Source organism: Mirounga leonina, unplaced genomic scaffold (assembly GCF_011800145.1).
Source record: "Mirounga leonina isolate KUSES-001 unplaced genomic scaffold, KU_Mleo_1.0 Mir_84, whole genome shotgun sequence".
Classification (NCBI taxonomy): Eukaryota; Metazoa; Chordata; class Mammalia; order Carnivora; family Phocidae; genus Mirounga; species Mirounga leonina.
This window is the reverse complement of record NW_023270827.1, coordinates 1,785,393-1,857,481: the sequence shown is the minus strand read 5'-3', so window position 1 is coordinate 1,857,481 and position 72,089 is coordinate 1,785,393. Positions and strand designations below refer to the sequence as shown.

The following is a 72,089-nucleotide window of genomic DNA, read 5'->3' as shown; positions in this document are numbered from 1 at the left end:
ATGAGTTTGTGGGCTGGTAGGAGTCACACATACATATTGAAATACCATGAGGGAGTGTAGGATGACAGATAGTGGGGAGCAAAACTCTCAAGTCTGGAAATAGGAGATCCGAAGTTTCAAACCAGAAACTGGAACATAAGTGCTGCTTTCAGATGCTAGGCCAGCCCCATGGTTCTGGTGGTGAAAGGTCCTATTTAAATTTGGGGGTCTGGAAAACCATCAGGATGGACACCCTCTCAACCCAAACAGAACAAAAGTTGAAGATACTATCGAGTCTGGATATAATAAACATAAACAGTCAAAAATCATTATTAAATTGAATTTGGGGAAGGTGGAAAGGGAAGACCTGAAATGCTTAGTCTAAAGAAAAAGAGTATTTGCTAAAGAGCAAGATTTTCTACTAACATCAAATTAGAGAACTATTTGTATAGCCAGAGAAGTGATGGATATTATATCACATGGTTGACAACAACAGTTTTGTCTCATAAAAGTAACTTGAAAAAAAATCCACAGAACTCTGCCCAGTACTAGGTCTGCTAACCACCTTTTGGTGTCAGCTGAGAAATAGCAAACTCAAGGAGCCAGCTTACCCCAAGTGTTCTTGCACTTTGTAAAATTTCTTCTGAAATTTAAATTAAAACCCATTCTTCAGTAATGAGCTTTATTTTCATCCACACAGCAATTTAAACATGCCATTTATTTTCTGTCTGCCATGAGATTGGGAAATTAGGCATTATTGAACATAAAGCAAAGTTAATTCCAGGAATTTCCAAAAGCAAAGACTATCCCTAGAATATTTTTACATCAGGGAAACTCGAGACTAAGTTCTAGAGAGTCCGCTTTCTAGATGGTCTTGTCCTCTGATAGCTGAAATGATTAAGGCCTGAACATTCACTGAATTGCTTGAAATAAGAATCTAGCCTTTAGCTAATAGGTTCTGTCAGTTAGTCTCCTGATTTAATCCAAAACAAGTTATTAGTTTATACCTTCCTTTCTAGCAGGCTGGTTGCCATTAAGCAGAAAAAGTAATTCTATTAATGGAAAAATCAGTGTTCAACACATTCTCTAAGACTTGCCTCAAATGCCATCTCCATTACTGCTTCCCTGGTCATCTTAACATGGCTCTTGTGGAGTCTTTGTCACACTGAATGGAAATTGTTTCCAGGGCCCATCTGCTCACCTACACTGTGATCTCCTCTCCTCAAGGGCAAGGACAGGGGCATGTGCATTTTTGTGACATGATACCTGACACATAGCAGGCATTGTTGAACACAGATCAAAACACAGAAATACAATCAAAGAGACAAGTGGACCAGAGAAATAACAAAACTGCACACCTTGCACCGTCATACACAAAGAGAAAGGCAATGAAAGCCATTGGAGGTATGGTGACATGTCAGGTAGGCTGCTGAAGGAGCTGGCTGTCAACCAAGAACCTGAGCAGGAGAGCTTGGCCCTTCTCTTTGAAGCCTTACGAAATTTCCCCTTGGGTCTATCTCACTGGCCAAAGGGACGGAGCAACTCAGAGGCTGAGTGTGTTGTCTGAGGCAAGTCCCAGTCTCCCACCCAAGTAATACACCTGTGGCTGGGGTTTGAGGTCCTTGCTGTGGTTTTCTGTTTGGTGAGTGTTAAGGGAGAGTGGCGGGGAAAGGATCTTAAAGGCCAAGGTGCGTGAAATGAACACTGTAGGTTCTACATATACCATGTGCTTGAGGAAGAAACTGAGCTGCACAACCCACTCAAGATATACCATGAAGTTGCATCACCCCCATTATGTAAGCCTTTATCAAAGCAGGAAGAGGGAGGGGTTCAATTCTATAACCGGAGTTCAGATGAAAATTTTGTAACTTTTAACTTTGATGCTTTTCAAAGGAAATTTTTATCTTTGTTTTACACTACTGTGGAGGGGTTGTTTTTAAAAACATGATTTTAAAGCCATTTTTTAGATTAGATATAAATAAAGAATGCCAGAAATGTTATGTAATGTTTTAATTTCTAACTTTAGTCTTCATGTTAGTAAACTTAAATTCATAATTCTATGAGCAGACACTCTTGAAAAACTTTTCTTCATTTTTTAAATCAGGGATCACCAAATTTTCTAGTTCAAAGGGACCTCCTCAGTTGACTGGACTCTCTCCATGCTATGCAGAACTAGGAAGAATCACGTTTCACACTGTCAAGAACTAACCTTTGTACTGACATAAATCCAATAAACAGGATTTGATTACATGTTACTGAAAGGTAGTATTTCCCAAAACATATTTCATATAAAACTAGACTTTTGAGATAATACTTTTATAAGATTCTGTGGTCAAACAAGTTTTATAAGGACAGTGCGAAAGAAAGTTCAAAAAGGGGTTGTTTTTTTTGCTTTGATTTTAAATGATCAGACTCCTCAGAACATTTAAGATACCAGTATAAGCATCAAGACTATCCAAGAAGGAGGTAAAGGATGCAGTGTCAAGGACCCCAAAACTCCTCCCCCCTCCCCCAAGAAATAGCCACTGTGTCATAGGATGCTAGTGTTCAGTAGAACACAGCTCAGGAAAAATGGCTATGAAGTTTTCAGCTGTAGTGAACATCTGTAATTTGTAGTAACTATAGGCTTTTAGTCACAGAGGTAGCATGTAAATTTGGCCTTGAGCTTTCTAGTAGCTGATGCAAAAAGCATTAATCCCATGATCAATGATCACATAAAAAGTTCATGACGTTCATCAGATGAAAACACAGTTGTTTCAGAAGTGCCAGCTATTCTCGGTACTTAGAACTGAAAGATAATGGCCACTCAAGTGTTTGCGTAAAGAGGATCAGGATGACATCCTCAGCTTCATCTCCTTTAGTGCACAAAATACCATTTTGTAGGCAATCTTATAGCATCCTTTTTTGGAGACCAATGGCATATTGCTACGGTGTAGCTCAGTGGAAGCAGCTTTACAAGGAGCCATACCATGTTTCACATGTTCATAGTTCTTAATTGTCTAGCTCAACCCAAGACTCTAATCCCATTCTCCCATTAACCAGCTACACCTGCTCTCCAAGGGTGAATCATTTGCCTACTCTAGGTTTGAACTAGATGGTCCCTGAAGTTCAGCTTCAAAGTTCTAGAGGTCTATAGGGTTTATTACTTTGATTTTCAGAAAAACCTCAAGCTTTCCATGTCCTTGAAAGTGTGAATCCATCCTTGTACGTATCTGTACCTTAAGTCACTTACGTTCATGGGAGATATGTTTAACACATCACGAAAACCTCAAGCCATGGTCATGTGTCAGAAATTTGGAAGAATAAAAAGGAGAGACTAAGAATAAGAGTGGAAAAGTGCCAAACATAATTTTAGCTACTTGAACATTTAGCTTTAAATCAACCTTAGTTTCTTTTTTTTTTTTTTTTTAAAGATTTTATTTATTTCTTTGACAGAGAGAGACACAGCGAGAGAGGGAACACAAGCAGGGGGAGTGGGAGAGGGAGAAGCAGGCTTCCCGCGGAGCAGGGAGCCCGATGCGGGACTTGATCCCAGGACCCTGGGATCATGACCTGAGCCGAAGGCAGACGCTTAATGACTGAGCCACCCAGGCGCCCCAAACCTTAGTTTCTTTAGGAGTACTTTAATAATGATGGCAATCATAGTCATAATCATAATCACTTGCTCTAAATGAGCCTATAGTTTCTCCTAGGTAGTAGCTGCAGCAGAAGCAAACACTTATTTGGCCCTTCCAACCTACAAGACCCTATTACAAATGTGAGACACAATTCCTCTTCGAATGCTTGCAATAACTCAAAGAGGTAGATGCTATTCCTATCCAATTTCACAAATGAAGAAACTGTGACTCTGACGGGTTGGATAAGTTGCCTCAAGTCCTGCGAGTAGGAGCAACAGATCCAGAACTCAAGCTGGCTCCGGATCCAAGGCCTCACTCTAGCTATATACCAGATATTATATTAGAGCCCCTTCCCCTCAAAATAAGACTTGGTTGGGAAAAAAAAATATGGGGCTTTCTAAGAAAAGCAGCTCCATAAGTGCAGAGAATAATAAAAATTTTAATGCTCCATGATTATTATCCCCATAACAATGACCCAGAAAACAAGGCTTCAGTTCTCTTGGAAAACAGAAGGTGGTTTCCCCTGTGACAATAGAGCACTCATTGACTCCTCTGGTAAAACTTAAACAATGAGACCATCCTAAAAGTCAACAGAGTTGGGATTGTTAGGGGGTGGGGAGGCAAATTCCCCTGGGGAACACTCTCAGATGTACGTCTTCTGCAAAGACCCCAGGGACCCCGGGCTGTCTTCCTCCCACTTCATAGGAAATGCTAGTCCTTGTTCCAATAGCTCCTCTTCCTTCTAGTCTTTCTCTCCTCCCCTCCCAGCACCCACCTGCCTGTTTGGAGATGCCTGAGAGGAATGTATTTGAAGTAGTCTAGCACCACTCTTAACATATAATCACACATCCAGGAGCCACGTCTCATACTTTTAATTACCTTCCTTCAGAGGATCTCAAAGCGCTTTTCAGACAGTAATTAATCACCTCTTCTTAGGTATTTCCTCCTAAGACCTGAAAAGAGGAACACAACAATTATATGTCTTGCCCTCTAAACTACTACCAACATTTCTTTTGAAATCACACACACACACACACGTGCACGTTCAGGGAGAGAGGAGGAGAGAAGGAGAGAGATTTTTTAATGGTGACAAAGCAGTGGAATTCTTCACATCTTGTCCTGTGCTCATGTCATCTGTATGCCATAAGTGTTAATAATGACATAAAGTTTTCCTGCACATCATGAATGAAAGGGAATCCATTTTCATCTGTGAAATTGCCTGCCGCCTTTTATTCATTCATCTTCTCTAAGCCCTGAGTTGGCAAAACCACCCTTGTCTATCTCCCAGCCCATTTTTGTAGTCCTGAAGTACAGTACCTCCTTCATAAAGAACTGTGTTTTTTCAAATTGGGAGAAACAGTTCTTACAAGTTGGCTACTTTCAAAATCAATGAAATTTGCTTGGCCCTCAAGAGTGAATTGCAAACTCATAGTAATTATCTTAAGGAATATGGACAATCTAAGAGGCTAAGTTTTAAGCTAATTTTTTTTTTTTTAAGATTTTATTTATTTGACAGAGAGATACAGCGAGAGAGGGAACACAAGCAGGGGGAGTGGGAGAGGGAGAAGCAGGCCTCCCGCGGAGCAGGGAGCCTGATGTGGGGCTCGATCCCAGGACCCTGGGACCATGACCTGAGCCGAAGGCAGATGCCTAACAACTAAGCCACCCAGGCGCCCCTAAGCTAATTTTTACTTAGCTTGTGCTGCCTCTTTGGTTTCTCTCCTACCCGTAAAAATACCTGGGAGAAACCCGGCAACTGCTGATGTCTCAATAGTCACTGTGGCTTCCTCCTAGGAGCCCCACCTCCACACCTGACAGACCCCGTGGCTCCGCCTGGCCTCAGGGGCAGTGCCCGGCCATTTCCAGCTGGTCCCTGAAAGGAGTATATCAACAGTGACCAAAGGGGACAGCTCCGGGCTGACGAAGCCTAGACACAGTGAACAGTAACTTCCAGCCCTTTCCCCACACAAAGAGGCAATGGTCTTTGCCTGCCAGCCTTAGAATGAGCCTACCAGCCAGGAGTACACTGGCTCCTCAGAGGAGTTTGTCATGCCTCTCTTGGGGCCTGAAGATGGGCCTCTTTAGACAAGCAAACATTTGGTTAGTGTGCGGAGTAATCCAAATTATGATTAGAAACAGATTACCCAGCTCAAGACTTAACGTTTGGCCAGGAGCAAAACCACACACCCAAATCCCTAATCCCTTTCCAGGAAGAGGCCTCTCTTCCACTGGGATTGGGAACAACAGCCTTTTCTTGAACTTTTCATCTTTTCACGTATTTCTAGATCCCTGTGCTTCTCCTGGAGGCACCAGCCTGGAAGCAGCTTCCAGCCAACCCCAGAGTGTTTGAGCATACTCCACTGCCAAGGTGGCCAGGGTATGCATGCAAAGCCTGGTCACCAGCAACTGGAGGATCCAGAAAGGTCCATTTCTAATTTTCTCATCACCAGGATTGGGAACAAAATATGAAATGAAATCATCCTTGGTATAGAATTAAAACTTTTTAAGAATATTTAATTTACCACCCTTAAAAGAAAGTTGGCCAGCAATTTTTACCCACTCCCTGCTATGAGTAGCCCCCATCTCTCTCTCTCTCTCCTACCCCTGTCTCTCTCCCTCCCTCCCTCCCTCTCTCTCTCTCTCTCTCTCACACACACACACACACACACACACACACACACACACATCTTGGCAGCAGCTGTAGCCAGACAGTATCTTCATCCTGGATGCCTTCTTGATTCCCAACACAGCTGCTAAGTTGGCCCTCACGCACCCTCTCCAGCTGTTGTTTACAGAATTAGAAGCTGGACAACTGAGGGAGAAGAGGCAAAGCTGTGCTAAGTGAAGGAGGGTAAGACTAATGTACTCCTTTCTTGGAATCTCAAAGATCCAAGGCCTGTGTTGGGGGGATCAGGACTAGCCATCCAGGCACCAGAAAACATCCCTCCACCTGCCCTCACCCATGCAACTGGAAACCTGTGTCTTTCTTTAGGTGATTGAGGAAGTGAAACAATTTGCTATTCCAACAACGACCCCTGTGATGACAACTCCCAAGTCTTCATCTTCAGCCCTGACTACATTCTTGAGCTCCAGATCTGAATTTCCAGTATCATATCCAGACAGACATCCTGCCAGCCCTCCAATGCAACATGATCTATTGTGAAGACCCCCATTCCCAGCCTAGCAGATACCTCCTCCTCAGTTCCCCTTCTCAGTGGCATCCTCCCCCACCCCTGACCCCAGTCTACATGGGCTTCAAAGCCCTCTTCTTCTCTAATCCCACAGCGTTCTATGTCTTTGATCTGCCCTCCTATTTTCATTTCTATGGAAACGATTCTCTCTCACCAAAATTACTGTATTACTCTGCCTTGGTTTTGTCTCTCACCTAGACATTTTTTCCTAAATAGTTCAAACTTTGTCCCCTGCTTCCAAAGTAGCAATGGCTCTCCTTGACTTATGATGTTTCTGAACAAGCTTTGCAAGGACTGCCATAGCTTACCCATCACCCCACTTTTTTCTTCTCATCTGTCCTTGGATCCCTCTGTAACTCCCAGCCATTACAAATTATCTGTCTTGTCTCCCTGGAGCACGGCAAACAGACCTTACTGTTGCTCGTGCTACTTCATCAGAACAGAGTCTCCTTCACCGCTTTCTCAATGATTAACAGTGAGTCTTGGATCAAGTGTGGCCTCCTCACCCAGAAAACTCGTTTCTTCTTCATTCCCAGGATACTTTTTTTAGAGCAGTTCACATTTCATATATATATCTTATGCCTTAGTCAGTCTATTCCCCTCACTCTATGTATGAGAATACTGAGGCACAATATCTGCATCTATTTAGTTGCTCTGGAGATTGTTGTGAATCAAAACCAATTCCTAGAAAGAAAAGGCCAGTTCAACAAGTGAAAGCAAGATAAGATTAATTTGGGGGCAGCACTGAAGGAGGGAAATGTACTGAAAGAGAAATATATAAGAAGGGTGTTGGGGGTGAGGAAAGGCAAAAGGCAGACCACCCCCTTACTTTGGCAGTAAGGAAAAGGGAGGAGGTCCACCCCACCCCACAGCTCCAGTTCCCTCAGGGATCCACAGCCTTCACCTATGGAAAGAACCTGATTAAGCAATGTCCCAATGACTGTACTGTAACAGAGAACAAACTGAACACTGCCTTGGGGTTAAGAGTTAAGGAACCAACCTCTGAAGTGAGCTCACTGGGCCAAGCACACACCGGGGAGCCTTTTCCCAGAGATTTCCTTCAGTGTAGTAACTCGACACTAAATCTTCCCTTGGTGCTGATCACATATTTAAACTGCGGTTCTTCTACTTGAAATATTCTTAAAGAAAAAGCCTCAGGGGACTGTTGATGAGAGTAATTACACAGAAGGCAGACATCCCAAGCCAAAAGTTTCTTCGAAAACTTAGAAAACTATCAGCCCCGTTGAAGTGACTAGAAAAGCTGAAAAACTGAGGCAATGAATCGTTATTATTTAAATTCATTCATTCAAATCTTATTTGTTGAACACCTACCCTATTCACGGAAGCCACTGGATCTACCTGTCACACGTCACACCAGGTAGATGCAGTTATCTTGACTTTAGAAGCAAGAAAGCTGAGGTTCAGGAGCATGCGTGTGAGTTTACTTTGTCTCTTAACTAGCTTAAATCTGTTTTTTTTTTTTTTTAAGATTTTATTTATTTATTTGAGAGAGAGAGAATGAGAGACAGAGAGCATGAGAGGGAGGAGGGTCAGAGGGAGAAGCAGACACCCCGCCGAGCAGGGAGCCCGATGCGGGACTCGATCCCGGGACTCCAGGATCATGACCTGAGCCGAAGGCAGTCGCTTAACCAACTGAGCCACCCAGGCGCCCCAGCTTAAATCTTTTTGAGGAAAGCCCACGTATAGCCAATCCTATTGTGTCTTCCTCAGTGTCAAAGAATAGTGTGTGTCCAATAAGTACTTGCTGAGCCTCAAAATCAAGATTTCCCCCCCTTTTGTGGAAGCCATACCTCCGGTCATCTCCCTCCCCCTATCAACTAGATGTCATCCCCTCTTGCCTCTGAACTGCCACCTGGCTGCCAGGAGAACAAGCCCCCTCCCCCCCCCCCTCGGGGAGCAGGAGGCTATTTGAGCAGCGCCCCCAGCGGCCTCTGAACGCCCCGCCCCGCTGCAGGACCACGCCTCCCATGGCGCTCTCAGCCAATCAGGGAAGGGGGCGGGGTTTCAGAAGCGTGCTGTTCCTGCTAGAGGGGGCACTCCTCTGCGTTTCAACTTTGGCAGGCCTCCAGGACCTCTCCCCAGGCTGCACCGGAATGTATATGATGGTGCTCCCCACCTTCCTCTCTTCCCTTCTTCACTCTAGGATCAGACTTGCATCACAGTCTGATGACCCTTCTGGCTTCCACCGCCTCCCCATTTTTCTTTCAAATGACTTCCCCCTAATAAAATCCTGGCATGTTTAATCCTGCATTGATGTCTGATTCTTGGGGGACTGGGGACTAACACATTCCAGTTTTTGCTGTAATCAATTGTTTACAATCTTTGTTCCCTTCGGAGTATTTAGTGAGCACCTATTGTGTGCTGGGAGTATGATGGTTAACATCAAAAGCATTATTAAAGCCCTTAAGGAGCTGGTGAATAAATCAAATAATTACAAAAACTTAAGGCATAGGGAGCTACGATAAGATGTAACAGGGGGATCCCGACGTAATCTATAGGATTGTGAGAAAATCCCCTAAAGCAGAGCTGTTTCAGATGAAACTTGAAGGATGAGGAGGAGTTAACAGGGCAAAGGTGAGGAGTTGTTCAGGCTGATGGAACAGAAGGTGCAAAGGCTCTGAGGTGGTAGGAAGCTCAACAAACAAAGGACACAAGGGCAGGGGATGCAAAGCAATGAGACTAAAGAGGAAGGTAGGGCCCATCACAGATGGCCTTGTGGGGCCATCTTGGAAATTTAAGAAGACTATTTATCTTTCTAGAGTGTGGTTCTTTGAAAGCAAATACCTGTGATAGCTCTCTTTGCTAGGTCTAGTATAATGCCTGGCACAAGGTAAATGCTCACTAAATATTTGTTGAATCAAAGTAGTAGAAATCAATAAGGAAATAACTTAATTTTTTCATTATTGTCTCTAATATCAAAGATGTAGCAAATTAACCCAAAGTATCAACCACGTAGAAGCTTTTGTGCCCCACTGGCTGATAAAACTAATGATAACAATGAGGATGATCATTCTCAGGCATTGATTTAATCCTTGGAGATGTATAAACAGAGAGACAACACAGTGGTGGGCACCATGGTGGGTAGGAACATGCCCTGGACCAGACTGCCTGGCTCAAATACTGGTGTTACCACCTCCTACCTGGGTGGCCTTGAGGAAGTTACCTAACATCACTGCAACTCAGGGTCCTCGTGTGTAAGGCAGAGCTGATCACACTATCTCCATTGGAGTGCTGGCAGGAATACTGTGGGAAATCACTATGTAAAGCACCCTGAGCACACTGCCTGGGGCATAGCATGTGTTCAATAAATGGCACCAATCGTTAGTATTCAAACATGGTTCTCTCTGCCAAGGTAAGAGAACATTAGCAGGGAGATTTCCCAAACCACGGTGAATTGTCATAAACCATATGTCATCGGAACTGTGTGGGATCACTTATAATGCAAGAGGCCAGCTTTGGGGACCAGCTGGGTGGATTGCAAAGCCTGGGGCCTGGCCAAGAGACCATGCCCAGACATGCACTTTATACACTTGGATTCCGAAACCCCCACATGAGTACTTAAATAGAGACCTGCAGATCAGACCAGGCAGTGAACCACTCACATGTAGATACGTGCAGTACCCTCCCTGGGCAGGCAGCAGTGGGGGAAAGGACAAGCTGCTTCTAGGTTCTCTGTCCTGGAGGACAGAGGCTGTGCCTTTTGGCTTCATTTCAGAACAGCAGAATGAAGCACCATGAGCAGACCCAGCTCAGTTCGGGCCTTTTGGATTTGTTTTTCCATGTTGGGCATTGCAGTTAGAGCCCAAGCTTAGAAGAAAATGCCTATGGAATCAGACAGGATGAAAGGGGAAAAACACCTGGCTCCCTCCCCAGGCACTGTGTCCCAGCTGGCTCTGCTGCCTTGGAATGGGGCAGGGTGGCTGGGATGTAATCACCCAGGCAGAAATATGAGGTATGTGGGCCTACGTGCGCTGCTACACACACCACCCGATCGGGAGGGACTCTGCTTAGTGAGTGTCCATCTGATAACAGGCTGAACCCTTAAGATGCCAGCTGCCGGCCAAGTGGATATGTCTGTACGGTGGCACCCAGTGGTCCAGGAGACAGAACAAAGGAGCTATTATTGAGCCAGTCCTGTGTTAGCATGTCATCCTCACCAAAACAAGTCTTGGGCCAGGCTGGCAGAGAGGCGGTATCCAGGAATTCCAGAATCTAGAACAGAGATCGTCAAATTCCAATGGGCTCTCTGATGGCAATTTCAATGTGAGTCATCGAGCCTGGGTCATCACGTTAGGATTTGGCGCCTGGGTTCCTATCTCCTATTCTTTTCTACACCTCCCGTTGTCACGAGGCCCCGTGAGTGTTGGCTCTCTTGGTGCTCTCTTCTTTAGGGCGTAGCATCCCTCAAGGCCTGAACTGAAACTTTCCTTCTCCCCGTTTCACTGGGACATAATAATATTAATTACAGCCAACACATGTTTACTACTTATACTGACCGCTTACTGCTCCAAGTGCTTTACATAAATCTCAACTCCTTTCCTTATCGCGGCAACCCTAGGAGATGTGCACAGTTATTTTCCCACTTAACAGATGGGTAAACTGAGGCACCAAGAGGTTAAATCATTGACCCAAACTCATGTAGCTAGTCAAGTGGCAGAGCCAGGAAGCAAGTGCTGGTACTTTGGATCCAGAGTCTGGGCTCTTTTCCATCATGCTCTACTTCCTCTCTATCTACGACCAATTTCTTACTGATTAAAAAATTTTAAAGGCACTTTAAAGGCCTCTTTTTCCAGGATGACTGCACTCTAGTGCTGAGTTAGGATTTTAGAACCTCCTATTTCATGTATAGTAGAATGGGGAAATGTTTCTAAATTAGGAGAGGCTAGGAAGGAAGCTACTGCTCAAGAACTTGAATTATATGAATCACAGTATGAATATTGAGAACTCAGGTATTTTTAGCCAAGTGAGTACTTGGGCAAAGTACCTCTCTTGGTACAAGCTCCGTCTTGGAGTTCGTGGCTTAAGAGAGACATACTTAGCCCAGTGGGGGACCTGGGTGCATAGTGAGGAAAAGTTGCTACTGACTCCTGCTTTGTTTATAGCACTGCCCCCCCCCCCCCCCCCCCCCCCCCCCCCCCCCCGCCAAGGAGCAATCACAACCTTGCAAATCTAAGCTCTGCCTCCAAATTGGTGAGCCATTCCCAGGAATTCACCCCAGAAGGAACTCCCTGCAGCCACGGAAATGAAGGAAGAGAGGGAGCATTACTAGGCACGGACTCAGCTAGGATTTAATGCTCACAGAAAGCGTAGGATGTAGCTGCTCTCTTCCCCATCTCGTGGCCCAGAGAGCTTATATATCCGTCCAACATTAAATCCAGAACTCAAACCCCATTCCAAAGGAAGGATTCAGTGCCAGTCCAAGCCTTGCTTTTCCAGGAGCCTTTCCTGAGTCCTCAGACCCACATCCATCCCTCTTCCTTGAAACCCCTGTGTTAGTTGTAATCTTTGCCATAGTCCAACGCTTACTAACACTGTTTCATACTGGACCAGTCTTGTTAGCCAAACAGATGCTAAATTTGGGGGGCCAGTGGTGTGGGTTGAATTTTATTTCAGGCTGTCCCTGGGTATTTCAGGGCAGGAAACTAGGAGAGGTAAAGACCTAGAACCACAGGGCGCCTGGGTGGCTCAGTCGTTAAGCGTCTGCCTTTGGCTCAGGTCATGATCACAGGGTCCTGGGATCGAGTCTCACATCGGGTTCCCTGCTCTGCGGGGAGCCTGCTTCTCCCTCTCCCACCCCCCCGCTTGTGTTCCCTCTCTCGCTGTGTCTCTCTCTGTCAAATAAATAAATAAAATCTTAAAAAAAAAATAAAAAACAAAAAACACCTAGAACCACAGCCTGGTCTCCCTGATCAAGGGAGTCAGTCACTTCATCCCCAGATGGCACCAGCTTGGCTTTGTAAGTTAACTATCACATTATCTGGCAGCAGCCTTCATGTTACTCCTGCCCTCCTTTGTCATTCCCTTTAAAACTCCTTGCAGATGGTTCCAGACAATGCAAAGCATTGCCCAAAGTAAGAAGCTAGGACTGCATTGTCACTAACTTGGGTTTGGCATAAGAGGAAAGGTCGCCAAGTTTTCAACCCTGCTTCAGCCTCCTATTAGCCCACCATGTTGCAAGCGCCTCCTCCTGGTGTGGCGCCAACCAACATAAGACCCAAGGTCGACTCTCAGCTTTCCCTGCACCCCAACCCTTGGGACTAGAAAGAATGCGTTGCCACACAGAAGGCACACTCAGACATGCCTGCATCATCACCAAGTCAAAGCCAACATATATTCCAGGAGAATTTACAAGGCAGAAAGCACCCTCTAATTTAACAAAAAAGCAAGAGGGCTGGGTGTTTCCTTTCTTTTCCAAAACTAAGACACAAAAGCTTTTCTCATATTAAAGAGCCGGAACCCACCCAACCTGATTCTCTCCTCTCAGTCAAGGAGTACATCATCGTCGGCAACCAGGGACCAGGGCAGACTGAGTCATGAAAGAGGCAACAAGAGGAAGCTGTCATCTCTGTCCCACCACCTCTCCAGGATATGGGAGTGTGATGGGGTTGTCAGCTGACTGCTTCAGGGACAGGCAGGGCAGTGCTCTGTCTCACGTCCCCTGGGAACCTGTATATCACCTCACACCACGATTTGCTACAGAAACAGAGCAGGGACCAGCAGAGACAGCCCTAAAATATGATGGTGAAGACTCCAAGTATAGGTCCTTCTTGATGCCTCTAAGCTGCTTGGATCTCCCCATTTTAAGATAGATAGTGAGGCCATTTTATACTCAGCCCTTTTCTGAGCCCACCTCTTTTCATTAAAACTTTTCTGTCCAATGTGCTGTTCCTTCCCTGTCTTCTACAGGGATGATTCCTCCCCTCAGTGACTCCAGAGAAATATCCGTATATTTGCATGAACTGCTGAGCAATCATTGCAAGCATCCTTCCTCCTCCTCCCAGGTTATATAAGCATCCTAAATGTAGGAAATTCTCTTCAGTCCAACTCCCAATTTCAGCTCATTGCAGACTAGTGAGGTGTGAGCTATGGTTCCCCTCAAATCCTTATTTCTCAGGTACTTCCTCCACCTGCCCCTAAGGTCCATTGTGAAGGACGTTGGCCTAAGGCAGGAGTTCCAGATGATAACCACAGTTTTCCCTGCCCCTCCTCTGATTGCAGTCCCCTTCAACTTTGTCTCAACGGTGGTCATCCTTGGTGCACTGCTTCCCCAGGGATGCATGTACAGTCTGGTCAAGGAGAAGGTACTAGAGACAAAGGGTGACTCCTTGCCCTCCTCCTCCCTGGCACTGTCCACCTCATCTCTCCATAGCTCATCTACCATGCCTTTGGAAGGAAGGCACCCAGAACTGCCCTTCAGAGGCCATGGAATTAGCTCAGTGCGTCTCAAAAGATCTGTAGTGAAGAGCCAGTTCATTTTTTTTCCCAATCCATTATGAACTCCAACTTTTATAAAATAAAATTACTAAAAAAGAGTTTAAAGTAAAAGACATGCAAATGTAAGCCCAACTTCTTTTGTTCTTAGATCCAACAGTTATAAAATTATGCTAGCATGTTGCTATAAAAGTTTCTAAACACTGGCTCTCAACTTCTTACCTTAGTCCCAGACCAGCACAGGTATGAGTAGCCTTGCTCTAACGTGAGGCCTTTGCTACTTACTTAACCACCGAAACCCTTGAACCTCTGGTCTCTGCAAGATTGGAGAACAGGCAGCCGCTCAGCTGGTCAGTGATGTCCCCCCTCTGTATATTCCAGGGACTCATTGCCAATTCTTCCTTAGGTTCCAGAAATATCTCTAACATTAGAATAATGCTGACTTCCTCAGGAGGAGATCTGTCTGCACTTCTCACTACTAATCTGGAGCTACCAAACCCTAAAGCAACTTGGGGAGCAATGAGGAAACACTGTGAGAAGGAACAGGCAAACTGGCAGGTCACTGTCTTGGGCCATCCTATGAAGAACCGATGGGAATTTTAAAAAGCATCCCCAGAACATGTGAAGGTCTGAGAATTGTTATCATTCGAGCTGGTAAGTCATGGCCCACCCAGGCTTGCAGTCATGCAAGTACCAGCTACACAATCGGCTGCTGTTTATTCAAAAACCTGTCACTGGAGCCAGGCGGGGGGCAGTCCCTAAATGGCTACAGACAGAAGAGGGTAAGCTTCTCTATAGCATTCAGGAGGGCCTGGGGATTAAGTGGGAGGAAATGGTGACCCAGTTTAAATACTTCCTTTACTTCCAGAAGAAGCAAAGAAATCTCAGTGTCTACCATAACAAAGGATTGATTGCATGTTAGGAACAAAATTGGGTGGGAACTAAAATCACCTTTTAGTAGGAGGAAGCTGGAAAGTGAGGTAGGAAATATAGGGTGGGGAATAGGACTCCATTTGCTTGCAATAATTTTAAAAACACTTTATTGGTGTGTAACTGACATCCAATATAATTTGCATATTTACAATGCATAACTTGACCAGCTTTGACATACATACACACTTGTGAAACCATTAACACAATCATAATAATAATGAGCATACCCATAACAACCCAAAGTTTTCTGGTGCCCTTTTATAACCCCTGTCTCCTACTTCTTCCCTTCCCACCTACGAGGCAACTATTTTCTGTCACAATAGATTAACTTGCATTTTCTAGAATTTTGTGTAAGTGGAATCACACAGTATATACTGTTTGCTCAGATTTCTTTCACTCAGCAAAATTATTCTGAGATTCACTCAGGTTGTTGTATCTATCATGTTGTTCATTCTTTCTTACTGCTGAGTAGTCTTCCACTGAGAAGTAATTTTACATCACAAGCAAGGTTAGCCCATGACTAAGATTTTGAGGTGTTAAGGGAAATTTATGAAGATTTGGGCTTTCCCCTAGAGTGGAGTTTGCTGCTCCTATCTCGGGAAATAAACCTCTATTGCTTCAAAATTAAGGAGGATAACAAAGAAAAATCAGGCATTTAGGATTCTTAAATGATAAAAAGGATTTTGTAATATCCAGGGTCTGTGGGCTGCGGGGAGTTAAGAAGAAAGAACCGGAGAAACCAGGAACCATCATTCCTACCCAAGATACTTCTCAGCCTTTCTGACTTTCAGTCTCTGATTCAGTTTGTTTCTTCCCTCATGGGAGGAAATACTCTGGTGAGGATGTTCCCATCACAGCTGTGGTTTTGCTTTGGGAGTTACCAAAAAGGGAGACTATTCTGCAGTCACAATTAGAGTTATCCATTCATTCACTCACCGGACATTTCTTAGGTGTCTTCTGTGTGCTGGGCATCATACTGGGGATACAGAAACATGCCAAAGACTTATAAGAAGACTTGGTTCCTGCTTTCACAGAGTTGTAGGGTGTGCAGGCCTCACAGCTGGTTATTTTTTGACAGATTCCTTCACAATAAACAAGAGATCAGAGATGGCAAGTAGGTCAACATGGTGGTTGGGGCTGAGCTGTTACCAGCAGGGCGACCAGAAGACATGATTGAATGTGGATACGGTGGCAAAGGAAGAGTTCTGGTTCACAGATGGTCAGGAAGCACAGTGTCAGTGACAAGAATGAAAACCCAGCTGCCCCATATGGAGTAGTGAGGAAGATGGGAAGATTTAGGGGATATATAGAACATGTCTCCCGTCCCCCCCACATGTGTCTTGGACATGCACATTATTGTTTGTCCTACCAAAAAGTAGAGAACCTACTTTTCTAAATAGGTGACAGTGTTCTAACAGAAGGTTTCATAAAAAAACAGACCAGTATTTGCTCCCAATCTTCTGTCACAGAGTTATCCTAAAAGAACACAAATGGAAAATAGCAGGATACAAAGTTGAATGAGTAAGGTGATGATTAAATGATGCTGATAAAACAAACAACCGGGGCGCCTGGGTGGCTCAGTTGGTTAGGCGACTGCCTTCGGCTCAGGTCATGATCCTCGAGTCCCGGGATCGAGTCCCGCATCGGGCTCCCTGCTCAGCGGGGAGTCTGCTTCTCCCTCTGACCCTCCCCCCTCTCATGCTCTCTGTCTCAAATAAATAAATAAATAAAATCTTTAAATAAATAAATAAATAAATAAATAAATAAATAAATAAAACAAACAACCAACCTACTTCTTGGAAGGGAGGGGTCTAGTGGGGAAATGTCCAAAGAAAACACAAAAAAAGTTAAAAACCCACTTGTTTGTGTCTTCTTCAAAATTTCTTGAGTGTTTTGCTATTAAGTTTTTGAAGAACTACTTTGAAACACTCTTCATGGAAAGTCACGGGTTCTCAGCCAAAAGAAACCAAAGTCAACAGTCTGGATTTGCCCGTATTCTGGAGAGAAGCCTGGCCACGGAAGGATGTCAGGGAAAGCAGGGGCAGTGGAGGGGTGAGACCTCGTGGGAAGGTTTTTGCCCGCCTGAGGCTCCACCCTGAGATGCAGAGAGCCAAGAAGAGGCGCGGCCGGGAGTGGGACTACAGCGCTACTGGAGAGCAGCGCAGGGGCGAGCATGAGTATGCAGACAGCCCCAGATGGGCCAGGACCCACGAGGCCAGGACCTGACTGGGAGACCACGAGAGAGTAACCTGATGGGCCTTCGTGATCCTTGCCTATAAAAAGAAAAAGCAAGACTGGATAACCTCTAAGTTCCTTTCTAACTCTAAACATGTGGAATCTCAGTTGTATGATTCACTTCGACATGTATCCATTGAAGACCTTGGCTGTACCTGAAGAAGCTCTGTGGGTCAACAACCACCTACATCCTCTTTGATTCAGCGCACATCAACTAAAAACAATTGAACACCTGTTACTAAATGTATAGTGATATATATTTTCCAGAAAAGGAGTTCTGCAAAAGCTGTCCCTGATTAGAGCCAGGGCTAAGAGAGCAAATCCACCTCTTTGACAATGTGACAATCCGTGTGGTTAGGGACATAGGAAAAGGGATTTTCCAGGAGTCATGGAATGGAAATTGACCCATACCGCAATGGGGAGAGGCCAAGGCGTTGAGAACAAGCCTGCTGCCTCCATGGGCACTGTTGTTGGAAGAGGTGGTCCCAACTTATTCCCAGAACTATCTCCACTCACCCCTCTTGACTCAAGTTAGAGGTAAGTTGTTGTCTGTTGGTGAGGAATGTGAAAACTCACGCACAGATGGGTGGAGCAGGAAGCCAAGGGAAGGTCAGAGAAAACAAAGGGGTTTCCTGTGATGAGTCACTGCCTTCTGGGAAACAGTTTCAGAAGCCACTACATCCCCAGCACCTGTCCAAGGTTTGTATTTTGTGCTGAAAAAAAATGTGGCAAACGAAGCATCGAAACACATCTAAGAACCCACAGGCCACGTACGGGGCAGAAATCTGGGAGAGAGCCAGGCCAGGCCAGGCACATGTGACAATTTGCACATTGCCTGCCAACGTCCCCAAGCGGGGAGACTGTGTGGGTGGGCTGAAGCTCACCCCCTTTTCTTTAAAGGGAGCAAACTTTATGCTGTTCTTTCCTTCGATAGTCACAGCTTGGATTTTCAGATAAAGGTTTTTCTTCTTTTTTTTCCTATTGCCTTCTTATTAAGGTCAACAAAACTCAAAGTTTTTAACTGTAACAAGCTTGCTGAATCTAGAAAGAAAACAAATTTGACTAATTCTGGAACAGGAATTGTTGGACTCCAGGTGGGATGAATTCCTTTCTTGGTTTATGCTGAGCTGAAAACAAAAACCAACATTTATTTCCTCACCCATTAAAAGGGTGAGGTTTATATGTAGCAGGGTAAAAAGCACATGGGCAGTCTCAGGCCACTCCTGGATAGCATCTATAATAAAACTAAAAGAGTAAACCAAGACATAAGAAGACATAGGAGCCAGAACTAGGGGATCCAACTCAGGAGAGAGGTGGAGGAAAGTTTCAGGGTGATGGTGAGGAAAACACATAGCAGTCCTGGAGAGCCACCAGTCCTGATAGGGTACGGGAGAAGGAGCCTCTTAGGAGGACTCTCTTGAAAAAAAAAAAAAAAAATATTTGCACATAGATCAAGATGTGATCAACAGTTATGTGAAAGAGCTCGGTATAGAAAACCAAGCAACGAAGCAAATTAAAACAAAACTAAGTCAAGTATTAACTCCAGGGGGAAACAGTTCGATAAAATAGAAAGCACACTCCTAGAACCCTGTATGGCTCAGCCTTAATGATATTTACATACTTGTAGAAATGTGATCACTGAATATTCATTTAACCCACATTACCAAACAGTGTTGTGACCATATTTGGAAAAAGGGAGGAAGGGAACAGTGAGGGACATGGGTGACACAAATGTAAGAAACCAAACCATCATCTTACATAGAGGAAGTTGATATGTAATATCTAAACCTGAAAAACTAACAAAGAGCATTATAAGCTTGTTATTTAGAAAGTTTTAAGATTTAGAAGTAGTTGCTTCTGGGGTGGAATCAAATGTGGGGTAGGATGAACATGGCAAATATTTCTTGATGTAAGAGTTGTAGTACTATTTTGACTTTTTCAATTATGTACATATATTACTTTGGTTAAAAAAAACTTTTTTTTAAGATTTTATTTATTTATTTGACAGAGAGAAACACAGAGAGAGAGGGAATACAAGTGGGGGGGGGGGAGAGGGAGAAGCAGGCTTCCTGTGGAGCAGGGAGCCCGATGTGGGGCTCAATCTCAGGATCCTGGGATCATGACCTGAGCTGAAGACAGACGCTTAACGACTGAGCCACCCAGGCACTCCCAAAAAAACTTTTTTTAAAAGATTTTATTTTTTATTTAATAGAGAGTGTATGAGTAGGGGGTCGGGGTAGAGGGAGAGGGAGAAGCAGACTCCCCGCTGAGCACAGAACCCAATACCGGACTCCATGATCATGACCTGAGCCGAAGGCAGACACTTAACCAACTGAGGCACCCAGGTGCCCCCCACCAAAAAACTTTTAAGAGTTTAGTCTAGGGGTGCCTGGGTAGCTTAGTTGTTAAGCATCCAAATCCTGATTTCAGCTCCGGTCGTGATCTCAGGGTCCTGGGATCAAGCCCCAAGTCAGGCTCTATGCTCAGTGCGGAGTCAGCTTGTCCCTCTCCCTCTCCTCCTCTATCTATCTCTAAAATAAATTTTTTTAAAAAGACTTTAGTCTAAAGGCTCTTTTCTTCCCCCTCTTTGGGTCAATGCAAAAAAAAAAAAAAGGGAACAAAAGAGAAAAAAGCATGTTATAGAAATTATGAGTAGTATGAGGCCATATGGATAATAATATCTATTGTATGCGTAGAAAAGAATGCAAAATGACAAACATCGAGGTGTTAACAGTGATCATCTCTAAGTGGTAGAATTATAATTTTTTCTTCTTTTCAAATTTTATCTATATTTTATTCTATCTTAATATATTTAATAACATTTAACAAGGATCATATATTGCCTCCATAAAGAAGAAAAACTAATAAAACTTTTAAAATTAAAAAAAGAAGGAAAAGAGGAAGAATGGAAGAAGGGGGTTTGAGTTCAGAAATCAGGCCCTACCTCTTCCTAGGTTTTTCTTCTATTAGGCATGTTTTTATCCTTCTGGGGCTTTAGATTTCCCAGCCATAAAACAGAGATACTGCTACCTACTCTCTCTCTCTCCCCCTAGAGAGGTTACTGCAAAAGGTGTGCGAACCTGCCCAGTCATAAAGCATGTTATTAAACATGTAGACATGGTAAGGGCCAGGGGAAGAACATGCAAAATGAGGGACTCTTTGGACTTCACACAGTCCTCAATGGCACCACTGACCTTCTTCCCTAGAGATCTTCACTCACTCAGAGCTTCGTCAGCCCACCTCAGGGGCAAATCAGATCCTCTATCCCCAACCTTTTCAGAAACCTTCCATTTTCCAGGATACACGGACTTACCCCTCATTCCCCACCAAGCCCACTCCCCCAACCACTCCCACTCCCCCTCCCACCAGTACCTGTCCCAGCCGGATGCTGCCACATTGGCATTTTGCACAGGGCCTCAGAGAGGGCCTCAAAAGGGTGCTCCTCCTAAGACATCTACCAGGATAAGACATCCTAGTCCTGAGGACATTCCCCTCAGAACGGGGTTGCTTTGAAAGGCCAGGATTCAGGCCCAGGATCCAGAAGAGACTTAAAAGTCTACAGGGAGGAGGTGAGTGTATTTAACAATCAATTTCTATCCAAAGCCTTAGAAGTCAGACAGCAGCCCTTCAGACAAATTGTAAAACCTCAACCACCAACCTGTGCTCTGACTCAGTGTTGACCATCAAAACTGCTTATCCTGCATTGATACCAAGAAATACTCTGAAAAGAATCCTAAATTAGGAGCTGTTAGATCCTAATTTAGAATAGGGATCCATTCCCCAGTGTCATCTCTACCTCTGGCTAGCCATGAGATCTTGGTTAGTCATAACCTCTCTGAGTCTCAGGTTCTTTATCTACAAAATGAGACAATGACCGCACTGATTTCATGCTAAAGTCACAATCCTCTCCTGAGCATGTGTTCACAGCTCCTACCATCTTTGGTTCCTTTATTGTTTCTAGAGTTGCCTCTTACTCTGTCATCTACTCTCGAAGTTTGCTTTCCCTACTGTCTTTGTAGCTCTCAGCCCTTTTGCCCGGTCTCCAGGATGCAAGATCAACATGCCCCTGAGGAAAAAGGGAGTAGAGCTGCCTCTACCTCCTGGACTCCTAGACACCAAGGCTCTCTGCCTCCCCCACAGGGTCCTGCCTTAGCCAGCTGTCCTCCAACAGCAAGCTACCTGGAAGTAAGAGTCACTGAATGCATAGAAGGACTAGACACCCAGGAGCTGCCACAGGGCCCTTGACAGAATAATGAGATGTTCTAGGGTAATCTCAAGGACCCTCTCTTTACATAGAAAAGATTACAGAGAGCTACTTTGATTTTTAAAATTTAATCCTCAAACTGTTAAAGTTATAAACTTAAAAATCTAGGTCTTCCTTAAACTTTTGAGTTCAATTTAGAGATATTATTTATCTGTATAAATATAACAAGTGTTAATCACATTTAAGAGGTTTTTAATTAATGTTTGATTCCATTTACAAATTCAGTTTATGAAACTCACTCAAACATTTTATTTATTTTTTTTAAAGATTTTATTTATTTATTTATTTGAGAGAGAGAATGAGAGAGAGCACATGAGAGGGGTTAGGGTCAGAGGGAGAAGCAGACTCCCTGCCGAGCAGGGAGCCCGGGACTCGATCCTGGGATTCCAGGACCGTGACCTGAGCCGAAGGCAGTCGCTTAACCAACTGAGCCACCCAGGCGCCCTCACTCAAACATTTTAAACCATGTTTATATTTTGATATTTAATATATAAATTATGTATATTTAGTATTTAAATTATAATATATTATAAATACATTTGATATATTTATATATTATAAATATATTCAATATTAATATGTAACATGGTATATTTAATCTTTTATAAGTACATCTAATTGTCTAAAAATCTCATATAGCTCTAATAAAATAAACTTCAAAGTATGACAGATCTTCCAGTCTCTCAAATATTCCAATATTGATAGTAATTTTAGAATGTCTTTCAATATAAAATCACAAAACTAAATCATTTCTTAATTACATTTTTTTTAAAGATTTATTTATTTATTTGAGAGAGCGAGAATGAGAGAGAGCACATGAGAGGGGGGAGGGTTAGATGGAGAAGCAGACTCCTCGCCGAGCAGGGAGCCCGATGCGGGACTCGATCCCGGGACTCCAGGATCAAGACCTGAGCCGAAGGCAGCCGCTTAACCAACTGAGCCACCCAGGCGCCCCCCTTAATTACATATTTAAAATGGTCAAAAAATGACCATTACTCTCATGGGCCATTTTCCCTTAAATATTGCAAATGCTTAAAATACCAAGTGTACACAAATTAACAAAACTATTATGAGTTTGATGGTTCTCTTAAACATTTCTACATTTACTTATAAATCTTTGCAAGATTAAAAATGCTAACCCAAGGTCCAGTATTTACATTAGGGCTCACCCTCAGTGTTGTACGTTCTATGGGTTCGTACAAGTGTATAATGACACTGTTCAATGTAAACTATGGACTTGGAGGGAATATGATGTGTTGGTGCCAGTTCATCAATTATAACAAAGGTACCATTCTGCTGGGGGATGTTGATAATGATGGAGGCTATTTATATGTGTGGACAGGGCATATGCGAGCAATCTCTGTACCGACCCCTCAATTTTCCTGCTCTAAAACCGAACATAAAACTGTTCTAACAAAGTAAGTCTTCATTTAAAAAAAAAAAATTGCTCACCCTCTAAGAAACAATGTCAGCTTAAATAGCCTGGGCTCCCCTCCCAGGCAATTTAGGGGGTGCTGTCTCAGCTGGAGTAGGTTTGCTAACAACCAGAGTTCACTGGTGGTGACCCCACAGATCACGGCCTCGTGTTGAAGCCTGTTTCTGAGTTGCCTTGTCTTACAACCTGCCTCCCCAAAATTCAGGTAACTCCTTACCCGATTCTCTTCTCTCCTAGTTCGCCATGTGTTTAGTTTCTTTTTTTTTTTTTTTTTAAAGATTTTATTTATTTTTTAGAGAGCGAGCGAGAGAGAAACAGCATGAGAGGGGAGAGGGTCAGAGGGAGAAGCAGGCTCCCCACTGAGCCGGGAGCCCGATGTAGGACTTGATCCCAGGACCCTGGGATCATGACCCGAGCCAAAGGCAGGCGCTTAACCATCTGAGCCACCCAGGAGCCCACCATGTGTTTAGTTTCAACCAGCCTATTTGCTGGTCCATTCTAGCCTGAACTTTTTTCTTGTTCATTTTTTTAGCACCACAGCTCTTACAGATAGTTCAGTGCCCCTCCCCCCACCCCATAGAATTCCTCACAGTTTTATGCAACTCTGTTTTCCCAGTTCCAAGTTCATGCCACTGACAGGTAGAAGAAGGTGGGGTAGGTAAAGCATATTTAAATTTCTGGATGGCTTTCACCTTCCTCTCTATAAGACAAGAAACAAGCAGAGAACGTATCGCTGTCCCTGCCCTCTCCTTCCATAGTGAGGCCATCTCTGTCACTTCTCATCCACCTGACATCTGGCTTCTTCCAGTAGAGTCCTGCAGGCCCATCGGGTCCAGGCACCCCAGGGTCAGCTCACAAATGGGCTAATGAGGTTGGCAAGAGATTTTGCTTTTTTTCCTCTCTCTCTCTCTCCTATGCACACGCATCCACACATGCATGGGAATAGGTGCGTGTGCACACACACGTCTATACAACTAACCCTCTGTGGCCCAGAGCACAAGCTCCTAATCATGCCCATTAACTCCTATGAGGCTGGGGAATTCCAAATTGAAATCCCTAAGCAGGCCACACTAATTCTATCATATCCTTCAGCTGTTGACAAGCTGCCTATCCTATTTCCTTTTCGGTCTTCTTTTGTCGTGGGTGCTCTTACTTAAATACCAAATAGGTTTTTGCACCAGGGCACACCAGTTGAATGACGAGTTTAGAACAGGCCATTTTCAAGGTGAGGGGAATAACCCAATAAAATTGATGGGGCAAGTCTCCCTGTTCTGACCAAGAGGAGACCATGGTGCAGAAGTGTGGTACAAGGAAAAGGTACTGGACATAAAGTCAGACAAGTTGCTCTCTAATCCAATTTCTGCTTCAAACTGTGCATCTTGGGCCCAACCTGTGTGAGCCCAGGTTCCTCCACCTGTGACATCACCTACATGGCTACAGGGGCAACTGACAAAGATGTTTCCAAGATTACATTTTAAAACATGTAAAACACTTGAATCTCTCCTTTGGTTGGCTACCAGGATTCTGACATGCTCCTGGTTTTCCTCCTGCCTCATTAGCTGGTCCACCTCAGTCTTTGCTGGTTCCTCCTCATCTCCCCAACCTCTAAAGATTGGGTTCAAGCCTTGGACTTCTGCTTTCCATCTCTACTTACTCCTTCGGCGATCTTATCCAGTCGCATGGTTTTTAATATCATCTGTAGGCCAACGAGGTGCACATTCCTATCTCCATCCCAGAACTCTTCCCTGAACTCCAGACTCATATGTCCACCTGCCTACTTATCATCTCAGCTTGGGTGACAAATAGGTATCTCTAATTATACATTCCAACCCTACTCTCCTGCGGTCTTTCCTTATTCAATAAATGACAATTCCATCCTTCCAGTTGATTGGATCCAAAATCATGTAGTCATCCACAACTCATCTTCTTCACACCTCCTATCCATTCCATCATGCTAATCCTGAAATGGAGTTCTAACTTCAAAAGATATCCTGAAACACACTGTTTTTCACCACCTCAGCTGCTACCACCCTGACGCAAGCCAACAACATATCTTACCTGGATTCTTGCGATAGTTTCCTAAGTAGTTTCCTTGGTTCTGGCCTTGCCCCTTCCAGCCTCCTTAGTCTGTTTTCAACACAGCAGACAGAGTGACCCTGTTAAAACATAAATTAGATCATGTCATTCCTCTTCACAAAACTGTCCCAATTTCTACCCATCACTTTCAGAGAATCACACTTACTAAAACATGGGGATCAGGGCGCCTGGGTGGCTCAGTCGGTTAAGCATCTGACTCTTGGTTTCAGCTCAGGTGGTAATCTCAGGGTCATGGGATGGAGCCCTGTATAGGGCTCCATGCTCATCGGGGAGTCTGCTTGGGATTCTCTCTCCCTCACCTTCTCCCTCTGCTTCTTCCCAGCCCCATCCACTTGCACACACACTCTCTCTCTCAAATAAATAAATCCTTAAACAAAATAAAATATATTTTTTATTTTCAAACCAGTGCCTGCTTCATAGAGTTGTTGTGAGGATTAGGAGCCACTATATGGAAAGCCCTTAGAACTGATGCTCACCGAGTGCTTACCGCATAGCAAGCACTACCCTACATACTTTAATATACACTCATTATGTATCAGCTCATTAATTCTCATAAGAATTCTGAGGTATGTACTATTATTATGCCCATTGTACAGCTGAGGAAAACACATTACAGAGAGGTTAAATACCTCTCCCAAGGCCGCACAGCTAGTGAGTGGCAGAACTGGGCTTCCACTCCAGGCAGTGGGCCTCCAAAGCTGATGCTTTCACTACCCTGCCTAGTCAGTAAGACTTCTCCTGTGACATACTCTTTATGTTTTTTTTTTTTAAGATTTTACTTTAAGTACTCTCTATACCCAACGTGGGGCTTGAACTCACAATCCCAAGATCAAGAGTCACACGCTCCACCAACTGAGCCAGCGAGGTTCCCCAGTGACATACTCTCTAGATGCTGAATAGTATCCCATCATATGGAGGGACCATTCATTTACTTAACCAATTCCTCACCAAGTCCTCTGATCATTCCAGAGCTTCTCACTTAAGCTAGTAAATTCATGTATTCGACAAATATTATTGAATGACAATATACTAGGCACTGGGGACACAGCAGTGAACAACCAAAAAATGGACGCAAAACTGTTGTCACGCAGCTTACATTTTTTAGAAGTACTTTTTTTTTTTTTAAGATTTTATTTATTTGAGAGAGAGAGAATGAGAGACAGAGAGCACGAGAGGGAAGAGAGCAGAGGGAGAAGCAGACCCCCCGCCGAGCAGGGAGCCCGATGCGGGACTCGATCCCGGGACTCCAGGATCATGACCTGAGCCGAAGGCAGTCGCTTAACCAACTGAGCCACCCAGGCGCCCCTAGAAGTACTTTTTATAATGGAAGTGTCACCAGAGGCCTGATTTGCTTATGGACTAAGTGTTCTTCTCTGTTGAGGCAATCAGACTCCGTTTTATTCATTTGACGCGTCTCCTGGGCAAGGCACTCAGCTAATTTCTGTGGGAGGAACGAAAATGATTCAGACCTGGACCTTGCTCCATGGAGGTTGTATATTAACACGTGCCTGAGTCTCTCTAGGAAGCAGTTCTTGTAGCACTTGTTTCTGGGTCTATCCTGTGACTTTTCATTTGCATACCTGTCATTAAACATCTAAGCTCCCCAGGGGAGAAGAACATTCATGTAGTTTCCTTTTTCTCTTCCCACAGAGCCTAGAAGAGTGCTTTGAAAACAGTGGTTTCACAGATTTATGGAGTACCAAGTTCTAGAAAGATTCCTCAAAAAACTATTTGGCCACAAATTTGATTCCCCCATTGTTCTGCCCTTATTTAGGCCACAGGAATTTAGTCCATCAACAGACAGAAGAAGCAAAGAATTAAGACTATGAGCCACCTTTTATAATTATAAATATTTTAATTATTCTCTCCCAGACTACTTTTAACCATTTAACCATGGGGATGGAGGAACCCTGGCAATCAACTGGATGCTCACTTCAAAATACAAAAGATTAATCATCACATGCACACAATGCATGCACACGTGCACACACACGGCTGCTTAAAACCCTTCAATGATTTCCCATCATTCTTGAGGAAAAAATAGGCAAATCCTCAGCAAGGCCTCCAATGCACAAGGCCCCAGGTGGCCTGGCTGTGCCTGCCTCTCCAGCCTGGCCTCACAGGGTACCATAAGTGCTCTTGCTTTCTGCACGCCAGCCATAGGGCCTGACTGTGGTTCTCCAAACAAGCCTGCGCCATTCTGCCCCAGAGCTTTTGCACACGCAGTGCCCTCTTCCTAAGAAAGCATTTTTTTCTCCAACCTTCAGAGTCAGTTCAATCATTACTTCCTTTGGCAAGCTTTCACTAGCTCAGGGCCCCAGACTCTACCTGGCATCATACCTTCTCAAAGATCCATACCTCTCCTCTAGGCTCCTATCCATCTGTTCACCAACCCCATTGTAATTTTACTTGTACATGTGAAAATATGTCATTAATGTCTCTCTCTCCTCCACTAAACTCTATGCTTCATGAGTGCAAGAACCACTTCTGGTTTTGCTCATCACTGTACATCCAGAGCTGAGCACAGTACTAGAAACCTTAAAAAGTGATCATTTATGGGCGCCTGGGTGGCTCAGTCGGTTAAGCGACTGCCTTCGGCTCAGGTCATGATCCAGGAGTCCCTGGATCGAGTCCCCGCTCAGCGGGGAGCCTGCTTCTCCCTCTGACCCTCCTCCCTCTCATGCTCTCTCTATCTCATTCTCTCTGTCTCAAATAAATAAATAAAATCTTTAAAAAAAAAAAAAAGTGATCATTTATTCAACAAATATAAAATAAGCCTGTTCTGTGTGCCCAGTCTTGTTCTGTGTGCTGGGAATAGAACAGTGAACAAACGCAAATCCCTGTCTTTCTGGAACTTATATTCTGGTTTTGGAGAAGAGACAGTAAGCAAATAAACAAGTTGATTTCAAGGGCATAAGTGTTATCAGGATAAGGGGGTAAGATGTGACCACTGGGGATGGGGTAGGATACTATTTCAATGATCAGGGAAGGCCTCTATCAAAACATAGCATGAGCAGAATCTTGAGCATTTTGAAGGGGGGCTGGATTTTCAGCGCAAAAATTGGAATAGTCCCAAGCAAACCAGAACAATCAACTGATCACCTTAGCACAGAATGCTGCTGAGAGCCTGGCTGCCTGCCTTCAGCCACTTACCTAAGAATATGTTTCTCTCACACCTTCTAAATGTCTTTTCCAGAAACATTCACTTTTTGAGAAACTGTTAGAGCTTAGAACTTAATAAATACTTTGTAATGATGAGGAGGCTTCCCAGGAATCCACCCCCACTCAGCTTAGGAATGATCATGGCTTTGAGATTCCCAGACACACGAGGCCCCCTCCTGCAGTCCTCCAGCTCTTGGACGCCCATATTTGGACTTCCATTTGGGTGAAATCCACCCACCAGGAAAAGCTCATTTCCTCCCTCCCTCTGGCTCACACTCCCAGCCTGGAACCTTCCCCTGCAATATCCCTTGGCAGACTCCTTCTTCACTCCTTCCTGGCTGGCTGTGCTTCCAGCGAGTTCCACCCAATAGTAAGCTATCTGTCATAAACTACAGAGTGGCAGATCTGTGCCCAGTGGTGCTCCCACTCCTTGGGGCCCCAACAATCTGTGGCTGCCCCCTTGGCACCGATGCTAATTTCTCCCCCATTCTCATTGCTCTAAACTACCTCTTTAATGGATTCCAAAAACAGTTCACTGGCTCACCTTATTTTTTGTTTCATGTTCAATCAAAGTCCTAAGCCACTGTTACGAGCTTCTCTTTTTCTGTTACCCTCTTTCCCACCTTCCCTCTCCCTGGCCTTCTCCCCTTGCCTCCCCACTGCCTCCAACTGAGCTGAGTGTCCTAGTGCTCCAGAGCCAAACCTACAGGGTTCTGGTCCCAATTGTAGGGGCGACATTCTCACCTACCGCATTGGGATGTTAGGAGGATAAAAGAGTTAATTTACATTAAGCACCTAGAACAGTGATACACAGTAGGCCTTCTTCACATGGAGGTATTGAACAAATGAGATGTTGGTTGTCCTGGAGATCTAAGGGCCCTTTGTGCCCTACTCAGAGAGTAAGTGGCTGCAGTCTATGGTTTTATTTGAAGAGACAAAATATCCTTCTACCCAAGCCTCCCTCCCAACTTTAGAATCCCTACAACTAACATCTGTATTTAACAAAACACATGGGCAGGAGGGGAAACATTATAACAATTATTCTATTCTTTTTCTAGAAGAGTTTATCAGATTAAATGGAAGAAGAAGAATAAGGATTATAGCTGGATGGGAAGGAGAGAGTATGCGGCTTGTGTGGGAGAAAGTCCAGGGGGGCACTATAAGGAGGGGGCACCAAGAGGGCCCTGGGTCTTGAGAGAGTGAGAAAAGCTGAAGCAGAGGGCATGCAGAAATGCAAAGGGTGGAGAGAGGAGAGATACAATGACAAAATTCATCTAGGTTAATGGAACCAAGTTCTTTTCTAAACCAACACACCTTCCCTCCCCAGCTCTGCCCCAGTCAAGACTGGGCTGCTTACTGCAGGCATCCTGGTCACGAGAAAAGAGCCTGCATTTCCAAGCCAGTCTAAGCTTGGAGAAAATACCAATTCTACCATTTACGATTGACAAAGTTAACTGAACCTTTCTAAACCTTCTCTGTAAAAACAACATAAAACCCAAAAAACTCTTAAACAGTAAAGTTGTGAGGATTAAATAAGGGAAAGCCTGTGAGATGCCAGGTTCGTGCCAGCTCCTGGGAGGCACTCAAATCATTTAGCTTCCTCTAACTGTTACCCCAGTGTCGGCCCTAGCACCCTCAGTCAGCTTTCTCAGCACAAACTCAGTCCATAACCTCTTGCACAGTTTCATGTCTGGTCTTTCCATGTGACTTATTATATTTAATTCAGTTCAACAAAAATTTTGTAGAATGCCAAGCGCTAAACTGAGTGCTAGGGATACAAAAGGATCAAGTCCCACTTGCTCCCTCCCCCCCAAAACGTGTAGCCTATAGGGGAGACTGGTGAGGATGTAGTTCGCACAGTAATGAGCACACCAATAAGAGGAACACAAGGGCTGTCAGAACACATACAGCTCTCATATCATATAATGAATGCATACATAAAATCCATGTCATTTATGTTGTGTCAAGACTCCTCAGTCACGGACATCTGCAATAGAGATCTGCATAGACATCACAGTGGAGCTAACCTTTATGCTGAAGTAGTTCCAAAGTTGGCACATAACTGAAAACTATGTAAGCAATCACCTTTAAAAAAAAAAAAAAACCATATTATTAATAAAATACAGTACACATGGTTTTTACATACAACCATGCAGTTACACATGTGTAAAAATCTACAATAATAAAGATTATTTAATAAGAAATAAATATGTAAAATATAAGTTTATAAAATTTTATGACATAGAAGAAACCAAAAATATGAATTAGATTGCAAAATCAATGTTCTTCATGTAAAAACTTTTGGTAAAAATGTATGTTTATTTTTTTTTTAAGATTTCTATTTTGGGGGGCACCTGGGTGGCTCAGTTGGTTAAGAGTCTGCCTTCGGCTCAGGTCATAATCCCAAGGTCCTGGGATGGAGCCCTGAGTCAGGCGCCCTGCTCAGTGTGGAGTCTGCTTCTCCCTCCCCCTGCTCTTGTGCTCTCTCTCTCTCTCTCCCTCCTTCTCAAATAAATAAATAAAGTCTTAAAAAAAAAAAAAGTTTTTATTTTTAAGTAATCACTACACCCAGCGTGGGTCTGGAACTTACAATCCCACGGTCAAGAGTCACATGCTCCACCAACTGAGCCAGCTAAGTGCCCCAAAAATGCATGTTTATTTCTGGTAAATAAAGTCCTAAAGGGCCAGGATACAGCTCAACACAAAGCACATTCACACTCTTCAACTGGACTTTTCTGAAAAAATGTACATAAAGGCAATAGACTCAGGAAATCATCCTTTGATTCTTACAGGATCCGGTTGATTTTACAGAGTATTGGAAGAAAACTAGACTCTAAAACTTATTAGCTTTATATCCTTGGACAAATGATAAGATCATAAAATCTCTAGGTTTTAAGAGAACTTAAAGATCACTAGTCCAACCTGTCATTTAGATGTTTCAGTTCCTCCCTAAGGGATCAAACAGCCTCTACTTAGATCATGCCAGTGGCTAGAAACCACCCATTCCACCTAAGAACACCTCCAGCAATAAGTAATTTAAACATGCAATTACTTCAAAAATTTAACACATCAAAATAATGTGTTGCATCAGGATCTTCCTGGCATTGCTTCACTTTAAAAATATTATGAAGAAATTACTCTGCAATATCCTTAGTATATAAAAGGGTCATACAAACAAATCACCAAGATCTCAGTAAATAAAAATATAAATAGAGAATCACAACACTTGTATTAAAAGATTCAGTCTAGGGGTGCCTGGGTGGCTCAGTCAGTTAAGCATCTGACTCTTATTTTCGGCTCAGGTCATGATCTCAGGGTCCTGAAATCAAGCCCTATGCCGGGCTCCGGGCCCAGTGCAGAGTCTGCGGGAGACTTTCTCTCCCTCTCCCTCTGCCCTCCTTCCACCCCCCCACCTCTCTCCCTCACCCCCTACTCAAATAAATAAACCTTTAAAAAAAAAAAAAGGTTCAGTCTAGCTCATTTAATAGGCAAAAAACATTTTCATATCTTAACCCACTAAATAGCAGAGGTTATGAAATTATAATATGTAATATTAACAAAGGAACAATGAAACACACTTAGAAACTGGTAGAAAAATTGTAGATTGCTACAAATTCCATGTATTTCAATTGGACAATACTCATTTGTCAAAGAATAAAGACCAAGAGCACCTGGGGTATTTTTTTTTTCCCCTAAATCACACCGGAGTCTACTAATTTACCAGCCAAGGGAGATACACCACTGGAGACATTTGCAGAGCAAGACCCTAAAGGGGGAAAAGTTGGGGTTGTTTTGTTTTCTTTTGTTTTGTTTTAAGTGCTAGGAGGGAGGAGTGCCTGATGGTTATTCCAATCAAGTGCTGAAAACTAGCACTCTGGATAGGTAGTAGGTTTAAACAAGTCCCATTACTCATTGGTCAGAAGAGTCTTCAGTCAGTTCCTGAAAAGGGGGGTGGGGGGGCGGTGTTCCTTAAGGTTCAAGGTCCTTTATTAGCTTCACCTGGTTAGAACCAATTGGGATGAAACATAATTTTTGGTTTTAATATTTCCCAGGCAAGTTTTGTTGTAAACGAAAATTTGTCCCTGTAGCCCTTCCTTCAACTGCACATTAACCAACTCCATGCTGGGCACTGGGAATACAGTAGTCAAGAAAGCAGAGCTAGTCCCCGCACACAGGGAAATTGCCAATTGGCAATATCTCATCATGAAAATGTTTATGTTATTTGACCTAAAAATTCCACTTCAGGAAACCCATGCTAAGGGGATAATAAATAAAATGGTCAAATATTTATACACAAAGATATCCATCGGAGTATTGCTTAGTCAAAAAATGGAAACAACCTAAACTTCCAACAATGTTGAAAAAATATAATATATTCTGAAGGTGACTATAATGGTTTAATGACATGGGAGAATGTGTACGATATAACATTAAGCAAGGTAAATAATATAAAATAACATAGATTGTGGTCTCGGTTATATTAAAAAGAATTTTTAAAGTACCTAGAAGAAATATACCTGAAATGCTAACATTATTGGTATATATATGTTGGGTTATAAAGGGTTTTTTTTTTCTTTATATTTTAGTTTGTTTTTACAAAATCATGTATTAATTTTAAAATCTGGAGTTTGGCAAACCCTCTGCCCCCTCTAAAAAAAATCAAAACAAAAACAAAGTAGGCAAACTGAAGAGTTCTCTACAAGTGGCTTAGCTCTGTGTTTGCAGTCAAGATCCCATAACCTTGTGCCCTGTGTCTAAAGGCGGAATTTCCATGAGAATTAACTCATCTTTGTTCCTACTGACTCTATAGAAACTGTGTTCTCCGTGGTTTACCCAAGATGAGCAAACAAGAGTGACACGGATTTTTCTGAAGTGGACAACATCTCCCACTTCCCACCACTGATATTGTAGGACCAAGGAAAAGAAACCCTGCTTCTCCTTTCTACGGGACACGGTAGTTAAGGAAACTCCAAATACATTCTCATCTTGAACCTCATGGCAACCCAAAGTGAGAAGAAGCTGAGTGATGTCAGTCACACTGCTCAGAGTCACTGGTAATGACCGAAGGCTCAGGATTCCGACGCAGGCCTGGCGTTACAGGGGCGACCCTTGCACCCCCGCACCAACAGGACCCTCAGCCATGGCAGACATCCAAGGACACCCTCGCTGTATTTGAAGAGGACTGGCCAGTTATTCAGCGAACACTGGTCTTACTGGAAGCTCAGCTGTGTCCCTTTGAAGCCTACCAAAAGGTAACAGCTGTGCAGACAGTGGGCCGATTTCACATATATTAATATAAACTCTCCCTCCCCCAGCTACCCCCACCCCACCCCCCGCGCGCGCGTGCACACACACACACACACACACGCACGCACGCCCGGGACTCTTTTGTTCCTCTTTCACTTGTCTTCCCAGGGAACACAGGAGAATGGAAGATGTTGGTAAAACAGGCTATGCCGGCACTCAAATTTATTTATCCAAGAGCTCGGTGCCTCTACATATAAGTTACAGCAAATTGTTTTGTTGCCAACAGATACAATACCTAAACACAAGCTTTGATCTCCTCGGCTGTCCAGTGGATTGAACAGCGCCTGCCCTTCCTATCCTTTCCGTGTCACAGGGCTGTTTAGGGATCGACTGAAACAAGGAGGGTGCGAGCCTACAGATGCCTCTTCGCGTAGGTAAGATGCTGTGAGGTGCAGCCCCCGAGGCCGGGCCTCGGGCCTCAGTGGACTCCCCCAGGAGCCGGGAGAGGCTAAGCCCGGCGCCCGCGCGGACCTGACGTGATTGTGCCGCCCGTGCCTGGCAGAAATTCCCGGGCGCCGGCGCTGCGGATCCAAGATCACAGCCCCGCCGCAGCCGTAAAAGCCGTAAAGATCGCCAGCCTGGGGGTGAAGTCCTCGGCGGGCGCGCGCAGCGGGGCGCGAACCACCCCACCAGCGCGCGCGGCCGGCGGCGGCGGCGGCGCGGGCTTGGCCCCCACGCCCGGCCCGGCTCGGCTCGCAGCTCACGTAGCGAGAGCGTGAGTCAGCGCGCTCGGCCGCACCCCTGAGCCCGGGCAGGGTTCTCTAGAGCCGCGCCGGCCGCCGGCACGTCCCGCCGCCCCGCTCTGCAGGCCGAGCGGCCGAGCGGCTGTCCGCGTGGGCGGCCGAGGCGGCGCGAGGGGCGGGCGGTAGCAGTCGGGACAGCCACGCGGTGGTGGGGCTCGCCTTCCCTGCAAACCTTCCCCACCCCCGTCGCTGGCCCGCTCGGAAGGAGGGGCGGGGGGGGCGGGGAAGGGAAGGACGGGCGGGGCCAGGGACGGTGGTCCTGCGCCAGCGGGAACTCGACCTTCGCGTCCCCGTGTGCTTTCCTTTGAGCCGCACACTCTCCTGCTCACGTTTGGCGCGACTGGGCAGTTCCCCCGCTGGGGCTGTGGGGCCCAGTTGCGGGGGGGTCGTGCCCCGGGCAGACTGGGGGTGGAGGGGGTGGAGGGGGTGGAGGGGTGGGGGTGACAAAATTAAGGGGGAAGTCCCTTATCAACCTAATCTCACAGGCAGCGGGGACTTAGTGGAGGCGGCCTGCATTTCCTCAAATCTGCACCTGTTTAGTTACAACCACCAACTTTATAAGAGGAAATTGCCTACGTGCCTGACGGCTGAAGGACAGAATTAGAAGTACTCTTGACTAAACGTGTGAACACAGCAGTGCCTCCCGTTCAGCCCTAGACCTACAGGGTTGCAAGACTGGGCCTCCCGAGGGCAGAAAAAATTCAAGTCCTCCTTTGCCCTTTGGTAAAATGCTCTTTCCCAAATTAGGGCGCGCTATAAAGCTTTCCTTTTTATGTTATCTGTGATGTGCCTTTGTCACTCTTTGAAAGCCCGAGCCAGGGGTAGCCATGTTATGGGGAGGGGGCCGAAGAAGAATGCTCATGAAGGGAAAGAGATAGATGGGGAAGAGGAAATGTGAATTAGGAAAGGAGCATTGAACAAAGAGTAAAGTGATTCACAGATTATTAGTGAGCCCCTAATGGAGGTGAGGCATGCCTGGGCACTGGAATGTAAAATCAGTGGCTCCCCAGGGTCCCTACTCCCAAGAGTTTACAGTTGAGAGGGGACATCAACCAAGTAAAGTGAAACACAAGGGAGAATTAGTGCAATGGTTCAAACACCCGGACTCAGGGGCCAGGCCGTCCAAGTTCCCCAGCCAGCTCTGCAGCTTCCTGAGCCAACAGATTGCCCTCAACCGCCTTCATTTTCCTTGTTTGAAAAATGAGAATGGAAAACAATATTTTTTTAGGACTTTTCAAAGAACTAAATACATTAATACAAGCAAAGCACTTGGACAATGCCCTGCGGTCCCGAGGCACTCAATAAATACTGTTAAAAAAATGAATGGAGACACAGGCAGGGCCCAGTACAGCAAGGCAGATTATTCACTGCTTAACTCCAGAAGGCACATACACATAGATGTGAATGCTGTACGATGTGGTAGTCCTGAGTATATCTATTTTAACATTGCTCATAATAGCAAAAAATGGAAATTGAAATGCATTTATTTATAAATAAAATGTACATTCATACAATGGAGTGATATTAGCACCACTAAAAGGAATAACTTACATCTATATCAAAATGGATAAATCTCAAAAATACATTGACTGAAAAACAGTTGCAAAATGATGCACACAGCATGATGCCATTTATATAAAGCATGCACACACAAAAATCCATGTATTTTATATTTATTATGTCTTTTTTTTTAATGCTGGAAGAATACACACCAAACTTAAAGGTCTCTCTGGATGGAGGAAGAGGAATTAGGATTTGCTATGCGGGTCATTAGGGATTTAGCTTATTCCATATTATACAAATTGTTTCGAAGAATGGTGTACATATATATCATGAAGTTTTGTGGGGTTTTTTTTAAGGTAACGATATACCAAATAAAATCAGAAGCAAATATATCAACACTGGCTAATTCTGGGTTGCAAGAACATGAGTGATCATTCCTTTTTCACTTGTACTTTTCTGTATATTCAAATTAAAAAATAAACACAACCTTGCAGTACAAGTGCTATCAGAGTTATGAAAGGCGTGGGCCTGGAGAGCCTGTCTTGGATGAAGCTAGCCTTGCATGCCCAGAACCTCTGGTCACAAAAGAGGAAAGATCTGGCTTTGCAAGACCCCTCTGTTCTGACTGTACCCCTGGGGCGGGAATGGGTGCCTCTGGAATGCCAAGGCTGGCCCACGGACTGGGCCGAGGCTTCCCTGAGCATGGTATTGCGGGTGCCTACCCTGTATAGGTTCCTCCTTCAATCCTTAGGCTCCCTAAAAGATGGCATTCTAGTGCCTGCAGGGGGGACAGCTGGTGCTGGCAGAACCCCTGAGAGAGGGCGCCGTGCTCCACGAATACGCCACCTACAATACTGAAAACGCAGTGAGCTACTGAATGTCACACAGCAGGTGAATAGTAAATGTGGAAATGGAAAGCATATCCAACTCCCATCTGTGGATGCCTGCTCTTCTTCTCAGCCCCTGCTGAGGACACTTTTATGGGTAGTGCCCTCTCTGGAAGCAGCTCAGTGTAATGGTCAAGATTCCGGCTTTGCAGAACTCAAATCTAGACTATGATTTGGGGCAAGTTACTCAACTTCTCTGAGCCTGTTTTCTCCTTTGTGAAATGGGGATAATAACGGGGCTGGGGGTACAGACTGGGAACCCTCAGTCAGTTGTGACTAGGTGTGGATCAGAAAGAGAAGTCTTTTGATAACAGAGACTGTTTTAAAGAGATTTTTCTTATTCTATGGCTGTCCTTTACCCTAGTAAAGGGTTAAATGACTGGAGAAAAAGGATGAAAGCCTTTTGCCTCAGTCACGTGGGACTGAACTTGATATTGACATTCTAAGAGAGTTTTAGGCCTAGGAACAGTTGTTTCGAGAAAGCCCATTACCCCCCCCCCTTAAAGAACCCATTGTTTTCGTTTCTTAATAGCCAGCATTATCCACTCAAAGCCCCCATCACCAAACAGGATGCTCTTACATTTAAAAAAATCACTTGGACACCAGTGCCTTCTGAAGGAAGCAGACGGAACTTGTGATTAAATGAAACACACGAAGAATTCCTTCTTTCTTCCTTGGTTGCTTTCTCTCCCTGGCACCCATAAACAAAAGCGTCTAAGGCATTTTTAATTCCCTCGTGCTGAAACTCCATGATTTAAACCTGATTCCCAGCTGCTCCTTTAGAACGGGTTGCACAAAATGTTGTTCAGTCCAACCAGCCCCCAGGGAGGGGTAAACACGTACCGCGGGATGGTGGGACGTGCAGAACGTCAGGGGAGCAGAACCAAGCAGAGTTAAGCATGTGCTGTGACTAATAAAGGAGACCTGGGGTGTGGCTGTCATGAGAAAAGTCACCTCCCCACAGGGCTCCAGTACCTAAGAAAGTTGGGGAAAACAACGAGTGATTCTCAGGCAATATTTACCCAGCCAGGGTGAATGTGGCTTTAGTTATCACATTCATGCTTTGCCAAGCTGCCCTCCTGTGTTTGTGCAGGAACGGGGTGCTGCCGCAGGAAGTCTAAATGATCTCTCTGGGGTAAGCCCCGTATCTAGGAAGCCAGCAGCCCAGCCCACAGCAAGGCAGAAAAGCCTCCGCCCTCCGCCCTGGCCTGAGCAGAGATGCCCAGGCATTTCCCCAATCATCCCAGCCCCACACCCGTCCCTGTCTTGTTCCCAGGGTTGGGCTGGGTATGTAGGAAGCCTCTTGGCACAGAGCATCATCACTAGCATGAGTAACCCTTCTTCTACGTTTCGGGACAGCACTGGCCCCTTCACCGAATGCAGTTTGTATTATTTCTCAGAGTATTGGTGGTGGGGATAGCATTTTTAGTTTTTGTTTGCTTGTTTTGTTTTTTTGCTTTTTGGTGTGGTTGTGTTGTTGTTACGGGTTTTTTGTTGTTGTTTTGTGTTGTTTTTTTGCTGGTACAGAAGTAACACACGTCGGTTGCAAAAAGAAACCTAAAAGCAATAGAAATATATGAAGAAGGAAATATCAACCACCCCTGTACTGGGTGGAAGAGTGTTCCCCTGCTCAAATTCATGTCTCTCTAGAACCTGTGAAAGTGACCTGTGAATGGAAATAGGGTCATTGCAGATGTAATTAAGAAGTCATCCTAGGGGCGCCTGAGTGGCTCAGTTGGTTAAACATCAGACTCTTGGTTTCAGCTCAGGTCATGATGTCAGGATCATGGGATCAAGCCCTGCATCAGGCTCCATGCTCAGGGCAGAGTCTGTTTGGAATTCAGTCTCTCCCTCTCCCTCTGCCCATCCCCACCGCCCCACCCCCAAAAATATAAATAAGTAAATCTTTTTTTAAAAAAAAGAAGAAGTCATATTAAACATAATATGACTGTGTTCTTGTAAGAATAAGGGATTTGGACACAACACACAGGGAGAAGGCCATGTGATGACAGATAGAGACTGAGGGACTGCACGCAAACCAAGGAACAACAAGGATGGCTGGCCACCGGCAGAAGCTAGGAAGAGACAAGGAAAAATCAAGAGCCGTAAAGGAGAACACAGTTCTGCTGACCTTGATTTCAGACTTTGGGCCTCCAGAACTATGAGACAATAAATTTCTGTTGTTCTAAGCCACCCAGTTTGTGGTACTCTGTTACGGCAGCCCTTGGAAACTGACACAACCCCAAAACCCACCACCCGCAGAGATAAACAATATTAATATTTTAATGTATGTCCTTTGATTCTTTCTATAGTTAAATGCATCTTATGAAATAGATGGCCAGTCTTTCTCTGGGAAAATTTCAGCAATCCCTCTCCTCATTGACTTCGGGCATCCATTGCTTTTTCAAATAAGCAGCTGAGAGAATACTGAGGAATATCCCCGGACTCCTCCCACTGTACCCCCAAAATCAGAGCCCAAGGCCCTAAAAAGTCCCTGACGTCACCTCCAAGTGACTCTACAAGTCATTCTGGGAAGGACTGTCCTAGCTGATCTGACTGGCAGACACAGCCAGCAGGGCCTGTGCACCAATCACACTCTCTACCCCTGTGTTCCGGGGCAGTGAGAGCCTCGGCCATGGAACCCTCTTTGCCCCAACCCTCCCCCAGCTCCCAAGGGAGAAAACTGGCTATAGACTAAATCCTTTACCTGGACAGATCACCAGCACCTCTGCTAAATACACTAGCCATGAGCCCAGTCACCCGTATTAGAGAGGCACCCAAGGCAAAGGTTTTGGCTCCTCCTCTCCTTTTCCTTACTCTAACCATCCTCCCAAAATCTAAGTAAATGTCAAGTCCTGAAAACCTTGTCTGTGTAACATTTCATAAATCCATCCTCTTTCTACAGCTACCTGGAGGCTCCAGATCAAGGTCAACATGGACAGTGATATATCATGTTGGTAAGTATGTACCCTTGATATGAGGTGATGAAAATGGCATAATTTACCTCTGTGATCTTCCTCCCCAAAACCAAATCCCATCTAAATGTTAGGAAAAACATCAGACATTCCCAAGTTGAGAGAGATTCTACAAAACACCCAAACAGTACTCCTCAAAACTGTCAAGGTCAGTGTGCCTGGGTGGCGCCATCAGTTAAGCATCTGACACTTGGTTTTGGCCCAGGCTGTGATCTCAGGGTGGTGAGACAGAGCCCTGAGGCAGTTTCCACACTCAGCACAGAGCCTGCTTGAGACTCTCTCTCTCTCCCCCTCTCCCTCTGCACCCCCTCCCACACCCACTCTCTCTAAAATAAATAAATTTAAGAAAAAAAAAAAACCCACCTGTCAAGGTCATCAAAAACAAGAAAAGGTTGAGAAACTGTACTAGCCAAAAGGAGTCTAAGTAGTAGTGATGATTAAATATAATGGGGTATCCTGGATAGATCCTGGCACAGACAGAAAAGGACATTATATAGACACTAATGAAATCTGGATCAAATATGGTCTTTAGTTAGTAATACTGGATCAATATTGGCTTATTAATTATAATAAATGTGCCACACGAATGAATATAAGATGTTAATAATAGGGGAAACTAGGTGGGGCAGTATATGGGAATTCTCTGTACTATCTCTGTAATTTTTCTGTAAGTCTAAAACCATGCTAAAAAATTAAATTTATTTTTTAAAAAAAAAGAACAAAGAAAAGGAAACTGTGTGCATAGGGCAAGGAGCTGGTTGTGGATGAGGGTAAGGGTCTGGATGAGGATGAGGGTCAGGATGACTAATCAGGAGTATTACATTCCCTCCTGGCCTGAAAAATCAAAACACCATTAACTCAACCCACTCCTTCCTCCCAAATACCAACAAGGGTGTCTAGAATTCAAAGAATTCATGACTCTTCCAACAAAAGATATTTCAGAAAAGTAAAAACAAACAACACACAGGGTATATACTACATTAATATTCACAATAATAGGATCCTAAATTTTTCTTACCACTTTATTTACCATGACCTATCCTGTATAAGTTCCATGTTTCTAGAACGGTAGTCCCCAAACTCAGCTGTGCATCAAAATCACCTGGCAGACTTTTATTAAACACAGATTTCTGAGTTCCATCCCTAGAGTTTTTTATTCATTAGGTCTGAAGTGGGGCCTGAGAATTTTCATTTCTAACTAGTTTCTGGGTGATGTTGATGCTGCTGGTCTGGGGACTAACAGTTGGAGAATGAATGGTCTAGAATTATCTTCCTTATCTACAGACTTTTTTTCCTTCTTATCTCTGTGTCTTTGCACATTTAGAGTCCTATCTGGAAGGCAGTCAACATATTTAGTACCAGGCATGCCAATAGATTCATAGGCTACAACAGTGGTTCCTAGCCTCATGGAATTTACATTCTAAGAGTCAGACAGGCAAACAATCAATCAATCAATCAATTAGAGAATTATAGTCTATGGAAAGTGCTCTGAAGGAAATAAACAGGGTTATATGACAACAACTAATTAAGAGTAGGAAGTATATGAACATTTCTTGGGTACCTGATCACCATCCGTTCTCCCCATTTCCCATGCTTACACTATCATGAGTTTTTCAGCAATGTTGGGTGGGTGGCCTGGACCCCATCCATAGCTCCAAAAGTGAACCCTACCTGGCTTAAACCAATTAGCACAGCAATCTTCCTGGCCTCAGTGGTGCGATGGAGGCTATGGTGCCCCGTTCAGATGTTCTTTTCTGGGCAGTACACGCATCCCCCGGATACTGTGGAGTATTGACTGCTAAGGCACACGGCTGTCCTCTTCTCCAGAGAATGGTCCTGGCTGATGGGAGCTGCCCAACCTGGGGGCAGCCCTCAGCCAATAACTGACTGATCTACAGGCACAAAAAGCTACATTGCCCCTGAGTTGTGGTTTATGCTCCCTCTGTGCATCAAGCCAAGGCTAGAATTAACCTGAGATTTCTTAATTCTTCAGTATGTTTGCCTTCCTTACCCTGTTCTACTCTCTCCCTCACAAATGTGTCTTCCTTCCTTCTCTCTTTTCTTTCCCTTTTTTCTTTCTTCCTTCTTTGCTTCCTTTCTTCTGTCCTTTCTTTCCTTTTATAGTCATCATACTGCACATTAGGTCTCCAGAACATGTTCACCTTACAACTGAAAGTTGGTATACTCTGACCAATGTCTCCCCACATCTCCCACCCCTCAGCCCCAGGTAACTATTGGACTCCCTGTTTCTCTGAGTCTGACTTACTTAGATTCCACATGTAAGTATCTGTCTGTCTTCCTGCAGCTGGTTTATTTCATTTAGTATAATGTCCTCCACAATCATCCATGTTGTCACAAATGGCAGAATGTCCTTTTTAAAAAAAATTTTAGGGACACCTGGGTGGCTCAGTTGGTTAAACATCTGCCTTCGGCTCAGGTCATGATCCCAGGGTCCTGGGATTGAATCCCACATCGGGCTCCCTGCTCCACGGGGAGCCTGCTTCTCCCTCTGCCTGCCACTCCCCCCTCCTTGTGCTCTGTCCCTCTCTCTCGAATAAATAAATCTTTTAAAAAAATGTAATGTAATTTTTAAAGATTTTATTTATTTTAAGTAATCTCTACACTCAACGTGGAGCTCAAACCCAGAACCCTGAGATCAAGAGTTGCACGCTCCACCAACTGAGCCAGCCAGGTGCTCCTGGGTGTCCTTTTTTTTTTTTAAGACTGAATACTCCACATCTTCCTTATCCGTTCATCCATTGACAGATATGTAGATTGTCTCCATATGCTGACTACTTGAATAATGCTGCAATGATCATGGGAGTGCAGATATCTTTTCAAGATAGTAATTTCCTTCCCTCTGGATATATACCCAGAAGTAAGATTGCTGGATTATATGGTAGTTCTATTTTTAATTTTTTAGGAGCCTCCATACAGTTTTCCATAATGGCTGTATAAATTTCTTGCCAACAATGTATAAGTGTTCCTTTTTCTCCATGCTCACCAACACTTGTTATCTTTGGACTCTTTTATAGTAGGCATCCTAACAGGTGCAACATCTCTCATTGTGGTTTTGATTTGCATTTCGATGATTAGTGATGTTGAGGATCTCTTCATGAACCTATTGACCATTTGTATGTCTTTTGGAAAATGTTGATTCAGGTCCTTTGACCATTTTTTAAATCAGGTTATTTGGTTTTTTGCTGCTGAGTTGTTTGAATTCCTTACATATTTTGGATATTAACCCCTTATCAGATATATGATTTGCAAATATTTTCTCCCATTCTGTTAAGTTACCTTTTCATTTTGTTAATTGTCTCCTTTGCTGTGCAGAAACTTTTTAGTTTGATGTGGTCCCACTTGTTTATTTTTGCTTTTGTTGCCTGTACTTTTGGTGTCAAATCCAAAAAGAAAAAAGAAAAAATATCATTTGCAAGATCAATGCCAAGGGGTTTTCCCCCATGTTTTCCTCTAGGAGTTTTATACTTTCAGGTCTCACGTTAAAGTTTTTAATCCATTCTGAGTTCATTTTTCTGATGGTGGAGGGTCCAATTTCATTCTTTTGCAGGTATGTATTCAGTTTTCCCAACACAATTAATTGAAGAGACTATCCTTTCCCCATTGTATATTCTCGGCACCTTTGTTGAAGATTGGTTGACTGTATATGAGTGGGTTTATTTCTGGGGGCCTTGATTCTGTTCCATTAATCTATGTGTCTGTTTTATGCCAGTACCACGCTGTTCTGATTAGTGTAACTTCTAATATAATTTGAAATCAAGAAGTATGATGTCTCCAGCTTTGTTTTTCCTGCCCAAGATTACTTTAGCTATTTGGATTTCTTTATGGTTTCATATAAATTTTATTATTGTTTTTCCTATTTCTGTGAAAAAGGTCATTAGAATTTTGGTAGGAATTACACCAAATCTGTAGACTATTTTGGGTAGTATGGATATTTTAACAATATTGATACTTCCAACCCATGAAAATGGGACAAGTTCCCATTGCTTGTGTCTTTTTTTATTTCTTTCAACAATGTTTTATAGTTTTCAGTGTACAGATCTTTCACTTTCTTGGTTAAACTTATTCCTAAGTATGTTATTCTTTTTGATGCTATTATAAACAGGATTGTCTTCTTGTCTTTTTCAGATAGCTCATTGTTGCTATATAGAAATGCAACTGATTTTTGTATGTTTTTATATCCTACAACTTTACTGAATTTGTTTACTAGGTTTAAGAGTTTTTGATGGACTCTCTAGGGTTTTCTATATACAAGATCATGTCATCTTCAGTGACAATTTTACTTCTTCCTTTCTGATTGGATACTTTTTATTTCCTTTTTTCTTTTCTTATCAGCTGTGAGTAGGACTTCCAGTACTATTTTAAATAGGAGTGGCAAGAGTGGGCATCCTTCTCTTGTTCCTGATTTTAGAGGAAAAGCTTCAGCTTTTGACTGTTGCATATGATGTTAGCTGTGGCTCGCCATATATGGCCTTTATTATGTTTAGGTACATTACCTTATACCTAATTTGTAAGAGGTTGTTTTTTTTTTTTTTTTCATGAAAGGATGTTGAACTTTGTCAAATGCTTTTCCTCCATCTATTGAGATGATCATATGATTTTTATCCTTCTTTATGTTAATATCACATTTAATGATTTGCATTTGTTGAACCATCCTTGAATCCCAGAGATAAATCCTACTTTATCATGGTGTACGATCCTTTTAATGCACTGTTGATTTGGTTTGCTAGTATTCTGATGAGGATTTTTATATCTATCCTCATCAGGGATATTGGCCTGTAGTTTTCTTGTAGTGTCCTTGTTTATCTTTGGTATCAGAATAAGGCTGGCCTTGTGAAATGTTTGGAAATATTCCCTTCTCTCCAATTTTTTGGAAATATTTGAGAAAGACTGGTATTAATTTTTCTTTAAATGTTTGGCAGAATTCAACAGTAAAGCCATGTGGCCTTGAGTTTTTCTTTGTTGGGAGATTTTTTTTTATTACTGATTCAATCTCCTTATTCATTATTGCTCTGTTCAGATTTTCTGTTTCTTCATGATTCAGTCTTGGTAAGTTGTATATTTCTAGGAATGTAGCCATTTCCTCTAAGTTATCTTCTGAGTTTGTTGGTGTATAATGCTTACAGTAATCTCTAGCAATCCTTTGGATTTCTGTGACAAAAGTTGTATTGTCTCCTCTTTCTTTTCTGATTTTATTTGAGTCTTCGCTTTTCTTTTCTTGGTTAGTCTAGCTAAAGATTTGTCAACTTTCTCTTTTCAAGAAAAACAACCCTTAGTTTTGTTCTTTTCTACTGATTTTCTTTTTATTGTTACAGTCTCTATTTCATTTTGTTTCTACTCTGATCTTTGTTATTTCTGTTGCTAACTTTAGGCTGTTTGTTCTTCTTTTTTTTCCTAGTTCCCTGAGGTTATTTAAGGTCTTTCTTTTCTTCTTAATTTGTTGTTTATCGCTATAAACTTACCTCTTAGAACTGCTTTTTCTGCATCCTTCAAGTTTCGGTATGTTGTGTTTTCATTTTCCTTTGTTTCAAGATATTTTCAGTTTCTCTTTTGATTGCTTCTTTGATTCATTGGCTGTTCAGGAGTGTGCTCTTTAATTTCCACGTATTTGTGAATTTTCTGAGTTTTCTCTTGCTATTGCTTTCTAGTTTCTTATGTGGGGTCAGAAAAGATACTTGACACCTTTCAGGTATTTCTTGAAGAACACTTACACATGCATCTGAATACCTACCTCAGACTCCGCTTTTGGAAAAATGGCCTAAGACAAATGAGCACAAGATCCATATCAGGACTATCAGAGCCAATGTATATTTATCTCAATACCCAGATGTTAGGTGAATTGTTGACAGCCATTGGAAAGAAGAGAAGAATCAAACCAACACTAAGGGAGTAGGGTGAAAAACAGAAGACAGATCTTGGTCATTTAGTTTAAACTATGGCTATGATGTATTCTTAGGTCAGATCTATGACTGGTTATTTAGTTATGTGAGACAATAAATTCCTTTGTATAATATAAGCCAATTAAGCTGGAATTTGTTACTTGCAAGAAAAATCATCCTGGCTGATATATTGGGGTCATCAAAGAAGGTGACTCAGAAACGACATCTAGACTGAGATTTAAAGCATGAGAAAGAGCCAACCATGCAAAGAGGCAGGAAAAGGAAAGGAGAAAATAACCAATGCAGAGGCCGTTCAGTGTGAATTTAGCAACTGGAGCAACATAGAGGTCAATGTGAGCAAGGTGGAAAGAAGTAGGACACAAGATTGGGAAGAAGAGCAGAGACCTCATAATTGTGGCTTATGCAAGAAAGGTGAGTAGAATTCTAGTCGGCAAACCCATACTCAAAGAAAAGACAGTGTCTTAGCATCAAAAGATTAATGAATAATTCTATGTTTAGAGAGTTTAGGTGAAAATTTTATGTTTAAAATACATATGTATCATTTTTTATGATTCCCCATTTTAAAATTTTTGAATTAAGCAACTACCCATTGCAGATCTCATCAGATCAGAGCGTTGTCACCCTATCCTCTCGTATGGATGTACTATAATCTATTAGCCTTATCGACTGTTGCCAGTGTTTCACTTAATTAATAGTTCTGCAGTGAATGACCTTGTATACACACCTTTGCGCAGTTATTGGAGTAAACCTGTTATTTTATAAACATAGAATTTCTCAGTCACAGGAAAGCCACATTCCCACTTTAAATTTCCCAATTTAAACTTAAATTGCCAAGTTGTACCTAAAAGTACCAATTTATACTCCATTTACAGCAAACCTTACTGGACATTTTATCAATTAAAAAATACATTTTCCGGGGCACCTGGGTGGCTCAGTCAGTTAAGCATCTGCCTTTGGCTCAGGTCATGACCCCAGAGTCCTGGGATCCAGTGGCAACTTTGGGCTCCTTGCTCAATGGGGAGCCTGCTTCTCCCTCTCCCTCTGCCCTGCCTCTGCTCATACTCTCTCTCTCTAATAAATGGATAAAAGCTTAAAAATAAATAAATAAATAATACATTTTCTAATCAAATAGGCCAAAAAAATGCTTTCATTTACGTTTGTTTAATTATTGAAGTGTATTTTTATTTGTCTGCTGGCCGTTTGTACTTCTTCTATTATAAATGCCCAATTCATGTCTCTTTAAACTTCTGTAGAGTTCTTTATCTTTCTGTAGACTTGTAAAAGTTCTTTGGCTATTATGAATATTGATCCTTTATTTGTCATGTGTGACTGAAATATTTTTCCCATTGTCATTGGCATTTGACTTTGCTTATGGTGTGTTTTAGATTTTTATGTAGTGAAAATCACTCTTATAAAAATGCTGCTAGGTTATTTTTTCATGCTTGGAAAAGACTTTACGCAGGCACACCTCGGAGATAATGCAGGTTCAATTCCAGACCACTGTAATAAAGCAAATATCACAACAAAGCAAGTCAAATGAATGTTTTGGTTTTCCAGTAAATGTAAAAGTTACGTTTACACTATACTGTAGTCTATTAAGTGTGTACTAGCATTATGTATTAAAAAAAACAATGTGCATACCTAATTTAAAACAAAAAATAAATTAAAAAATACTTTCTTGCTAAAAAATGCTAACCGTCATCTGAGCTTTCAGTGAGTTGTAATCTTTTTGCTGGTAAAAGGTCTTGTCTCGATGTTGATGGTCGCTGACTGCTCAGGTAGTGGTTGCTGAAGGGTGGGGTGGCTGTGGCAATTTCTTAAAATAATACAACAATGAAGCTTGACACATTGATTGACCCTTCCTTTCACCAATGATTTCTCTATTACATGCAATGCTGTTTGCTCACATTTTACTCAAGTAGAACTTCATTCAAAATTAGAGTCCTCTCAAACCCTGCCACTGGTTTATCAACTAAATTTACGGGATATTCTAAATCCTTTGTTGTCATTTCAACAATCTTCTCAGCATCTTCACCAAGAGTAGATTCTACCTCAAGAAACTACTTTCTTTGCTCATCCATAAGAAACAACTCCTCGTTTGTTAAAGTTGTACCACAAGATTACAGCAATTCATCACATCCTTAGGCTCCGCTTCGAATTCTAGTCCTCTTGCTATTTCCACCACATCTGCAGTTACTTCCTCCACTGAAGTCTTGAGCCCTTCAAAGTTATCCCTGAGGGTTAGACTCAACTCTTCCAAATTCCTGTTAATGTTGCTATTTTAACCTTCCCATGAATCACAAATGGCATCTAGAATGGTAAATCGCTTCCAGAAGGTTTTCGACTTACTTTGCTCAGATCCTTCAGACGAATCACTACCTTTGGTAGCTGTAGCCTAAAGAAATGTATTTCTTAAATAATAAGACTTGAAAATCAAAATGATTGCTTGATCCATAGGCTGCATAGTGGATGTTGTGTTAGCAGGCACAAAAACAACATTAATCTCATTGTACATTTCCATCAGAGCTCTTGGGTGACCAAGTGCCTTGTCAATGAGCAGTAACATTTGGAAAGGAATCTTTTTTTCCAGCAGTAGGTCTCAACAGTAGGCTTAAAATGTTCAATAAACCATATTGTAAACAGATGTGCCATCAACCAAGCTTTGTTGTTATTTATAGAGCGTGGGCGAAATAGATTTAACAAAACTTTTCAGAATGGTCAATGAGCACTGGCTTCAACTTAATGTCACCAACGGCATTAACCTCTACTAAGAGAGTCAGCCTGTCCTTTAAAGCTTTAAATCTAGGCATTGACTTCTCCTCTTTAGCTATGAAAGTTCTAGATGGCATCTTCTTCCAATAAAAACCTCTTTCATCTACACTGAAAATCTGTTGTTTAGGGTAGCCACCTTCATTAATTAGCTACATCTTCTGGATAACTTCCCGCTTTACCTTGAACTTTTATGTTATGGAGATGGCTTCTCTCCTTAAACCTCACAAACCAACCTCTGCTAGCTTCCAATTTTTCTTTTGCAGCATATTCACCTCTCACAGCCTCCAAAGAGTTGAAGATTTGGCCGAAGGTAATGTGACTGGTTTAGTCTTCTATCCAGACCACTCAAACTTTCTCTACATCGGCAATAAGATGTTTCATTTTCTTATCATTTGTGTGTTCCCTACCAAAGCATTTTTAATTTCCTTCAGGAACATTTCCTTTGTATTCACAACTTGGTTAACTGGCACAAGAGGCCTACCTTTCAGCCTGTGTTGGCTTTTGACATGCCTTCCTCACTAAGCTTAGTCATTTCTAGCTTTCGATTTAATGTGAGACACATTTGACTCTCTCTTTCACTTAAACACTTAGGGGCCATTGTAGGGTTATTAGGTGGACTAATTTCAGTATCATTGTGTCTCAGGGAATAGGGAGGCCTGAGAAGAGGGAGAGAGATGGGGGAACGGCTGGTCAGTGGAGTAGTCAGAACACACTCACATTTATCAATTAAGTTTGCCATCACACATGGCATGATCCATGGTACTCCAAAATAATTACAGAAGTAACATCAAAGATCACTGATCACAGATTACTATCACAAATATAATAATAATGAAGAAGTTGAAATATTATGAGAAAAACCAAAACGTGACACAGAGATATGAAGTGAGCAAATGCTGTTGGAAAAATGGTGCTGGTACAGTTGCTCAAAGCAGGGTTGCCACAAACCTTCAATTTTTAAAAAACCCAGTATTTACAAAACACAATACAGTGAAGTGCAATAAAACAAGGCTGCCTGTATTTAAAATTAGAAAGCCTCTCACCTGTGTTTTCTCTAATACATTTATGGTTTAAGTCTTTACATTTAAATCCTTTTGGAATTAATTTTGTGTGAGGAGTGAGGTAAGGATTCAGTTTAATTTATTTTCCTGAAGCCTTGCCAGTTGTCCCACTATAATTTATTGAGTAATCTGTATTTTCCCTACCAATTTGAAATGAGGTTATTATCAAATATTATTTTTACGTTTGGGTATATTTCTATGCTCACTATTCAATTTCATCAGTGTATCTATTCCTACATCAGTACTAACCTGTTTTCATTACTGCAACAAAAATGTTTGCCTTATACCTGCCTTTTCTTGGCTATTCTCATTGCCAAGTTTTAACAGTTATTTATTTGTTTTATCCCCCTAGTGAACTTAAGTTCCTTTAGAGCAGGAACTGTTGCTTAAGCATTTTTATAGCCTTGACAACTTGGCTGAGTATTTATTTTTCTTAGTAGCTTTCCATCTTGCTCCCCCAACCCCACAGTGCCTTGCACAAAGTAATCACTCAGCAAACATTTATTAAATTTTAAGTGTTAATGGGTGCCTGGGTGGCTCAGTCGGTTGAGCATCTGCCTTCAGCTCAGGTCATGATCTCAAGGTCCTGGGATCGAGCCCTACATCGGGCTCCCTGCTCAGTGGAGAATCTGCTTCTCCCTCTCCCTCTGACCACCGCCCCCCCACTCATGCTCACGGCATTTTCTCTCTCTCAAATAAATAAAATCTTTAAAAATAAAATAAATTTTAAGTGTTAAAGTAGGAAGAGCAAGATGTCCTAAGATAAGAGACAGAAATCAAAAGAGTGAATTTGTGAGAGCTGAAACAGATAGCCCCAGCGGTAGTGATGTAAGACAAGTGGGATGATAAGCAGCCCCAGCCGGGGTGACAGTCTGCTCACAAAAGCACCAGTGTTCTTGGTGTCAGTGAACCAGCTCTGGTGCCTGATCAAGTGCTCTGGTCAACAGGTCTCGATGACTGAAGGAATGACTGCCTTTGTCATCCAATTCTGTAATGGATGAAGAACGACTACCCGTTGCCTCCTGCATTTCCTGAAGAATGGCTGTCACTGTAAAGGACTGTGACTTGGCATGCGCGTACCTCATCACCCAGAGGAGCTCTCTCCCTCTCAAAGTAGCCCCCTACGTGTTGATGAATCACCTGTGCTAGGAAGCTGTATATTTCTTCCAGTGATTCTGCCATAGACTACAAGTTTTTATTGGCATTGCCCTCAGAACCTAGGGATAATCCACATGTAAGGGGATTTGGGGTAAAGCTGCCAGCTGAGAGTTAAACTCCCAAAACTAACACAGAATCATCATTTTCCAGAATCTGCATCCTTCTTAAATTGTTAAAATTTCAGATTTCCAGTCACATGAAGAGTCTGGTTCGGGAGGTCATGGTGGGCTTGAATATGTATGTCTAATAAGCGCCCTCGGTGATTATCAGTTTGGGAGCCACTAACATAATGGATTAGATTAATCTAGATAGAAATGGGTTGTATAAGAGACTGAGGAAACACAGGAGTCCAATTAAATTAATTAGGGTGTATCCTTAAAACAAGAATGTAACTAAAGAAAACCAACCTAATTATTTACACTGAGATCTATTTTAAAAAAACGAAACAAAAAACCTCTGCTGACAGAAGAGTATGTGTCAGACTCAAGCCTAAAATAGAAATCAGAATGTGTCAGTATTATTAAAATGAAAGAATGAATGCACAGACCAGCCAAAGCAAATTTTCAGCTCTCCTTCGATTAGAGACTCTGAAAAGTTCTGGCCATGGCAGTTGCTAGAATGAAGTATGCAACTAACCAGGATGACACCTTTAAAATATGAAAATCATCTGAATGTAGATGTTTCAACATGGATTACCTTTGAAGAGTCCTATTAGTTCGAAGTCACAGTATGTAGCGCTGATGATAGCTAAGTGTGTGACTTTGGGCAAGCTGCTTACCTCTGGGCCTGTTCCCTGCCTCTGAAATAGTGCTAGTTTGTTTCTGAGTCCCATTGATCTGTAAGTTCTCCTACAGGCCTCGAATTCTTTGGTTCTATGACATAACCATCTCTTACCAGATGCACACACATGGATCCCGGCTGCTGACACGGGCCCAAAATCTTGTGACCTCACTTCTTTTAGTCCTTCCCTAAGACAAGGCCTGTGACAACCTGGAGATTCAGACACAGTGACAAACTGCTGCTGAACACTCAAACTCCTCTACAGATCACTGTCTGACCTCTGAAGGGGTTTCCGGTCTGTGTTCCAGGAATATGCCTTGGTCTCACATCGTTCCTTCCTTTCCAATAGGTATTGTCCCTTAACTGCTGGTTGAAGGTGAATGTGATTTTCTATCCTCTTCCCAGGGCCTCTGCTCATCGACAGTTATCTAAGCAAAGACATTTGTTTGTCATTAAGAGTCTCTAAAACAATGTTACTATACAAATATATCACAAAGGTATGAAAGAGAGAGAATTATATCTTTTATTTTATTTTGTAAAGATTTTATGTTTAAGTAATCCCTATACCCAATGTGGCACTTGAACCTACAACCCCAAGATCAAGAGTCACCTGCTCTACCAACTGAGCCAGCCAGGTGCCCCAAGAATTATGTCCGTTAAAAAAAGTAGAAATTGGGGCACCTGGGTGACTCAGTCAGTTAAGCACCCAACTTTTGCTCTCAGCTCAGGTCTTGATCTCAGGGTCGTGAGTTCAAGTCCTACACTGGGCTACATATTGGGCATGGAGCCTACTGAAGTAAATAAGTAAACAAACAAACAAACAAATAGATAGAAATAAAGATAGAGATAGGAAGAGTGATAGAGATGGAGAGATCTTTCTATGTTAGGGATATCAACCTAATGCTCCCAATATCCAGAAAACTCTGAGAAACTGAAGAATAAATGACTAAAAATCACATAAAGATATCAACCATTTACCCAAAAGGACAAAAAACAGCCATAAACATTTAGAAATTGTTCAACTTCAAAATAATAAGAGAAATACAAATTAAAACAATGCTGCAATAGCTTTTTGTTCTTACCAGGTTGTCAAAACTTAAAAGCCTTGACAAAACATTCTGCTGGCAAGACACTGGGGAAATTGTCGCTCTCATAGATTACTAGTGGAAATGCAAAATGGTGCACACTTATAGAAGGGAATTTGGCAATACCTAACTAAACTACACGTATGTTTACCTTTTGACCCAGCAATCCCCCATTTATGATTTTACCCTGAAACTGTACCTCTACCATAATGAACAGATATAACAGCAAAAATAAGCAGTTGAATAAGGTGTAGCGCATCCATTCAATGGAGTCCTGTATAGCTATAAAAAGGAATAAGGAATATCTCTATGAAATGATAGGAGTGATATACAGAATATAGATTTAGGTTTAAAAAAAGTGAAGTACAAAGAGTATAGGTGGTATGTTACCTTTCGTGTAAGAAAATAAAGGTGAAATAAGAATATGTATATTCACTACATATTTTCGCAAAAAGAAACACAGCAAGAACAAATGAGAAATTAATGAGTTTGGTTATCCAGAGGGTAAAAACAGGGTATAAAGGGATAAAAGAGCACTACACATTCTTGGAATATCTTTTTCAGGTATCATTTTGGCTCTTGGAAGTATATTACTGTTTTATTTACTCAAAAACATAAAATTAAAGCAACAAGAATGGAGGTGGATGAAAAATCTAAAATGGGATACAAACAGAAACAGAAGAGTCTTACTATATTTTAAACAAATAACCTAAGCACACTGAAGAAAAATAAATTAAGCCAAATAACTTGAACACAATGCTTTGCTTATATAACCTTGATCTAAAGGCTAAAACAGCTACCAAAACTGAACTCCACTTTAGTATACACATTTTTCTCAGTGGTATGGGTGCATAATTCTGAAATTATTTTCTGTCTGTTGTAGGATGGAGTAAATGAATAAATATTTTGAGAATGTGGGGAACCAGGTTTCTTGCTTTCAGAGAAGACATACAAATATGGAGGAGGTAGGCTTTAAAGAATCCTGTGTTGTTGGATTGAAATTGGATTCAGTATGAATTTATAGTTTTTAGTGCATATATAAATATAGAAATAAATATGCTTATTTGTGTATATATGAATGGGTACAGTATGAATTTATAGTTTTATATATATACACACACACACACACACAGAAATAGATGTGTGTGTCTGTTTCTTAGGTCTGTCTGCTGAAAGGGCCGGTAGCATCCAAATCTGGGTTTCTAGAAACCATTCCCCACTAAAAGGAACCAGGGCTCCCTGGAGAAACAAGTGATTCCAGGGCTCAGACAGAAAAAGTACAAGATGAGTCTCCACTATCTTGTGTCAGAAAGTAAACAAGTGCTCAAAAAATGATGAGACATGTCAAAGGAACACAAGAACCAGCTTAAAAGGTGCATCCACTAGGTACATCTGAGAGAGTTTGAGCATCAAAATTAATAATTATAGTAATGAACAATAACACACTGAACAAAAATAAGAACCCGTTAGTCCATACTTATAATTAATGACACCAGTAAGTGCTCCCTAACCACAACATGCCAACTCATAAATGTAGAAAAAATGATGGAGTTAGAAAATCAGCGTTTTGCAGCTATATAGTATTAATTGATTCAGAGAAGGTCATTAATGAATGATAAAGCTAGTAGATAAAAGTTTGATGAGAAATGGTTTATTTACAAAATCTCAAAACATCTCACTACAAATTATTAATTAAAAAGAGGAAAGTAGAAAATTTGCAGGAAAGAAATCTGGCAGACACCACCTTAACCAAGTGATCAAAATTAACATCATCAATAATGGGTCAAACTGACACAGAATGCCTCCTCATAGAATGCACTGCGAAGGACACAGTAGCACTTAGGTAGGATTCCTGCCAAAAAGGCATAACCTAAATCTAATCATGAGGGAACATTAGACAAATCCATATTGAGAAGTATTCTGGAAAATATATGACCTGTACACTTCAAAAAAAAAAAAAAATGTCAATGACATGAAAGGCAGAGAAAGCCCAGGAATCCAGACTATGCAAACTAAATTCCAGACTATGCAAACTAAAAAGCCAGGTAAGTAAACGTAATACTTAATCCCATATTGGATTGTGGGCCAGAAAAGCAAAATTGTTAAAAGGGACACAATTGGTGAAATGGGAATAAGATCTGCAGATTAGACAACAGCATTATATCAATTGCAAAACTTCCTGATCTGATATTTGAACTGTGGTTGTGTAAACGAATATCCTTATTCTTAGGGAATATACACTTGAAGTGTTTAGGAGTAAAGAAGTATGATGTATGCAACACACTCTTAAATAGTTCAGAGAATGATAGAATATTAACAATTGGTGGATCTGGGTGAAGGGAATAATAATGGTTTTTTTTAATCTATTCTTGTAACTATTCTATAAGCTTGAAATTATTTCCAAATGGAAAGAAGGAAGGGAAGCGAAGGGAATAGGTAGGGGCTGGGGGAGAAAAGAGGAGGGAAGGGAAGTGAGCGGAAGGGAAGAAAGCAAGCAAACAAGCAAGCAAGCAAGCTTCAACTGTACTTCAATTAAAAAAAGAAGAATTCTAGTTTCCTATCTCAAAGCCCTCTGGCCTCTGCCTATGAGGTCACCAGTTGGCCCACTAATGTGTGATCGCTCCCAGAGGGAAGAGCGAGTGTCAAACGTTCAACTCACAGCCATGACCCCAAACTATTCATGACGGTTTTGTTACAAAAAAGATAGCAGGAAAAATAATTTTCAAGAAATACAACCCCAAGAACCTTCTGCATGTGTGGCCAGACTTGTTTTCTAGCTAGAAATCTCAGGAGGCTTACATGAAGTTCCCCACAGAGCACAGACTTCAGGTTATGGAATCAGAACTAGGCTCAAATGCCGGCTTTGTGACTTAATAGCTACTTAATTTTCTGAGCCTCAGTTTCCCTTCTATCAAATGGAAATAACCGTGCCTGCCTATATCATACAACTGTGAAAAAGATTAAATAGAATAATAAATACAAATATAATGACCTGTGTATAGCACCTAAGTTTTACTAAATTATGTTCAATATATCCTTTTCCCCCTTTTCCTTTCCCATAAATGACAAGAGTGTACCTGATAGTATAAATATCTTTAGGATTATGACCAATATTCAAACATGAAAGGTAATTTTTTTTTAATTTTCAAGTTAATCAGTGGTAAATAGATTCATTAATATCTATCAACAGGTAAACTACCCAGAGCTGCAGGCTCAAATCAGAAGAAAGAATTGGATAATGATCTAATTGGAAACTGGAAGGTCAGCTGTGAAAACAGCCCCGTGTGTAGGGCACAGACAAGGAGTCCCTTGTTATCACTGTGGCTCTTAAACAAGGTGCTCAGCATCTCCTTTGGTGCCCAGACAGGCATTCAGACCTTATAACTGTATCCCAGCCAAAACTTTTGGCCAAAAGCAACACCAAGTTGCTCGAGATGATAAAAGCTATCTGTCTACTCTGGAGGTTTAGAATTAAACATAGAGATGATGAAATAAACCAAACCATGGTACTAATAGTTCGTTCATGCATTTAGGAATGATCTGTATACATTTTATATTTGAAGTATTTGAAGTGTTTAAGAGATTTTAGGGAAATTTGATAGATTTGGCCTTTGATTCTAGTTTGAAATGTATAACTCAGTCATTTATTTTAGACTTAGATTTTCAGTTGAAAGATAAAGAGAATTATGCAAAGTTTGTAAGCAAAACTGGAATTTATAGGATTAGCTTGAGATGGACCATGTTCATTAACTTAATTAGCTTTTTTAGAGCTGGGAAGCCTTTGGTGGGCAGGTTGGGCAGTAGAAGTGCTTTAAATAATCAGATACACTCAATTTATAAATGCAGTTTAAAATGTTCAAGGGAATTTTAAAAATTGAGATGTTAATAGCACAGACTGTTTTAAGGAATTTGGTCTGTTCAGCTACTCAAGCAAATTATAATCAAATACCTCCCTGGATTGATTACATTTATTTTTAAAATAAGAATTATAATTTGAACTTGAAGGCTTAAGGAAAACTAGTTTTATTTTTCCTTTTTAACTTTTCTAAATTGAATATTAATTCTAGAATCTTGAGGTTTAAATTGCATTTTATATCCACAAAAACATATTGCACAGAAACTAAGTAACTCAACTGGACAGTGCCAATTTTAGGATGATGACCACTTAGATCTCTACTATATTTTGTTTCCTAGGAGAGCTACATTCAGAAAATGGAATTTACTCAATTTTGAATTAAATATTTTTAAACTATTTTAACCCTCAGGAAATGGGAGAAAGGAAATAGGAGGAAAAAATCCATAATAGGATGATAATGCTAATAACTAAAACTTATTTTGTCCCTAATATGTACCCCGCACAGCTCTAAGCTCTCCACATCTACTACTATTCACTTAACTTAAAACCCCATGAACTCTTAGAAGTAGAACAGCAGAGAAGAATAAAAATGCTGTGTTGGGCAGCCCAATCTAGGAAAGAAAAAAAACAAATGAACAAAGAAACAAAGGAAGAAAGAAGGAAGGAAGGAAGGAAGGAAGAAAAAGGGGCGCCTGGGTGGCTCAGCCATTAAGCGTCTGCCTTCAGCTCAGGTCATGATCCCAGGGTCCTGGGATCGAGCCCCACATCGGGCTCCCTGATCAGTAGGAGGCCTGCTTCTCCCTCTCCCACTCCCCCTGCTTCTGTTCCCTCTCTCGCTGCGTCTCTCTCTGTCAAATAAATAAATAAAATCTTTTAGGAAGGAAGAAGTAAAGAGGGAAAGAGGGAAAGAAAGGAAGGAAGGAAGAAAGGGAACTTCAACTAAAATTCAATTTAAAAAGAAAAAAATTTCCACTTCTAGTCTCCTATGTTGAAGCCCTTGAGCCTCTGTCTATGAGGTAACCAGCTGGCCCACTAATGCGTGATCCCTCCCAGAGGGGAAGATTGAGTGTCAAATGTTAAAAAATTCTACAAAGAGGGGTGCCTGGGAGGCTTAGTCAGTTAATTGTCCCACTCTTGACTTCCGCTCAGGTCATGATCTCGAGGTTGTGGAATCCAGCGCCACGTCGGGCTCCATGCTGGGCATGGAGCCTGCTTAAGATTCTCTCTCTCCCTCTCCCTCAGCCCCTCCCCACCCCAACTCACACATACTCTAAAAATTTCTAGAAAAAAACTCTTATGTCAACATTCCAAAGTAGCTCGGTTACAATATGCAGCACCCTGTGACACCATCTATTCACATATTCACTCACTCTCGCAACTAACATTAAGCTCTGTGTGTCAGGCTAGAGAGTGGGGAATAGCTTGTAGGGAATCAGGCCTGGAGACCAGTTAGGAGGCTGAGGTGACAATCCAGGAGGAACTGATGGAGCTTGCCTAAGGGTGGTGGCAATGGAGATGTTGATGAAAGAATAGACTGAAGAGTTCTTTAGAAGTTGGAATCGATATGACTTATTGGAAACAAGGACATTGGGGAAAAGGTAGTATCTTTGCTTGGGTCCTCAAAAAGCAAGGCCTGACACTCTGGAAAACAGTATGGGGGTTCCTCAAAAAGTTGAAAATAGAGCTATCTTACAACCCAGCAATTGCCTACTGGATATTTACCCCAAAGATATAAATGTAGTGATCTGAAGGGGTACGTGCACCCCAGTGTTTATTGCAGCAATGTCCACAATAGCCAAACTATGGAAAGAGCCAAGATGTCCATCGACAGATGAATGGATAAAGAAGATGTGGTATATATATACCACATATACAACGGAATATTATGCAGCCATCAAAAAAAAAAAGAAATCTTGCCATTTGCAACAACATGAATGGAACTAGAGGGTATTATGCTAAGCGAAATAACTCAATCAGAGAAAGACAAGTGTCATATGATCTCACTGATATGAGGAATTCTTAATCTCAGGAAACAAACTGAGGGTTGCTGGAGTGGTGGGGGGTGGGAGAGATGGGGTGGCTGGGTGATAGACATTGGGGAGGGTATGTCCTATGGTGAGCGCTGTGAATTGCGTAAGACTGATGAATCACAGACCTGTACCTCTGAAACAAATAATACATTATATGTTAAAAAAAAAAAAGAAGAAGAAGAAGATAGTAGGAAGGGAAAAATGAAGGGGGGATATCGGAGGGGGAGATGAACCATGAGAGACTATGGACTCTGAGAAACAAACTGAGGGTTCTAGAGGGGAGGGGGTGGGGGGATGGGTTAGCCTGGTGATGGGTATTAAAAAGGGCACGTACTGAATGGAGCACTGGGTGTTATATGCAAGCAATGGATCATGGAACACTACATCAAAAACTAATGATGTAATGAATGGTGACTAACATAACATAATAAAATAAAATTAAAAAATAAAAAAGCAAGTCCTGAGACCATAGTGATGGTCGTAACAATATATTTGGTAGATGCAAGCCCAAGAAAGTGAGAATGAAGACAAGTGGAGCGAGCAAGGACAGCCGTGCCAGAACTCAGTGAGCTGTGATGCCGCCCGGGCTCCTGGTTGGTGACAGGATGCAAAAAGAGTGCCTTGCTTAGTGCGCATGTGTATTCAGCCCACAAGACTCCTCAGAAGGGCTGCAAAGAACAAACAGAGCCTGAAGTAATCCACAAAGGAGAGAAAGGATAATTCTCACAGGTTATCTTCTCTCTTCCATTTATCAAGACAAAGAACCCTAAGGAAGGAGTGAGTGGAGTGGTAGAAAGTGATGAGTTAAATCTGAATGTTTCATTGGCTTTTGGGAGATGTCCAGATGGAAATGTCTGACAGGCAGTTGAATGTAGATGGAGTCTGGAGCTCAAGAGAAAGCCAGGTTATAGAAGGCTAGGTAAGCAGTGTGCGCTAGGCTGTGCCACCCAGAAACCCCCTCTAGGAATGAAGCACTCCTTCCCCCAGCTGCCAGGACTGTTGCCTGCTGGTGGCCCATGGCCAGATTCTTCTCCAAGAATTACCCTTTATCAAAGGAAGCTGCCTTGCCCGAGGGTGTACACCTGTTGTGTGCATCCAATGACACGTTGATGTGGGGTTAAAAAGGCCTGTCCCCTTTGTCTCAATTCAGGTCATCCCTGAAAGGCCATGCCAGCTCTCGAGTTCTCTAGAGTTGGATGGTGCCCCTGTTGTATCTACATCGCCAATCCCGCTTCCTTTATCCCACTCCCAAGGTGGTTTCTAGAGCACCCACCCCCATATACCACCTGCATGCAAATTTCTGGGTCGGAGTCTCCCAGACAACTTGACCCAAGATTAAGTGGAACCTGAGGATGTGAGAGTTCCTGGGAGAGTGCCTGGGAGGCTTAGTCAGTTAATTGTCCCACTCTTGACTGGGACAAGTGGACAACTCTTTCAAGAAGCTTGTCTGTGACAAGGAAGGAAGATTCCTGCAGAGAGGTACTCTCAAAGGAGGATGGTTTTGCTTTTTGTTTTTTGGTTTTTTTTTAATTGGGAAACACTAAGCATTTTTATCTGCTGACGGCAAAGAGCCAGTTGAGAGAGAAGAAGGGAAGATTCTGGATAGAAAAAGAACCCTGGGAAGAGATAGGGTCCAAACGACAGGTAGAAGGATTGCCTCCTAGAAGAGGGAGACGTTCCCTATGAGGAGAATGAGGGAGAAGGAGAGGATGAGTGTGGAGGTAGGTGAATTCATTTTCACTGTAGGGAAGGTTAGATCATCTGCTGAGAGGAAGACGAACTCAGGGAAAGTCAGAAGCTTGAAGACAGTGGAGAACATCAGAAATAGGCACTGAGGCAGCGGCAGGGAGAGTCGCCGGGCAGAAATGCCACATAATGACTGAGCAGTGATGAGGGCTGCCGGAGAGTGAGGTCACCAGGAATTTATAGTGGCAATCATCACAGCACTCAACTTGCTTTGTTATAATTATTCACAGGCCTCTCTCCACACATACACCTGACAGGCTGGAGCACCCACTAAATTTTGAAGCAATGAATGGACCCAGTTTAAATGAGCCCTCCAGTCAAAGGGCCTCGTCTCTTCCACCAACACAGTTTCATCAACTAAAACCATATGACAGCTATCTTGGGTCTCTTGCTCCCTGATACTTTTAGTCTCAAGAAACGTTGAGGTGGAAAATACGCTTTTGTACAAGTTTATCATATGTTCTATATGTATCCTTGGTAATGCATGTATGCATTAAACAGTTTCCCAAAGATCACTGGGTAGGACAAGGCAGAGTTCAGGCTAACCCAGGTCACCTAACTCTCTTTTCCATATACTCTGCTATGAGATACGCAGTGTGAAACTGCCAATGAGTTCCAGATGATTCGGTAGGCCTTCAATATTTCCCTCCTTCCTTCTTCTCTCCCTCCCCCCCTTCTTTCCCTCCCTCCCCTGCTCCTTCCTACTCCCCCTCCCTCCATCTTTCCTCCCTGAGCATGGTAGACCTCTTGGAATCTTTTCTGACCTCCCTACTAAGCTGTCCCCCCCAGCTTCATTATGTTCAGCCCTCATTTGCACATGCTCTTGACACCTGGTGTTTGGTGGCAGAAATGGCTGATAAAATTCCACACTGATTAATTTCATGTTTAATCTAACTGATACTTCTGTAGCCTTTGCAAATAACCTTTTTGAACAAAAACTGCAACGGCTCATTCCAAACCCGATCAAAGAGGTATGCATGACTCACAGCCACTAAATAAACATTGATGCCTGATGGCAGTAATATGGCTATTTATATTCAGAGCCTGATTTAACCAGTGGCATTCCTGTAATAAGATAATAAGCATGAGCTGTTTACTAGAAAAAAAGGAGAGTCTGTGGTGCTGGTGTTCAATAAAATCTCTTAACAGGCAAATGAGTCTCTGAAATTGGTTGGCAAATACATCCAGAATGAGATGTGCTAATTAGTTGCTGTTACTGATTTTCTAAAATAAAGAGTTTAAACTTAAATTAGCCCTGAAATTTAGTACAATAAAAAATGCTGGATGTATGATACGTTGAAAATCTTATAGATTATGCCTAATTTATGTCCAGCGATACAATTAAGAAGAAAAGAACTCTGCACCTAAATCACTAGAATTTAAACAGAGACTAAGAAGAGGTTTTATATGTAGAGAATTATAAGCATAGATATTTGAATCTCAGGTTCGAGGGTTTTTTTTCTATTCAGAGAGCATTTGTAGGTGATCCTCTTGGCTATACTGGCAGAGGTATCTATGACTATAAGCCCTTGAATTTTTAAATAGAAAGATCAAAGGAATGCAAGAGTTATCTTAATAGCATTTGGATACCCTTTAAAAATAGATTAACCTAGGGCGCCTGGGTGGCTCAGTTGGTTGGGCGACTGCCTTCGGCTCAGGTCATGATCCTGGAGTCCCAGGATCAAGTCCCGCATCGGGCTCCCTGCTTGGCAGGGAGTCTGCTTCTCCCTCTCCCGCTCCCCCTTCTCGTGCTCACTCTCTCTCTCTCTCAAATAAATAAATAAAATTTTAGAAATAAATAAATAAATAAATAAAATAAAAATAGATTAACCTATTCAGAACCAAGATCACGAGATTCTAGGTAAGCACAGAGGAGACAATCGTCTGGATTCAGAAATAAACGATGAACACGCCAAGCTTTGAAGCTTCCCCCAACACCTTCCAGCACTGTTTTTCCTCCACTGAAGGAAAAGCAGCAAGCACCTCGTGCGTGCTTCCTTTCTCTTCCTGCTCTCACTCCATGCGGCCCCTTCTACCTGCTAAGGATGCATCTTCAAACCTCTATTTGTACGGCTTCCTTCACCAAGTTGGAGAGGACTTGCTTCTCTGGACTCGCAACTTCAAATAGTGAGATGATCTCAGGAGGCAATCAAATATTTTTTTAAATCAAATATTGCATCTAAACAGATATGGCCACGTAACAAGAGGATTTGGGTTGTGTCTCCACCTTTTTTTTTTTTTCTTTTTCCAAAAACCAAATATGAATTCAAGAAACTGCTGTTTGCATTTAGCTGGTGGAGATAATGTTGGTTTTCCCAGAGCACATGGTCATTCTTTGAAAGCCAGCTAGATGAGCAGATGTGAGTGCTCTAGCCCAAAGTAGTAATGTTCCTAAAGTCAGCAATGAGTTAATTCATTCATTTGGGTCCTATTTATCTATAGTTAAGCAGACAAAAGTTGATCATTTATTTGCTCTAATTAAGATTTTTAGTCTTTATCAGAGTTACTTTAGTCACCAGGGGTAATTGATTATGTACATCTTTGTTTCCATTTTATAGTGGGGACCCCCAGCTCAGGTAGCAATGTTTCCAACTATTACTGAGGCCCTAGAATTATGGAGGACAGTGTCATATAGGCTAACTAATAACTGAAATTATAAATAGAATTCTGAGTCATAAACAGGTGGTCTTCCCTGTATTTTTCAATGGTATTAAAGTTCTCTTGAAACCAACTCTGGATAGCTTAAGACAAAAGGGAATTTGCTCAAAAGGATATTCATAACCTTACAAGATGTAAGATTGAACAACCACTGCTCAGAAGTCAAGAATCACACCAACTCCAGAGAAATGAAAACAAGAGTTTCTGGGCTCACCCATTTTTGGAACTCAGCAACTAACATCTCCTGGTTCCTTTGTTTCTTTTTTTAAGATTCCATATTCTTAGACAAGAAAATCTGGTTGGTCCAGCTTGACTCAAACAAATCAGTTATGACTAACAGAAGAGGGGGACAAGGTCACATGATACAGACACAGCTTCTGTGGAAGTCTCCAGAGATAGTAAGATGGTTGTCAGCTGGGCAGCAAACCCAACAGTCCTCTACCAGTGCTCCTCCAAGTACGGGTCCATAGCTTGATGCCAACCCAAGAGCGGATAAAGAGTATGCATCAGAATCTGAATCAACATACTGCTAACTTTCTCAGGAAAGTATTTCTATTAAAAAAAAAAATGTCAGCTGAACTTAAAAAGTGTACTTAGAGATACAGTTTGTTTACATTCTGGTTCATTACTTCTTACCTCCTCTTGGACCAGTAGCAAAGAGTTTGCTGGTAGGCAACTGCCTGTGGACCACTCCTTGAGTAGAAGTCTCTTCTCTTCAGTCCTTGTCTGACTTTATGGGATGGTACCAGAGTAATCAAGAACATAGGCTTTGAAGTTGCCTGGGTTTTAGTTCTTGCTATGCCTAATAGCCGAATGACCTGGGGTAAATAAATACTCCTAGCCTCATTTTCTTAATCTACATGAGAGATAACAATACTACCAGATTTGTCAGGACTCTTTCAATCGCAGGCAGCAGAAGTTCAAATCATTAGGTTAAACCAGAAAAAAATCTGGAAGAAAAAAAATGGCAGTTTATATGGTTCAAACCAATGGTTCAAGCAAAAAGAGATTTTATTGGTTTATGAAACTGGAAAGCATAATAGTGGAGTAGGTACCATAATATATCTGAATCTAGGGCTCAAATGGATAAAGAGAAACTGTCTTTTCCAGCAACCAGAATCAGATAATATGGCATATAAAAACTCTAACTGTCCCCCCTTGGGTCATTCTCCCAACCCTCAGCCCAATCACTATCAAAAAAGACACAGTTTCATGATGGGCCAAGCTTGGGTCATATACTTGGGAGTAGTCAGAGCACTATGATTAACAGATTGGCAGGCCTATCAGCTAAACCCTTTGTCTTATTTCGTCATAACCCTAATGTCTAGCACCTAATAGGTGCCCCCCAAATTAGGTAAATAAATGATTAGGAAAGGGGTAATGTGTAGCCCCTCTAGTCTAAAGAGGGGGCAGACTATAGCAATAAAATTCCATAATAAATGCCTACATCATATGGCTCTTGTAAAGATTAACTAAGAATGTGACACACATGGGACAGGGCCTGACACATAATGGCACTTTCATCTACAGTATAGACCAGGTCAGGGTAGAAGCCCACATTTTCCATGTGTGACTTGCACGTAGGCGCCTAAGTTTCTCAGTCAACCGAATGAGCTAATAAGTGAACTCATGAATAGACAATGAGAAATCTGGATCCTATATCTTCCCCTGGAAAATGTCTTTCATCCTATTGCAATTTTTATTTTGTCTGAAGTTTTCCTCTGAATAACCAGACAAGAATCATACAAACAATAGGGCAAAAGCAAACAGGCTTTGAATTACAATAGGAGGCATTTTAGTTAGAAACCTACATTGAGAAAACCTCCTAGAGTCTGGAAAACAAATCTTCTTCAGTGAAACTTCAAGAAAACAGGCTGATTTTCATCACAGTTCTTTCTGGTGGCAGAAAAGGGACAGGTGACTTTGAAGAGCCCTTGCCCAGCGACTGGCAGCATTTGTAGGTCACATTCCAATCCAACAGAGGGCAAGGGAAGGGGGACGGGAGCAGGAGATACAATCAGAATGTTTGACTTGGCAGGTGTCCACAGAGCTCATCTAAGTCTAACCCCAGATTTTACTGAGGAGGGAACTGAGGCCTGGAGGAATGAAGGGGCTTGCCTGAGGGTCACCGTGAGGCCCCTGGGAAGGGGCAGAGCTGAGTCCAGATTCTTTTTAGTCCACGTCCAGTATTCGTCCTCCACACCACACCACAGGCAGTGGTGGCTCAGAGTGCCCCAACAGTGCCCCGTCCCCCATGATTAGGTGGACAGGAAAGCAGGCAGGGAATGGTAATACTTTAGGGAGAAATCAGTGAAGACCTTCATGTGGTAAAGGGTCAAAGGATGGGGATTAGTGTACCCTGAAGAATAATCTGTCTCCCACTTTTGGTCACCAATCCCCCATGTATGACTAACCTATACCTTTCCACCTGCCACCTGAAGAGAATCCAAAACGTGAACAATGTTTTTTAAAAAATGACATGTGTCAAGCAATTTGAGCAAATAACAAATTCAGTTCTTTTGTGAACAGTTCATTTTCTAAAATAAAATTCAGGACAAATGAATCAGACAAAGGATATTTGAGCCTTTTCTGAATAGAAAAAACATACATTTAGGTGCCAACATGCTGACTTTGTGGGTTTAGGAGAATAGGCAGGTTATTTGCAATTGGAACTAATCCAAAATCCAAGACATGTGCTCACTTAGAGGGTAAGGGTATCATATTTGTGGTGGACCATAAGTTACCCACCCAATAGTGATTCTCGCCTTCCTCGCTGTCAGAGCTCCCACATTGCTAGGACTGACAGAATGCCCAGCTTCAGTTTATGACTTACATGAGATGTAAGTAAAAGACATCGAGGCTTTCTAGAAAGCCCCCTTTAAAGGGAATGACTCAGATGACAGGCCCCTTCTGTTCCTCTTTCTATATCTTTCAGATGCTGGGGTCAAGTGGCTGGAGCTCTAGAAATCATACTATAAGCACGGGATGAAGATTCACCCTAGGGATTGTGGAATGGCAAGCTGCCCAGACCTTGGATCCCCAAAAAGCTCATGGCACTGCCACATCAACCCTACACTGCCCACTTCTGAACACCTTATTAGAGGAAAGGAAAAGAAAGTTCTGTGTTGCTTAAATCAATTTTCAGATCAGCCAAGTACAGTTTCTGACTGATACAAACACACAGCGTGCCCTTGGCAAAGTAACTTCTTTAGCCCCTTCATGTCTCAGTTTCTTACTCTTTGAAGTTGAGTAAGAGTACTAACCAGTTTTAAAGAACACATAATACAGTGATTTTAATATTCTGTTTACTAAAGCCCTAGAAAATTTTTGGAGGTAGTCCAAAGGAGGAAGGGGGTAAATACATGGGTATCTGAATGCCCAATATTCAATCAGAACAGTTCCTCTTCTATTTGATTTTTATTTTGGGTTTCCAAGTAAGATTTCATTTGGAGGGGGTGAAAAAAGAATTTAAAGGCCAAAAGAATTTGAAAATCACTGGCAGGGAAAAATGTTTAGTCCTTTGTATGTGAGAAGGACACTTGGGGCGTACCACTAATCCTGAGATGATACTTTTCTAACATCGCCAATGGATCTAATGATGCCAGTTCGATGCTTCTTGAGACCAATATCTCACACCTGTAGACCAGCCTAAGGGAGCAGCCTGGGGCCACGGAGCAGTGCAAAGTGCCCTGACCCATGCAGGAATAAAATCAGTCACCCCCACTACCTCCAAGCTGCACTCTAACCCTCTGAAGGATAACAAGCCAGAGAGCCATGCCCAGCTGCACTCTGAGGTGTTACATAGAGACTGGAGGAATCTAGGGAGCTGTGTCCAGAAGGAAGGCATTTTGTCCATCACTGGCTCTTGTTACCTCCCATAGCCCTGACCTCTCTAACCCATCAGACTTAGCGTAATTCTTTATTCAAGGGTTCAGTAGTCTTCCATATAGGAAAAAGTTCCCAACTGAGATTTTGGGAAGGCAAAAGGGAACAGGAATGGGAACAGGACCGGGACGGGACAGGAAGGGAAGGGAAGGGAAGGGAGGCAGTCCTGGGCCTTTCACAAACTTTGACTTCTAATCATGCTATCTCTTAGCAGAACATCTCACCTGGGCCTTGGAGAAAGAGCTAAACTTACAAAGATCTTGGGATCTTGGAAATCAGCATCTGTCTGTCAAATCCCCAAAAATGATACACACCAGGCTCATTGGTTATAGAAGTCTCCTCTGCACACTCTGCCACCTCAAATAATAAGCAGCAGCGGAGGGCTGAGGACTGGCATCTGCTCCACCAGAGTCCCTGAAGGAATCCCACCCCTGACTCCAAATTCTCCTTCCCAACTGCCTTGCTTTCAACTTTGACTTGCCAATCAAGCCACGGCTTGTCCTACTCAAGTCCTTGGCTTTGTTTCTCTGAACATGATCATTGCCCATCTGTTTTTCTTTGTTGGGGGTCATGTCCCAATGCTGAGCCCCCAGCCTCATGAGCTCTGTCCTTAATTACCTCTTGCTAACTCTGCACACTATCTCCAGGCTACATATGTGCCCATTCAGAGCACTCCAAACTGCCAAAATCTAGACTCTTCTGTCTGCCTTTCTTTCTTTCTCATCTTCTCAAACATCTCTACACAAGCACACTTCATTCAAATAGGTCATTCAAATAGCAGCTATCCTATTGCATTGCATCTTACCTCTTTCTTTTCCACCCCAACTCCACCTTTGCAAATACATCCTTCTGGGTAGGTTTTTGAATGATGATGAGGGCAATAAGAGGAAGGATGACATCAAAATTTAATAGATAGAATTTGCAGGGTAATTAAGAAGAGTAGATGGAAGGTCTGCTTCCTATCAGATTCAGTGAGGCAGATGGGAGTGCTAAATTTTGTCTCTTCGCCCTCTGCATGTATTTCTGCCTCTTTTCTATACTCCTCTCTGGATCACAGGGGTTGGAAGACTTAAAACCATATCTTCCTGACTCCTTTTCTGCTAGGATTTTAGATATGATTTACCTTCTGCCTTTAAAATGTCCTAACGTGCTATCTGGCGTACAGAAGGGAAGCGGAGGTCATTCTTTCTGGGACAGCAGTGACTGATGAACATGCTCCCACAAACACAAGCTTTCACAGTAGCCAGACTTCATGTTACACTCTCCAATGACCAGCCTCAAGGGTAATGGGCAGGTGTCCCTACCGGCAGCGATTTCCTGACCTCTGGGTAATAGTAGAGAGTAGATGGAAGAGAAAAAGAAGTCTTACTGGATTCAGTAAAGTGGATCAAGCCACATGCCTTTGGCTCCAGCTACTTAACCTCTCTTCTCCCCCCACCCCCATTACAGGGTCAAATAACTGAGACACTATTTCTTATAAATGAACTTTAAAATAAGTAGTATTGGAATAACTGATAGCCACAGATACAAGTCTGGTTTAATGTTCAAAAATCAATCCATATAGTCACCCACATTAATAAAGAGAAAAAATCCCTTGTGATTGTATCAATTGATGCAGAATGAACATCTGATAAAAATTCAACACCTATTCATGATTTTAAAAACTCTCAGAAAACTAGGAATAGCAGGAAACTGACTCAATTTGATAAAGAACATCAGTGAAAAATCCCATAGCTAATAAATTGTAAAAGACTGAATGTTTTTCCCCTAAGATCGTGCACAAGGTGGGGCGCCTGGGTGGCTTAGTCTGTTAAGCATCTGCCTTCGGCTCAGGTCATGATCCCAGGGTCTTGGGATCAAGCCCAGCATGGAGCCTGCTTCTCTCTTTCCCTCTGCCATTCCCCCCTCTTGTGTTCTCTGGCTCTCTCTCTCTCTCTCTCTCTTTCGAATAAATAAATAAAATAAAATAAAATAAAACAAAATAAAATAAAAGATCAGGTACAAGGTAAAGAGGTCTGCAAAGTTATCTGCTCTCATCACTGCTATTCCTGTGATCTAGCCAGCTCAATAAGGCAAGAAAAGAAAATAGAGGCATACAGATAAGAAAGTAAGAACTAAAAATGTCCCTCTTTGCAGATGCCACCATGGTCTACATAGAAATCCCAAGGAATCTGAAAAAAACATTCTGCAAACTAGTAGGTTCAACTACATCACAGATACAAGATCAACATACAAAAATCAATTGTAACAATAGAAAAATGAATTACATTTCTATATTCTTACAGTGACTTTGTGGACACAAATTAAAAATACAATACCATTTATAACCATTTATACACCATTTATCAAATAATACCATTTATCAAAAAAATATAGCAATGGAGTGACTGCTATTCACAGGTCTCTCAGCTGCTAGAGAGCCCCATTCTGAGATAAGACACCTCTCCACCCTGACTCTAGTAAAGAGGTCAGGAAACCTTGAGTAAGAGTAGAGGTACTAATTTCGGGCAGTTAATTACATTTTTTCAGCATCCATCTCCCTGAAGTTTTCACTGGGCAAATCCTTCAGGAGGACATCCTCATTAGCTATTCATTTTTCTTTTGCACTGACTGGAGAATGAAGCGACTGTTGGCTGTGTCACACAACTCGTTGAATTCACCCCTGGGTGAAGTGATCCTCAAATAATTACCAAATGTAGTTCAGGTAACTGAATTAGTGAATTACATTGGCTCCTTTGAGATGAAAGACTCTTTAGGAATGTGAAATACTTTGGTTCTTTGTTATTAATAACTTGAACAATGGAAGAACCCAAAGTAGTATTCAATATGCTCCAGGAATGGGATGACTAAAATTAAAGAATGCAATTGACTTTCATTTTCCATACTTTTCATTTCAATAGTCAGGACTGAATGTGACAAGTCATCAAATCCCCTCTGAGGTTAATAAGGCATCAACTACAGAACTCTGGGAAGAGAAAAATTCAGCCAAAGTGTGGCAAGTAGGTGGGTCCCCTTTCTATGGTTTATTGTCATTTCCTCTCACCCACCCTGTTACAGTTCTCTACGGGTGAAAACCTACCCTGACTTGCTTTCATTTTCTTCTGCCTTAGTCTAATTTTCCAAAATTAAGTGTCTCAACTACTTGCCCACCCTTCAGACAGACAATTGTACCCATCACTTGTACCCAACAGAGGAAAGTAGGATGCTCTCAGCTTAGTGCTCTGCCCTGGGTATGACAAAGACAGAAGCATAGAGGTGAATCCCCAGCAGAGAGTTTGACCTTGGGGCAGGAGGAATGGGAAGTGGTAAGGGAGGGGGCTTAGGGCTGGCAAATCAAACCCCAGCCTATGTGAGGTTGGTGGAGAGCTGAAGAAGGTGGAGATGCTGGATACAGGTGTCCTGCATTTATTAAATTAGATTTACAGTTCCTCATTTTCAGTTTTCATTTTGAAAGCATTGAGGGTTTTTCTATTTCTCCTCCTTGCTTTTCAAATACCTTTTTAAGTGTAATTTATTTGTTTTGAAATTGGAATAGGAAATCCATTCATGTAGTTCATAAGTCAAAGGCATACAATTTTACACAGTGAAGTCTCCCTCCCCGGCACATACTCCAGCCCTCCAGTTCCCCTCTAGAGGCATCAGGGTCACTGATTTCCTCTGTTTCCTTGCAGAAATATACAAGAAAATTTGTGCAAGGCACCTCTCACCATCTTTTTTTTTTTTAAAGATAGAATTGATTGATCGATTTGGGGGGAAGGAGACAGGAGAGAGAGGGAATCTCAAGCAGACTCCGTGCTGAGCATGGAGCCCAACGTCGGGTTCGATCCCATGACCCTGAGATCACAACCCCATGACCCCATCAGGACCCCAGTGGAAATCAAGACTCCCCCAACCGACTGCGCCACCCAGACACCCCACCTCTCACCATCTTTTATTTACACAAATGGCAATCCACTATTCTGTTACATTCCTTTTTTTTGCTTAATATATACCAGAGGTCACTCCACACCAGTACACAAAGAGCTCCTCAATCTTTCTCCATGATGCGTAGTAATCCATTATATTAACATAGTACCATTTGTCTAACCACTCTCCCATTAGTGATCGTTTCCATTATTTCCTTTTTTTTGATACTACAAAAAATGCTGCAATGAATAAACCTTGTTCAACAAGTGATTTCCACATCTAGGAGTATGTTGTAATTTAATAGAATTGCTAGTAATAGAATTATTATAAATAATTCCTATAAGTAAAATCACTGAATCAAAGATTATATATATTTGTAATTTTGATAGAGACTGCCAAATTGCCAATCCAAGTCACCTGACCCAATATCCTTCACCCACTTTTGCATTGCGTTATTGGTCTTTTTCCTAAGGATTATGTAGCAATGAATTGCAAATATGTTTCCCAATTTGTCTAATGACTTTTGACTCCCCTTTTGGGTTTTTTTTTTGCATGCACATTATTAAAAACATGGTTGAATGTTTCAATCTTTTATTTTATAACTGCTATAATTTGTGTCATATCTTAAAAGGTTTTCTTTGGTCATAAATTACAACCAAAAAAAAGAGTCCATATGTCTTCTCGTACTTTTATGGTTTCACATTTTTATATTTAAAATCTTGGACCCATTTGGAATTTCTTTGGTAAAGTATGAGGTATGGCTCCAATTTTATTTATGTATCCATTGTGATAGCTGGCTACCATGTTGTCCAAACACCACTGATAAAACATCTAGTTTTCCCCACTGATTTGAAATGAGACCTGTATTATTTGCTAAATCCCTGTCTGTTTTGGGGTCTCCTTCTTGACATTGATTTTGTTTCAATTTCTCTATTCATGAGCCAGTGGTACCCTATTTTAATGTTTTGGAACTTAACTAAAATTAATTGTACTACAGTTTTTAAAGCTTTACTTATCTATCTCCCCAAAGCAATGAGGTTTCTTCTCTGCATCTTATAACTTTGTTCACTTCCCCTCAGATAGCTCATGACCAATTTTTTTCTTAATCTCCCAGAAAAAGAAATTTGGCTTCTACCAGCTGAGTGGCAGAGGCAAATAAATGGAATAACGTTGGGCCTATAAGGAGAAAATCACAGGAATATCATATTTTACTTTTCCAAATCCTAGTGCATGACAGAGTCTTGGGGAACATGCTCTTTTGTTTCTAAGGCCATCACTTTAAAATCAAGTTATATTTGATGAATATTTATTATATGGCAAGTTGTTTCAGTTAGGATGTTTTTGGCTTCAAGTCATAAAAACAGATTCAAGCATCTTTAAACAATAAGGAAATGCATTCATTGCAATAACTGTAATTCTTAAGGGACAGAGGGTTGGGTAGGCAGTTTCAGTGG

The 72,089-nt window shown here is 42.2% G+C and overlaps 2 long non-coding RNA genes across 2 annotated transcripts; both read left to right on the top strand.

Annotated features, from left to right (window-relative positions):
* The first annotated feature begins 33,749 nt into the window (after window positions 1–33,749).
* Window positions 33,750–57,020, top strand: LOC118002861. The gene is made up of 4 exons (XR_004677193.1): window positions 33,750–34,046; window positions 39,711–39,762; window positions 53,438–53,519; window positions 55,745–57,020. It is a non-coding gene; the product is annotated as an uncharacterized LOC118002861 (long non-coding RNA).
* Window positions 57,021–58,833: 1,813 nt separating this feature from the next.
* Window positions 58,834–65,873, top strand: LOC118002862. Its single transcript, XR_004677194.1, has 2 exons — window positions 58,834–59,033; window positions 65,780–65,873. It is a non-coding gene; the product is annotated as an uncharacterized LOC118002862 (long non-coding RNA).
* The last annotated feature ends 6,216 nt before the right edge of the window (window positions 65,874–72,089 follow it).